The following is a 72089-nucleotide window of genomic DNA, read 5'->3' on the forward strand; positions in this document are numbered from 1 at the left end:
TCCCAGCCGGGGAGCCGTCCCACCGGGATTTTGGTGGGGCACGGGAGCGGGGAGCTGCTCCACGCCCCTGAACTAACCCCGGGAGGGGGCCCAGCCATTTCACGCGGGTGGCGTGGCGACGCAGCTGGTGGGAGAAGGCCCCGGGAGACAGTGATGTGTCTTGGAGCGGGGAGAGTGGCGTCCCAGCCGGGACGTGCGGTCGCGGTGCAGGCACGAGGAGCTGCTCCACTCGCCTGAGCTGACCCCAGGGGGGGCCCAGCCGTTTCTTGGGGGCGGCGCGGCAACGCGGCAGGCAGGACGGGGAGTCCCCTGGAGGCAGCGACTGATTTTGGAGTCGGGAGTGCACCATCCCAGGCTGGCAGCAGAGGATCTGACTGTGACTCCAGTGGTCCAGACACCCCGGGGGCAATCTCCACACATCCAGCACACATAGGTGACGTGCCTCACGGAAATCTCAGATATAATAGTCATTCCAAGCAAGACAAGCAACTCTGGCTATATTCTGAGGTGCTACTCTCCTATCTTTCTGATCCATCCCCCACCCTCCCCAGGCAGCTTCATTAACATCTGAATAGCCTGAGCCAGAGGGAGAACTCTGATAGGGATCTGACTGCATTTTTTTTCAGCGGATTTCCTGGAAAAACTAGTTTACCAGTGATGGCTCGGAGACAGCAGTCCATATCAAACCACATAAAGAAGCAGACCATGACAGCTTCTCCAACCCCCCAAACAAAAGAATCAAAATCTTTCCCAAATGAAGATACAATCCTGGAATTATCAGATACAGAATATAACAAACTAATTTACAGAATCCTTCAAGACATCACAAACAAAATAAGGCAAACTGCAGAAAAAGCCAAGGAACACACCGATAAAACTGTTGAAGAGCTCCAAAAGATTATTCAAGAACATAGTGGAAAAATTAATAAGTTGCAAGAATCCATAGACAGACAGCATGTAGAAATACAAAAGATTAACAATAAAATTACAGAATTAGACAACGCAATAGGAAGTCAGAGGAGCAGACTCGAGCAATTAGAATGTAGACTGGGACATCTGGAGGACCAGGGAATCAACACCAACATAGCTGAAAAAAAATCAGATAAAAGAATTTAAAAAAATGAAGAAACCCTAAGAATCATGTGGGACTCTATCAAGAAGGATAACTTGCATGTGATTGGAGTTCCAGAACAGGCAGGGGGGACAGAAAACACAGAGAAAATAGTTGAAGAAATCCTGACACAAAACTTCCCTGACATCATGAAAGACGAAAGGATATCTATCTAAGATGCTCATCGAACCCCATTTAAGATTGATCCAAAAAGAAAAAACACCAAGACATATTATCATCAAACTCACCAAAACCAAAGATAAACAGAAAATTTTAAGAGCAGCCAGGGAGAAAAGAAAGGTTTCCTTCAAGGGAGAATCAATAAGAATAAGTTCAGACTACTCAGCAGAAACCATGCAGGCAAGAAGGGAATGGGACGACATATACAGAGCACTGAAGGAGAAAAACTGCCAACCAAGGATCACATATCCAGCAAAACTCTCTCTGAAATATGAAGGAGAAATTAAGATATTTACCGATAAACACAAGTTTAGAGAATTTGCAAAAACTAAACCAAAGCTACAAGAAATACTAAAGGATATTGTTTGGTCAGAAAACCAATAATATCAGATACCAGCACAATACAAGGTCACAAAACAGAATGTCCTGATATCAACTCAAATACGGAAATCACAAAAACAAACAAATTAAGATTAATTAAAGAAAAATAATACACATAACAGGGAATCATGGAAGTCAATAGGTAAAAGATCACAACAATCAAAAAGAGGGACTAAATACAGGAGGCATTGAACTGCCATATGGAGAGTGATACAAGGCGATATAGAACAATACAAGTTAGGTTTTTACTTAGAAAAATAGGGGTAAATAAAAAGGTAACCACAAAAAGGTGTAACAGCTCCATAACTCAAGATAAAAGCCAAGAAAAACGTAACGACTCAACTAACATAAAGTCAAACACTATGAAAATGAGGATCTCACAATTTACTAAGAAAAACGTCTCAGCACAAAAAAGTATGTGGAAAAATGAAATGGCTAACAACACACATGAAAAGGCATCAAAATGACAACACTAAAAACTTATTTATCTATAATTACGCTGAATGTAAATGGACTAAATGCATCAATAAAGAGACAGAGTCACGGACTGGATAAAGAAACACGATCCATCTATATGCTGCCTACAAGAGACACACCGTAGACTTAGAGACACAAACAAACTAAAACTCAAAGGATGGAAAAAAATATATCAAGCGAACAATAAGCAAAAAAGAAGAGGAGTAGCAATATTAATTTCTGACAAACTAGACTTTAGACTTAAATCCGCCACAAAGGATAAAGAAGGACACTATATAATGATAAAAGGAACAATTGATCAGGAAGACATAACCATATTAAATATTTATGCACTCAGTGACAGGGCTGCAAGATACATAAATCAAATTTTAACAGAATTAAAAAGTGAGATAGATACCTCCACAATTATAGTAGGAGACTTCAACACACCACTTTCGGAGAAGGACAGGACATCCAGTAAGAAGCTCAACAGAGACACGGAAGACCTAATTACAACAATCAACCAACTTGACCTCATTGACTTATACAGAACTCTCCACCCAACTGCTGCAAAGTATACTTTTTTTTCTAGTGCACATGGAACATTCTCTAGAATAGACCACATATTAGGGCATAAAACAAACCTTTGCAGAGTCCAAAACATCGAAATATTACAAAGCATCTTCTCAGACCACAGGCAATAAAACTAGAAATCAAAAACAGAAAAACTAGGGAAAAGAAATCAAATACTTGGAAAATGAACAATACCCTCCTGAAAAAAGACTGGGTTATAGAAGACACCAAAGAGGAAATAAGGAAATTCATAGAATGCAACGAGAATGAAAATACTTCCTATCAAAACCTCTGGGACACAGCAAAAGCAGTGCTCAGAGGCCAATTTATATCGATAAATGCACACATACAAAAAGAAGAAAGAGCCAAAATCAGAGAACTGTCCCGACAACTTGAACAAATAGAAAGTGAGCAACAAAAGAACCCATCAGGCACCAGAAGAAAACAAATAATAAAAATTAATAAAAATTAGAGCTGAACTAAATGAATTAGAGAACAGAAAAACAATTGAAAGAATTAACAAAACCAAAAGCTGGTTCTTTGAAAAAATTAACAAAATTGATAAACCATTGGCTAGACTGACTAAAGAAATACAGGAAAGGAAACAAATAACCCGAATAAGAAACGAGAAGGACCACATCACAACAGAACCAAATGAAATTAAAAGAATCATTTCAGATTACTATAAAAATTGTACTCTAACAAATTTGAAAATCTAGAAGAAATGGATGAATTCTTGGAAAAACACTACCTACCTAAACTAACACATTCAGAAGTAGAACAACTAAATAGACCCATAACAAAAAAAGAGATTGAAACAGTAATCAAAAAACTTCCAACAAAAAAAAGCCCTGGCCCAGACAGCTTCACTGCAGAGTTCTACCAAACTTTCAGAGAAGAGTTAACACCACTACTACTGAAGGTATTTCAAAGCATAGAAAAGGACGGAATACTACCCAACTCCTTCTATGAAGCCACCATCTCCCTGATACCAAAACCAGGAAAAGACATTACAAAAAAAGAAAATTATAGACCTTTATCCCTCATGAACATAGATGCAAAAATCCTCAACAAAATTCTAGCCAATAGAATCCAACAACACATCAAAAAAATAATTCACCATGATCAAGTGGGATTTATACCAGGTATGCAAAAAAAAAATTTTTTTTATTATGCAAGGCTGGTTTAATATCAGAAAAACCATTAATGTAATCCATCACATAAATAAAACAAAAGATAAAAACCACATAATCTTATCCATTGATGCAGAAAAGGCATTTGACAAAGTCCAACACCCATTTATGATAAAAACTCTTACCAAAATAGGAATTGAAGGAAAATTCCTCAACATAATAAAGGGCATCTATGCAAAGCCAACAGCCAATATCACTCTAAATGGAGAGAACCTGAAAGCATTTCCCTTGAGAACGGGAACCAGACAAGAATGCCCTTTATCACCGCTCTTATTCAACATCGTACTTGAAGTCTTAGCCAGGGCAATTAGGGTAGACAAAGAAATAAAGGGTATCTGGATTGGCAAGGAGGAAGTAAAGTTATCACTATTTGCAGATGACATGATCTTATACACAGAAAACCCCAAGGAATCCTCCAGAAAACTACTGAAACTAATAGAAGAGTTTGGCAGAGTCTCAGGTTATAAGATAAACATACAAAAATCACTTGGATTCCTTTACATCAACAAAAAGAACACCGAAGAGGAAATCACCAAATCAATACCATTCACAGTAGCCCCCAAGAAGATAAAATACTTAGGAATAAATCTTACCAAGGATGTAAAAGACCTATACAAAGAAAACTACAAAGCTCTACTACAAGAAATTCAAAAGGACATACTTAAGTGGAAAAACTTACCTTGCTCCTGGATAGGAAGACTTAACATAGTAAAAATGTCTATTCTACCAAAAGCCATCTATACATATAACACACTTCCGATCCAAATTCCAAAGTCATATTTTAAGGGGATAGAGAAACAAATCACCAATTTCATATGGAAGGGAAAGAAACCCCGGATAAGCAAAGCATTACTGAAAAAGAAGAAGAAAGTGGGAGGCCTCACCCTACCTGATTTCAGAACCTATTATACAGCCTCAGTAGTCAAAACAGCCTGGTACTGGTACAACAACAGGCACATAGACCAATGGAACAGAATTGAGAACCCAGATATAAATCCATCCACGTATGAGCAGCTGATATTTGACAAAGGACCAGTGTCAGTTAATTGGGGAAAAGATAGTCTTTTTAACAAATGGTGCTGGCATAACTGGATATCCATTTGCAAAAGAATGAAACAGGACCCATACCTCACACCATGCACAAAAACTAACTCCAAGTGGATCAAAGAACTAAACATAAAGACTAAAACGATAAAGATCATGGAAGAAAAAATAGGTACAACCCTAGGAGCCCTAATACAAGGCATAAACAGAATACAAAACATTACCAAAAATGATGAAGAGAAACCCGATAACTGGGAGCTCCTAAAAATCAAACACCTATGCTCATCTAAAGACTTCACCAAAAGAGTAAAAAGACCACCTACAGACTGGGAAAGAATTTTCAGCTATGACATCTCAGACCAGCGCCTGATCTCTAAAATCTACATGATTCTGTCAAAACTCAACCACAAAAAGACAAACAACCCAATCAAGAAGTGGGCAAAGGATATGAACACACATTTCACTAAAGAAGATATTCAGGCAGCCAACAGATACATGAGAAAATGCTCTCGATCATTAGCCATTAGAGAAATGCAAATTAAAACTACGATGAGATTCCATCTCACACCAACGAGGCTGGCATTAATCCAAAAAACACAAAATAATAAATGTTGGAGAGGCTGCGGAGAGATTGGAACTCTCATACACTGCTGGTGGGAATGTAAAATGGTACAACCACTTTGGAAATCTATCTGGCATTATCTTAAACAGTTAGAAATAGAACTACCGTACAACCCAGAAATCCCACTCCTCGGAATATACCCTAGAGATACAAGAGCCTTCACACAAACAGATATATGCACACCCATGTTTATTGCAGCTCTGTTTACAATAGCAAAAAGCTGGAAGCAAACAAGGTGTCCATCAACGGATGAATGGGTAAATAAAATGTGGTATATTCACACAATGGAATACTATTCATCGATAAAGAACAGTGACGAATCTGTGAAACATTTCATAACATGGAGGAACCTGGAAGGCATTATGCTGAGCGAAATCAGTCAGAGGCAAAAGGACAAATATTGTATAAGACCACAGTTATAAAAAAAAAAAAATTATTTTATTATTATTATTTTTTAATAAGATCTTGAGAAATAGTAAAAACTGAGAAGAACACATTTGTGGTTACGAAGCGGGGAGGGAGGGAGGGAGGGAGAGGGTTTTTTATTGATTAATCAGTAGATAAGAACTGCTTTGGGTGAAGGGAAAGACAACACTCAATACATGGAAGGTCAGCTCAATTGGACTGGACCAAAAGCAAAGAAGTTTCCGGGATAAAATGAATGCTTTAAAGGTCAGCGGAGCAAGGGCGGGGATCTGGGGAACATGGTTTGAGGGGACTTCTAAGTCAATTGGCAAAATAATTCTATTATGAAAACATTCTGCATCCCACTTTGAAATGTGGCGTCTGGGGTCTTAAATGCTAACAAGCGGCCATCTAAGATGCATCAATTGGTCTCAACCCACCTGGATCAAAGGAGAATGAAGAACACCAAGGTCACACGACAACTAGGAGCCCAAGAGACAGAAAGGGCCACATGAACCAGAGACCTACATCATCCTGAGACCAGCAGAACTAGTTGGTGCCTGGCCACAATCGATGACTGCCCTGACAGGGAGCACAACAGAGAACTCCTGAGGGAACAGGAGATCAGTGGGATGCAGACCCCAAATTCTCATAAAAAGACCATACTTAATGGTCTGACTGAGACTGGAGGAATCCCTGCGGCCATGCTCCCCAGACCTTCTGTCGGCACAGGACAGGAACCATCCCCGAAGACAACTCATCAGACATGAAAGGGACGGGTCAGCGGGTGGGAGAGAGATGCTGATGAAGCGTGAGCTAATTATATCAGGTGGACATTTGAGAGTGTTTTGTCAGCTCTTGTCTGGAGGGGGGATGGGAGGATAGAGAGAGTTGGAAGCTGGCAAAATTGTCACGAAAGGAGAGACTGAAAGGGCTGACTCAATAGGGGAAGAGCAGGTGGGAGTACGGAGTAAGATGTATGTAAACTTATATGTGACAGACTGGATTGGTAAACGTTCACTTGAAGCTTAATAAAAGTTAATAATAATAAAAAAAAAAGAGCCCTCAAGTACTTGGGGGAAGCTAGAAAGTACCTCAGGATGCTGGGAGTACTAGTGTGTCATCTTTTATGTTCTCTGAGTTTTTGCATGATTTGCCTCTTTTCTTTTATCTTACTTTTTTACTCTATACTGTCCTTATGTTCTCTGTTTTCTCAAAATATCTGTGTGTATGTGCCTTTGGTTTTCAAGGCAGAGGATCTCCTTCTATGCATTCTACAAGCTTTCCCTTCCTCCCTCCAACTTGTCAGGTTACCTAGTCAGAATTCCAGAGAGGGAATTTGAATAAGTTTGCTTTTATAATTGAGTAGAGTAGGCTAAATTGAAGTCATTGGTCATTTTATGGAGTATCTGCCCTAGGTCAGCATCTGTCCCTGGTACAAACCACTGTGATGAGAAGGGAGGAGGAAAAGGGTAGGGGAACCCAAAATGTGACAAACCAGAATGTTTGTTTAACAATGATTCTTAACAGCCAAACATTCTAAAAATATTTCATTAGTTAATCAAAAAAATTCCCCACACATCTGCCAGTTTGTGGTAATGTGGTAGCTTTCTTGTTGCTGTGAGTCTGGAAGCTATGCCACAGGTATTCAAATACCATCAGGGTCACCCTTGGTGGACAGGTTTCAGCTAAGGTTCTCGACTAAGGCAAACTTAAAAGTTCCTGGCAGCCTACTTCTGAAAAAAAGAATAGCCAATGAAACCTTACGAATAGCAGCAGAACATTGTCTGATATTGTGCCAGAAAATTAGCTCTCAGGCTTGAATCCACTCAAAATATGGCTGGGGAAGAGCTGCTACCTTAAAGGAGAGTACACCTTAATAATCTGGAGGGACTCAAACTTCCAGGACCTTCATTTGCTGATGTGGCACAACTCACAATGAGAAGAAACAGCTGCAATCATCCGTTAATAATAGGAACACGAAATGTATGAAGTATGAACCTAGGAAAATTAGAAATCATCAAAAATGAAATGGAGCACATAAACATTGATCATAGTCATTAGTGAGCTGAAATGGACTGATATTGGCCATTTTGACACAGACAATCATATGGTCTACTATGCCAGAACTACAAATTGAAGAGGAATGGCGTTGCATTCATCATCAAAAAGAACACTTCAAGATACATCCTGAAGTACGATGTTGTCAGTAATAGAATAATATCCGTATACCCACAAGGGAGACCAGTTAATATAACTATTATTCAAATTTATGCACCTACCAATAATGTCTAAAATGAAGAAACTGAAGATTTTTACCAAGATCTGGAGTCTGAAATTGATCAAACATGCAATAAGGATGCATTGATAATTACTGGCAATTATAATGGGAAAGCTGGAAACAAAGGAGAAGGATCGGTAGTTGGAAAAAATGGCCTTGGTGACAGAAATGATGCCAGAGATCATATGATAGAATTTTGCAAGACCAATGACTTCTTCACTGCAAATGCATTTTTTTCACCAACATAAGGAGCAACTATACACGTGGACCTTGCAGTAATCAAATTGACTACATCTGTGGAAACAGACAATGGAAAAGCTCAATATCACCAGTCAGAACAACGCCAAGGGTTGGCTTTGGAACAGACCGTCAAGTGCTCATAGTATAAGTTTAAGCTGAAGCTGAAGAAATTTAGAACAATTTCAAAAGAACCAATGTAAGACCTTGAGTACATTCCACTCGAATTTAGAGACTATCTCTAGAATAGATCTGAGGCATTGAACACTAATGACCAAAGACCAGATGAGTCGTAGCATGATATAAGAAAATCATACGTGAAGAAATCAAGAGTTCCTTAAAAAGACAGGAAAAAAAGAAAAGACCAAAATGGATGTCAGAAGAGACTCTGAAACTTGCTTTTGAATGTGGTTAAAGAGAACAGAGGAAATGATGAAGTAAAACAGTTGAAAAGAAGATTTCAAAGGAGAGAAGTAGAAGACAAAGTAAAATATTATGAAGACATGTGCAAAGACCTGGAGTTAGAAAACCAAAAGGGAAGAACATGCTCTGCATTTCTCAAGCTGAAAGATCTGAAGAAAAAATTCAATTCTTGAGTTGCAATATTGAAGGATTCTATGGGCAAAACACAGGAATCATCAAGATGAGATGGAAGAATACACAGAGTCCCTGTACTGAAAAGAGTTGGTCGACTTTCAAACATTTCATGAGGTAGCATATGATCAAGAACCAATAGTACTGAAGGAAAAAGTTAAAGCTACACTGAAAACATTGTGGAAAAACAAAGCTCGAGGAATGAAGGAGTACCAATTGAGATGCTCAACAAATGGATGCAGCACTGGAAGTGCCCACTCATCTATGCCAAGAAAATTGGCAGAGAGCTACTTGGTAAAGAGACTGAAAGAAATCCATATTTATGCCTATTCCAAAGAAAGGTGATGTAAATGATTGCAGAAATTATGGAACAATATAATTAATATTAGCAAAACCCATTGCTGTCAAGCTAAATCTGACACATAGGGACCCAATAGGACAAATGAGAACTGCCCCATGGGGTTTCCAAGGAGTGGCTGAAGGATTCAAGCTGCTGACCTTTCAGTTAGCAGCCTTAGCTCTTAACCACTGAGTCTCTCACACGCCAGTTAAATTTTGCTGAGGATCATTCACAAGCAGTTGCAGCAGTACACGGACGTGGAACTGCCAGAAATTCAAGCCAAATTCAAAGAGGACATGGAACGAGTAATACCATTGCTTACGTGAAATGGATCCTGGGTAAAAGCAGAGAATACCGGAAAGAGGTTTACCTGTGTTTTATGCAAAAATAACTATGCAAAGACATTCGATTCTGTGGATCATAGCCAATTATGGATAATATTACAAAGAACGGGAATTCCAGGACACTTAATTGTGCTCATGGTGAAATTGTACACAGAGCAAGAGGCAGTTATTGGAACAGAAAAAGAATACTGCATGGTTTGAAGTCAGGAGAAATGTACGGTGAGGACTGTATCCTTTAACCATCCTTATTCAATCTGAATGCTGAGCAAACTGAGCAAATTATCCTAGAAACTGGGTTATGTGAAGAAGAACAGGGCATCGGGTATAGAGAAAGACTCATTAACAACCTGCACACTAATTATGCAGGTGATACAACCGTGCTTGCTGAAAGTGAAGAGGAGTTGAAGCAATTATTAAAAAAAAAAAAAAAAAAGATGAAGATCAAAGTCTATAGCCTTCAGTATGAATTACACATTGACATCAAGAAAAAGAAAATCCTCACAACTGGACCAATAAGCAATATAACGATAAATGGAGAAAAGATTGAAGTTGCCAAGGATTTTGTTTTACTTGCATACACAAAGAGCACCCATGAAAGCAGCAGTCAAGAAATCAAAAGACAGATTGCATTGTGCAAATCTACTGCAAAAAAAACACTTTAAAGAGTTAAAAAGCAAAGCTGTCACTTTAAAGACTAGGGTATGCCTGATTAAACCATATTGTTTTCAGTCACCTCTAATGCAGGAGAAAGCTGGGCGATGAAAAAGGAAGACCGATGAAGACTTGATGCCTTTCAACTGTGGAGTTGGTCAAAATATTAAATATGCCATGGATGGCCAGAAGAATGAAAAAATCGTCTTGGAAGCAGCACAACCAGAATGCTCCTTTGAAAGGAAGGATGAAGAGACTTCATCTCACGTACTTTGGATACGTTAACAGGAGGGACCAGTCCCTGGAGAAGGACATCATGTTTGGTACAGTAGAGGGTCAGAGAAAAAGAGGATGCCCCTCAACAAGATGATTGACACCATGGTACAACAATGGGCTCAAACATAACAAGATTGTGAGGGTGGTGCAGGAGCGGGCAGTGTTTTGTTCTGCTGTACATGGGATCTCTATGAGTCTGATCTGACTTGAAGGCACCTAACAACAAATAACAACAGCAATCAAAACATTTAAATAGTCATGTCATGTTTGCTAAGCTCAATGTGTTCCCACTGAGTTTGAATAGTCTTTTTCCAAAATCTTAACAATTTTCCCTATTGAGTTGATACCTCTCAGAATAGGGATTTTTAGATCCAGATTAAAAAAAAAATTACATTAACCCTCAGGATTGAGAAAAATAATTTCAAATTTTCCTTCCACCTTAAATATGTATATTTTTCCTAAAATAGGTGTTATTGTACTGTGACATATATCATTCAATTTGTTGTAGTGAGCTGCCATCCTTAGTCCTTAAAGTGACAGCTTTGCTTTTTAACTCTTTAAAGTGTTTTTTTTTTTTTTTTTGCAGTAGATTTGCACAATGCAATCTGTCTTTTGATTTCTTGACTGCTGCTTTCACGGGTGTTCTTTGTGTATGCAAGTAAAACAAAATCCTTGACAACTTCAATCTTTTCTCCATTTATCATTATATTGCTTATTGGTCCAGTTGTGAGGATTTTCTTTTTCTTGATGTCAATGTGTAATTCATACTGAAGGCTATAGACTTTGATTTTCATCAGTTTTTTTTTTTTTTTAATAATTGCTTCAACTCCTCTTCACTTTCAGCAAGCACGGTTGTATCACCTGCATAATTAGTGTGCAGGTCGTTAATGAGTCTTTCTGTATACCCGAAGCCCTGTTCAATTCTGACTCATAGCGGTCCTTTGTGACTGAGTAGAACTGCTCTATTGGGTTTCTTAGGCTGAAATCTTTATGGGAGCAGGCCTTAAGGTCTTTTCTCTGCAGAGCCATCGGGTGGGTTTGAACCATGAACCGCTAGGTTAGCAGCCGAGGACTTAACCAATGCGCCTACAGGGCTCCTTAAAATTGGGTTACTAATCTTTATGTTTTTGATTTGCAGGAGTTATAAATATTTAATCCTATTCTACCACTTTTTAAAATTCTTTGTTCATAGTGAGTTTTGTTATATGGCAGTTTAATGTATTATTTGTATATAATGTATATAATTGTGTATAATGTATTTTTCTTTATGAATTTGCCACCCTAAAATATAGTTATTCTTCCAATATTATTTTCTAGTTTGGTCTGACACATTTGTATCTTCCAACTGTCTGGAATGTACAGTTTTTTGAATAATGAGGTAGTTTTTTTTTTTTTTCAAATTGAGATTCAAATTCCTAACATCAGTTAGTGAAAGGTCCATTATTTCACATTAATATGAAATGTCAACTTAAACATAGAAAACTTTTCCTATATTTATACTTGTGTTTACTGACAGTCTGATTCTACACCAGCTGCCTGGTGTGCCTGGTGATACCCCCACTCCTGCTGCCCCGGATCTAAAATGTTTAAGCAAAAAACCTCTATTGTGAAGCATGAACTATCAAGCAATTGTGCTCCCCTTGTAGTTTGGAAATATAAACTCAGGGACTTTGAGTGCTGTAAGAGGTGCTTTTCAGCTTTTCAGAAATTGGAACAAAAAAATAGAAATGGAGATATTTGAGATGCCGTATTCCAAAACCACTGCCACTGAGTCCATTCCAACTCATAGTGACCTTATAGGATAGAGGAGAACTGGCCCATAGGGTATCCAAGGCTGTAAGTCTTTATGGAAGCAGACTGCCTCATCTTTCCCCCATGGAGTGGTTGGTGGGTTTGAAACACCAAACTTTTGGTTAGCAGAGGAGTCCTTTAACCATGTACCACCAAGGCATCTAGATATCTCATTACAAATTATCAAAGAATATTCATTTATGTTTATTACAATATGTCAAGTACTAAACATCATTTAGGTGTTAGAGGTAAAAGTAGATTATTTAGAAGGTAGTAAGTGTTTACAGGGTTGCTATGTTCAGAACTGACACCACAGCAATGGGATAAATAAGTGTTTCTTGCTCCCTTTTTCAAGGTGGAATATCTGGAAATGAGTGTTCAGTAATTTTGGGGATATATATTTTTTGGTCCCCTGGTGGTGTAAACGGTTTGCATTCAACTAAAGATTCAAGATTCCAACCCACTCACCACCATCACAGAAGAAAATCCTAGTAATCTGTTTCTGTAAAAAATTACATCCAAAAAAGCCCTATGGAGCAGCCCTGCTCTGTAACACATGTGGTCTCCATGAGTAGAATCGACTTGTCAGCAATGATTTTGTTTGTTTCTTTACATTTATGTAAGTATGCATCACTAATATGTAATACATAAATACATGTAGAAATAAGACATTATTTATGTGGACAGGATTAGTGTGTGACTTCATAACATTAAAATCAATAAGAAAGACAAATATATCCCAAATGCAGCCTGAAAAAATGGCCATGCAAAACATGGGTTCCGAGGTGTATTGAATGTGAAAAAAAATTCAGTAAATAATACATTGTCATCATATATCCCTAATTTTTACTTATCAAATAAATCAAATCAATAAGAGCAGAAACATGTCAAAGTTAACAAGGAGTTGCATTTTAAGAGTTTTAGGAAATTATCCTCCGTAAAGCTAATTTGAGATTTAAAATGACCCTATGAAGAGGTTTTTTTTAATGAAGAGGTCACTAAAAACTGAGGGACAAAGAGGTGAAGCGACTAACAAACAACAGCTAGAATGTCCCTGATGAGGAATATTTATTTTTGCTCAAAATATCCCATAACATCACATAGTAAGAACCACTGGCTCTCGCATAGTACCACAAATTAATTTGCTTAAAATATTTCACACTGTTGCATAGCACCATACATTAATTCCTGTATTTTTTGGTTTTTGTCAGATAAACAATTTCATACTTGTACCTTCTCCTCATTCATGAAATCATTCTGCTGAATAATAATGTGACTGAATTCATTCTGCTTGGGTTGACACAAGATCCTGTTAAAAGGAAAGTAGTGTTTGTCCTTTTCTTGCTTTTCTACTTAGGGACATTGTTGGGTAACTCACTGATAATTGTTACCATCGAGACCAGCCGGGCACTTGAGAGTCCAATGTACTTCTTCCTTTTCTACTTATCTTTATCTGACACCTGCTTCTCTACTTCCATAGCCCCTAGAATGATTGTGGATGCCCTTCTGAAGAATAGCACTATCTCTTTCAGGGAGTGCATTATCCAAGTCTTTTCATTTCATTTCTTTGGCTGCCTGGCAATCTTGATCCTTATGCTGATGGCCATTGACCGCAATGTGGCCATCTGTAAGCCCCTGCACTACATGAGCATCATGAACCAGCGGGTCTGCAGTGTGTTGGTAGCTATAGCCTGGGTAGGGGCTTGTGTGCATTCTTCAGTTCAGATTTTTCTGACGTTGAGTTTGCCTTTCTGTGGTCCCAATGTGATTGATCACTATTTATGTGACTTGCAGCCCTTGTTGAAACTTGCCTGTACAGACACCTATATGACCAACCTGCTACTGGTGTCTAATAGTGGGGCCATTTGTATAGTGAGTTTTGTATTGCTGATGTTCTCCTATGTCATCATTTTGTATTCTCTGAGAAACCACAGTGCTGAAGGAAGGAAAAAGGCTCTTTCCACCTGCATCTCCCATATCATTGTAGTCATTTTGTTCTTCGTTCCTTGTATATTTATATATACACGCCCCGCAACCACCTTCCCCATGGATAAAATGATAACTGTGTTTTATACAATTGGAACACCTTTGCTTAACCCTCTGATTTATACACTGAGAAATGCTGAGGTGAAAAATGCCATGAGGAAATGGTGGAGCAAGAAACTGATTTCAGAAGACCAAAGATTAATGGAAATTTCAAATCCTTCTTCATAGTTTGCATTGACCTACCATAATGCAACAAAGCATATTATCTTCTTATTGCGGATTTCATAGAATCCTATTTTGTGGGAAAAGTGCTACTTCCTTCAGGAAAATGGGTAGTATAAACACACACAGTGGTTAGTGTTGAGTCAATTTTAAGTAGAGGAAGAGACAAAAGCAGGTACAAACAGGTATGTCAGACCAACTGCTTTTTATTTTTTACTGTTGTCTCTCTAACTCTCTTGGACAACTAGAACCACTTGCAGTTTTGATCTGGTGTTTTTCTGTCCTTCTTCATGTTGATTTCTGGTGTCACTCCACCATTAATTTAAAGGTTTACATTCAAATACACTCAATAGCACTACAGAAGAAAGGCCTGGTAATCACTTTCATAAAGAGTACAGCCAAAAAACCCTACGGAAAAATTCTCCTTAGTAACACATGACATTGACATGAGTGGTATCAACTTCATGATTATGGATTTTTTTGTTGTTGTTGTTGGTTTGTTGTTTTTATTATGATTTCAGTTAGCCGTTTATATGCTTAAATTCCTATCCTGGTAAATTTTCTCTTTTCAAAAATGAAAGTGATAATCCGGAGGAGGAATTTGAGGCTTTGAAACGGAAATATCTTCTGTCACAGATAAAAATTTAGTGAATTTTCAGTACAACCCAGAGAATAGTAGAAAGGACTGAAACGTGAATATGAAATGTATGTTTCTACAGTGAGGTTGGATACCAACTTTTGTCACTATCCACCTGACCCACAGTCTCTAATTACATAATCATTAAGAATCTAATTTCAAATTAATTTATTATTTTTATTTTTATCCATACAGAAATTCTTATTTAAGAATACTTTATTTTTGTAGTAAATTGTATTAAAGTTATTAAATTTGTATCAATTTTATGTACCAAGAGCTTTGACATTTCTTTAGCTTGAGAAAAAGGGTATCTATTTTTCTGTGTAGATACGGAACTATGGATTCTATGATGAATTATGGTGACATATCTTTTTTCATATGCATCACTTTTTTTATTTTTAGTTTCTGTGAATTTCAAGGCAAAATCCATCCCAAGTAGTTTACCACTGACTACAGAAGCTACAGTTTGATTCTACTATTGTAAGATTTGCATAGTAGTAGTTTCCAGTTGCCTCAGTTTTTGCTGATATCTTCTTGTATTTCAAGATAAGGAAAAGATAAAAAGAGAGTATGCATTTAATCCAATGTAAGGGTCTCCTCAGAAACACTCCATCCATTATGTCTCCTGGAAATGCAGAAATTTTGCTGTAGCTAAGAGTTAGAATTTTATAATAAAGAAGGCAGAACTGCAAAGAAGACCGAAGGTGTAGCCTCAGCAGACTTCCTTTGTTGGAACCAGAGTCCTGATAGGGAAGGAATAGGACTCTGGGGGCTAAAATTTTGTGGAGAAAAGTGACAACCACAAATCCAAAAGTTTTTCTGCATCTCCTTGGTAGGCTTTCGCATGTGAAAAAATAGTCTTCCCTTGCCTTGATCCCATGCAATTACCTCATCTGAAGTAGTTGTCATACAGTGATATTTTTTCTCCCCCAGAGCTCCCTCCTATATCGCATTACTTCCACACATTAACCAGGGGTAGGTCTCAGGAAAGCCAAAGCAGTGAAGTACAATTCTTACGCTTTCAGAAATGATTTACATGGGGAATTGCAGTACCCAGCTAATTTACATGGTGACAAATGAAGATTACTATGGGAGAAGATCTTGAAGGTGTTAGCATAGGGGACAGAGTGTAAGTCTGGAAATTGAAAAATTTTTGACATAAGGATTTGGTGTTCTGGCAAGGACATATGGAGCTGACTCTATATGTTTTAAGGTCTTGTGTTAGTTTTCTACTTCTGTTGTAACACATTGCCACAAGTGTAGTGGCTTATAACAACACCAATTTATTGTCTTAAGTCCTCTAGGTTGGAATTCTGACATAGGTATCACTGGGCTAAAATCAAGGTGTCAGTATGGTTGTGTTTCTTTTGGAGGCTCTAGGATTTTCCAGTTTCTAGAAGCCACCAACATTCCTTGGCTCATGACCACTTTCCTAAATCTTCAAAGTCAGCAACATTGCATATATTTGATGATTGTTGCATTATCACAACCCCATGTTTCTCTTCTGCCTCTCTCTTCCCCTTTAAATGATACTTGTGATTTCATTCATTTTACCTGGATAATACATGATAATACCCCTATTGAAAGTTAGATGATTAGCAACCTTAATTTTGTCTGTAACCTTAATTATAAATACTTAATGGAAATTATTTCTTCAGATATGGACTGTAATGATAAATACTTCAGATATAGGTTGTGCCTTCTGCCTTCACAGTGCCTCCAACTGTGAATGAGGCTTATAGACTAAGTCATCCATTGACATGGTATTCCATAAACATTGCCTGGGATATAACAACCATTAGTGAACAACAGAAGTGTGAGATTGTTCTTGTGATCTCAGTCTTTATAGATATTTTCATGTATTCCATCACCCATAAGCAGCCAACCTGACAGAAGACAGTAGAGATAGATAGATAACTACTGTTGAATCAACTCAGTTCATAGAGACATTATACACAACAGAACAAAATATTGACTAGTCCTGCAACATCCTCAAAATTGCAGGTATGTTCAAGTCAATTTTTGTGATGATTGTGCCAATTCATCTCATTAAGGGTCTTCTTCATCCTTGCTATCCATCTAATTCACCAAGTATGATGTTCTCTTCCAGTGACTGAACCCTCCTAATGACATGTTCAAAACATGTGAGTCAGACAATACTCTGTTGTAATCTATAAGGTGTTCATTGGCCAATTTTCAGGAATAGATCACCTTTCTTCCCAGTCTTAGTCTATGAGCTCTGCTGACACCTGTCCATCATGGGTAGAAGGAATGTCTCCTGGCTGTGTAGAATACAGACAGTCTCAGGATTACAAACGAGTTCCATTCCTATATCTGTTTTTAGGTCAAATTTGTAAAGAAGTTGGAACAGTTAGGTACAGTTTGTATCTAACATCGGTTACTCAAAAGTTTGTCTTAGTATACAGTGTATAGTGTACTTTTCTAAGCATAAAAAAAAGAAACTCTTCCAGATACCCTAAAACATTTTTAACAGAATCATACATTAATAATAAGAATGTTTTGATATTCATTACACAATAGTGCCCACATGTTATTCTGAGCCATTTTACGTACCTCAAATTTTTAATATAATTAGCATTACGCGGGTTCATTCATAACTACTGGCTATATGTAAGTCCAGTGCCCATAACTCTGGGACCACCTGTATAGCCTAGAAAATAAAATAACCCTCCAGTAATCCAGTGTAAGTTTCACCTCTACATTCTGTGAAACATGATGCTTCAAGCATGTAACATCTCAGGAGCTTTCCAGGTGAACTAGCTTTTTTTTTGCTATCGTTCCTCAAATGCTTGTAGCTTCCTCTGTTCTGCTAAGTCAGTTACCTACCATTATGCTTTGGAAAATGCGTGACACTCTTTCAGCAACTAGTATGTCCTGTTTTGTTTAGTTTTTTTTTTTTTTTTGTCATTTCCTTCTTCACTTTCATTTCAGTGAGAGTTTAGATGAGAGAGGAAATAAATTTTTATGGATAGCTTTCATGTTTCACAGAAAAGCTGTTCTTTTTTTAAAATATGAACTTATGGTTTCCTTTTGTATAATAAAAAAACAATGGCATAAAAAGATGAAAACACAGTATATAATTTCACCATCTGGATGACTCTGTTGACATGAAAATATGAAGTAATGCATGCATAATTTTTGAAAATCCAAACACTTCAAAAATGTACAAAATGCAAAAAAATCTAATTATCTCTTTCTCATCCTTTTGTAAAAAGGTAATCACTATGAATTGCTTATTTCTTCCATTAAGAAAGAATCATATGCTTATAGTCATAGGTGGAGTTCCTGGGTGGTGCAAAGAGTTAAATGTCTGGCTATTACCAAAAGATCACAGGTTCGAATGCATCCAGAGGAGCCTTGGAGGAAAAGCCTGGCAATCCATTTCCAAAAGATCACAATCATTGAAACCCTATATAGAAGAATTCTACTGTGGAACACAGGGGGTCATCATGAATTAGAACTGATTCAAGGGCAAAATTTATTTTATAATCATTAGTAGATAAGAATCGAGCTAGAAAATTTCTGATATAACCGTGGGGGAATATTAGGAAGTGTGTGGCTGCATATACAAGGATTAAGTAAAAGTCTGCATAATGAACCATGGGGTCCTTTCCTCTACCTCCTCCCAAAATTCCAGCCTCCAGGCACACACGACATCACTAATCCACCTCTAGCATGTGCATATCCCAGATAGCAGATGGGAAGGTGTTGGGTGCCAGGCGAGGTTTCTTTTTTTTTTTTTTTTTCAGGAGAAAATATTTGACCTATATTGCACTACCTGATTATCTGAAAGTTATCTCCCAAAATATACAAATCCTGCCCACAGATTTAGTGATTCCAAAGAGCTTTTTCATTTCTTCACTTTTAAATACAATTTGAGACTTTCTGTTTCTAGGTAGGATGGCAGGATTAGTGAACTGGAAGAAAGGTCAACAGAAATATGTCTTTGAATTTCAATTGATATATTGGGGGTAGTGACTCTTCTGTTTTTCTTAGCAATCAAGGCTAAACTTAAAACTCCAGGCTTTCTATTCCTATTGTTAGTAGACATTTAGCCCTGGTGGTGCAGTGGTTAAGTGCTCAGCTCCTAACTGAAAATTCATTGGTTGAAATCTACCAAGCTGTGGCAGTCTGCTTTCATAAAGATCAAAGCCTTTGAAACCCTGTAGAGCAGTTTTACTCTGTCTTATAGGGTTGCTGTCAATAGAAATCAACTCAACAGCAATGGATTAGTTTTTCTTTTTATGTTTTTTTTTTTTTTGGTTAGGTTCTCACCCTAGCTTTCTAAGCAAACTAATGTTATACTTAGGCCTAGCAATTATTGTATCCCCCACTTGTCTGTCAATTTATCATATGTGGGGCTTGCATGTTGCTGTGAGGCTGAAAGCTTTGCAGCCATTATTCAATAACATGCAAGCTTAGCCATCACAGTCACCATATTGGAAAGGTTTCAGCTGAGCTTCCAGGCTGAGACAAACTAGGAAGAAGTTCCTGGTGATCTACTTTTGAAAAAAATCAGCCAGTGAAAACTTGATGAAATGCGGTGAAACACTGTCTGATATAGTTCTTGAAGTTGAGTTTGTTTGCCTATTTTATTGACTATGCAAAGGCATTAAGCTGAGTGGATCAGAACAAATTATGGATAACATTGTAAAGAATAGGAATTCAGGAACACTTAACAGTGCTCACATGCTTACCTGCACAAAGAACAAGAAGCAGTTGTTCGAACAGAACAAGGGGACACTGAATGTTTTAATGTCAATAAAGTTGTGCATCAAGTTGTATCATTTGACCATACTTTTATTCAATCTGTATGTTGAGCAAATAATCAGAGAAGGGGGAATACATGAAGAAGAAAGGGGCATCTGATAACAACCTATATTATGCAGATGACACAACCTTGCTTGCTGAAAGTGAAGAGGACTTCAAGCACTTACTAATGAAGATCGAGGACTATAGACTTCAGCATGGATTATACCTCAACATAAATAAAACAAAAATCCTCACAACTGGACCAATGATCAACACCACGATAAATGGAGAAAACACTGATGTTTTCAAGGATTTCATTACTTGGATCCACAATCAACACCCATAGAAGCAGCAGTCAAGAAATCAAAAGATGTATGGTGGTGGGCAAGTCTGCTGCAAAAGACCTCTTTAAAGCGTTAAAAAGCAAAGATGTCACTTCAAGGGCCAAGATGTGCCTGGCCCAATCCATGGTGTTTTCAATCATCTCATATGCATGTGAAAGTTGGACAATGAATAAGGAAGGGTGAAGAATAATTGATGCTTTTGAATTATGGTGTTGGTGAAAAATATTGAATATACCATGCACTTCCAAAAGAAGACAATTGAGTCTTCTGAGAAGTACAGCTAGAATGCCCCTTAGAGGCAAGGATGGTGAGACTTCATCTCACTTACTTTGGACACCATGCTTGGTAAAGTGGAGTGTCAATGAAAGAGAGGAAGACCATCAACGAGATCGATTGACACAATGGCTGCAACAACGGGGTCAAGCATAACATCAATTGTGATGATGGTGCAGGGCCAGGCAGTGTTTACTTCTGTTGTACATAGGGTCACTATGAGTCCAAACTGACTTAAGGGCAACTAACAACAACAAGAATAACTTATTATATAGTTTTGCACTCATTTTCTACTAAAAGTTCATCTCCTATGTGCTCTTCATCATGAAAGAATGATGGGAGCAATTAGCTGTTTCACTTCTTGCATGTCATAATAAAATTACAATTGGTATTTTGGAGATCATTTTTACTCTCTGCTATGTTCTTTGGAAACCCTGGTGGCGTAGTGGTTAAGTGCTACAGCTGCTAACCAAAGGGTCGGCAGTTTGAATCTGTCAGGTGCTCCTTGGAAACTCTATGGGGCAGTTCTACTCTGTCCTATAGGGTCGCTTTGAGCCGGAATCGAATCAACGGCCCTAGGTTTGGTTTGGGTTTTGGGTACTATGTTCTCTGTTTTCTCAAAATGTCTGCTTGCATGTACCTTTGGTTTTCAAGACAAAGGATCTACTTTCATGTATTCTACAAATTTTTATCTCTTCCATCCAACCTGTCAGGTTACCTAGTCAGAATTTCAAAGAGGAAATTTGAATAAGCTTGCTCTTATAATTGAGTAGAGTAGACTAAATTTAGGTGATTGGCCATTTTATGGAGTGTCTGCCCTAGGTTAGAATCCAACTCTGGTACAAACCACTGTGATGAGAAGGGAGGAGGAAAAGGGTAATAGAATCCAAAATGTGACAAACCAGAATATTTGTTTAGCATTGACTCTTAACAGCTAAACATTCTAAAAATATTTCATTAGTTAATCAAAAAAAATTCCCCACATGTCTGTCAGTTTGTGGTAATGTGGTTGCTTTCGTGTTGCTGTGAGGTTGGAAGCTATGCCACAAGTGTTCAAATACCAGTAGAGTCACCCAAGGTGGACAGGTTTCAGCTGAGTTTCCAGACTAAGGCAGGCTTAGAAGGACCTGGAAATCTACTTCTGATATACACTTTCCTAATAACCACTCTTTTGTGGCGTAGTGGTTAAGTGCTCCAGCTGCTAACCAAAGGGTTGGCAGTTCGAATGCACCAGGCGCTCCTTGGAAACTCTATGGGGCAGTTCTACTCCATCCTGTAGGGTCACTATGAGTTGGAATCGACTCGAGGACACTGGGGGTGGGTTCAATAACCACCTTTCCCACCCACCTTTGGCCTCCTCTGCTCCCCACCAGCCACAGTGTCTTGGTAGGGAGGAAACTACTTCAGTCTGGAGCCTTGGATTCAGCCCGCCCACACTGGCCAGCTCCCTGATTGCCAGGTGTCTGTTGATGATGTTGCTTTTTGCCATTTATTTTGGTTTCTTCTGTGCCTTCCACCACCACACCCACCTTTCTCTTGAACACCTGGCTCCACGTGCCAGCTTTGCTTCTTGAAAGGCTGTGAAGTACAGCCCGAACGGGAACCAGTCCCCCAGCCCACGACACCACACTGGTGGGATTCCTGGGCCTTTTTTTTCTTTGTTTTGTTTTTCTTTTCATGGCGTGGGAGCCCTTTCTAGCCGTGCTGCACTGTATGGCTTAGGAGCCACTTCCCCAGTCTGTGCAGCCCCTGGGAGCATTTCCTTTTTCTCTCTTTTTTCCTTTCTGCCTGTCTTCATTTCTCAGTTCTGGTCTTTCTATACATACCTTCTTTTCCTGTCTCCCAAATAACTAGCACTGTGTGACATCTATCTATACTCCCTCCTAGCCAGGCTATACTGTGCAGCCTAGGAGCCACTTCTTCAGTCTTTTCAGCTGCACTAGTGGGACACCTGGGGGCTTTTCTTTATTTTTTCCATGGTTTTTTGTTACTTATTTTTTTCTATTTCCCTTTTTCTTTTCTTTCCTTTTTGTTTTTCTCCACTTTTCAGTTTCTCACCTCTCCACTCTAACAGCAAGCTTCCTCACGACATTTTGTTTGTTTCTTTCTTTCTTTTTGGCTCTTGTTTCTCTCTCCTCTCTCCTCTTTCCCATACCCATATTAACTCACATCAAAAACTCCCCCTTCCTTTCTTCCTACCTACACCATGTGCTGAAAATCGCACTCCTACCAGCACAGGCATGGGCTACTGGAACCTATCCAGCACTGATTCCTGTCCTGCATTGTGGCCCTAGTACACGCGACAAACAACCCATCCCAGTACCTACGCTTCAGCTGGATCTTCTCTGCTGTACCATAGCTGAGCAGTTGGCCCTGGCTATTGGAAAATGGGATGAAAACTATCATGACCACAGACAAGGAAACAACAAAGAAGCACAGCTCACCTCAGACACAACCTAATAAAACAAAAAAAAGTAGGATGAAACAAGCAGATCTACAATCGCTAAATGAAGAAAATAACTACTGAATGTCCTGAAGACAGCAGACATCAAAACATAAAAAAAAAAAAGAATAGAATGGTACCAGTAGGCATCAAAAATAAAACACAGGATGACTTTCCAGTAGAAGAAAAGGCACTAGAAGTACCTGACAGGGAATTCAAATCTCTAATATTCAGAGCTATCCAAGAGTTGAACAAGAAGCAGACAAAAAAGAAGAAAAAATAGACAATTTTTTGGAAAAGGCAGGCAAATTCATGGAAAATACAGACAAAAATTTAAAGAATTCAGGAAAATTATATAGGAACCAAATGCCAAAATAAATTCATAACTAGAAATCATACAAAACCGACAATTAGAAATCCAAAGGATAAACAGCAAAATTTCTGAAATAGTGTCACAGAAGGGCTAGGAGTAGATTTTAAATGACGAAAAGTGGAATCAGTGAAATTGAAGAAATCCTGAGAATTATGTGAGGTGTAATCAAAAGCAAAACTTTGGGAGGGATCAGAGTTCCAGAACAGGAGGAGAAAATGGAAAACACCGAAAGGATCAATGAAGAATTGCTGACAGAAAACCTCCTTAATATCAGGAAAGATGAAAAGCTGACCATTCAAGAAGCTCAACGAACCCCACACAGGATAGATCTTAAAAGAAAATCACCAGAGCAAATCATAATCATTCTCATTAAAACCCAAAACAAAGAAAATAACCTGAGAGCAGCTCGAGAAAAATAAAAAGTCACATACAGAGGAGAAACAATAAGACCAAGCTCTGATTATTCGGCAGAGACCATGCAGACAAGAGGGCAATGGGAAGACATATATAAAGCCTTGAAAGAAAAAAAAAATGCCAACCAAGAATAATATATCCCACAAAACTCTCACTCATATACGATGGTGAAATGGGGACATTTCTGGATAACAGAAATTAAGGGAATACGTAAAAACCAAACAAAAGAATTACTGAAGGGAATCCTTCAGTCTGAGAACAAACAACATCAGACTACAGCCTGTATCTAGGATGCAAGATTGTACCAGCCAGATAACAACCTTGGAAATGAACTTTCAAGGACTACCCCAAACCAAAAGAATTGCAAAAGGGAACCAGAGAGGTTAATCTGTAAATGACAACAACGTCAGAACAATAAAACAGGGAATAAACGGTATAGGTATAGAACTGTCTAATGGAGAGGAAGGTAAGGCGATACCAAGTAACATTAAACTGGTTCAAACTTAGGAAGATAAGGGTCAATACAAGGTAACCACAAAGAAAGTTAACAAATATACTCATCAAAATAAAGAAGAAAACATAAAATCTCGATAAAAAAAAAGCTACAAAAAGCAATCCACAAACAAAAGGAAATCAGCACAGAAGAGTAACAGGAACAAAGAAAACGTGAGCAACACAAAAAAAGCATTACAAAATGACAGCAATAAACCTACACCTATGAACAATTACACTGAATATAAATGGCCTAAATGCACACATAAAGAGACAGAGGGTGACAGAATGGATTAAAAAACAGGATCTATCAATATGGGTCTACAAGAGACACCTTAGAAACAAAGATGTAAATTTATTAAAAATCAAAGGACGGAAAAATATATATCAAAAAAATAACTACCAAAAGGCAGCAGGAGTTGCAATACTAATTTCAGATAAAATAGGCTTAAAAACAAAATTCACCATAAAAGAGAAAGAAGGGCACTATATGAGTAAAGGAATGATCCATCATGAAGACTTAACCATGATAAATGTCTGTGCACCCAATGACAAGGCTCCAAAATACAACAAACTCTAACAGCACTGAAAAGGGAAATTGACAGTTCCACAATAAAAGTAGGAGATTTCATCACACCACTCTCAGTAAAGGACAGAACATCTAGAAAGAAACTCAGTAAAGATACAGAAGAGCTAAAGGCTACAATCAGCCAACATAACCTCATAGACATATATAGAACAATCTACCCAACAGCTGCAAATACACATTCTTTTCCAACGCACATGGAACATTCTCCAGATTAGTTATACCACATCTTAGGCCACAGAGCAACCCTCAACAAAATCCAAAATATTGAAATAATGCAAATTATCTTCTCTGACCACAGCACCATTAAAGTAGAAATTAGCAACAGGAAAAGCAAGGAAAAAAAAAAATTCAGTTACATAGAAACTGAATAACACCCAGCTTAAAAACCACTCGGTAATTGATGAAATAAGAGATGGAATCAAAAAAATTCCTGGAGTCAAACTACGATGAAAACACATCGTGCCAAAACCTTTGGGAAAGAGCAAAGGGAGTCCAGAAAGGTCAGTTTATAGCAATAGATGCACACATCAAAAAAGAAGACAGGGATGAAAACAAAGCATTATCTATACAGCTTGAAAAAAATAGAAGGAGAACATCAAAAGAAGCCCACAGCCACCAGAAGAAAGGAAATAACAAAGATCAGAGTGGAAATAAATAGAGAATAGGAAAACAATAGAAAGAATCAACAAAACCAAAAGTTGGTTCTTTGAAAGGATCAATAAAATTGACAAACCACTGGCCAACTGACAAAAGAAAAACAGAAGAGGATGCAAATAACCCAAATAATAAATGAAATGGGGCGGGGTGGAGGGAGGTATTACAACTCACCCAACTGACATACAAAGGATCGTAACAGAGTATTATGAAAACCTGTACTCCAAAATTTTTGAAACCAAGAGGAAATGGGTGAATTTCAAGAAACACACTACCTACCCAAACTAACACAAAGTGATGTTGAAAATCTGAACAGACCCATAACAAGAGAAGAAATTGAAAAGATAATAACCCCCCCTCCCACCGCCACCACCCAAAAAAAAAGCTGTGGCCCAGATGGCTTCACTGGAGAATTCTACCAAATATTCAAAGAAGCACTTATACCAGTACTGCTCAAACTATTTCAGAATATAGAAAAGGAAGCAATACTTCTGAATTAATTCTATGAAACCAGCATAACCCTAACACCAAAGCCAGGCAAAGATGCCACAAAAAAAGAAGAATTACAGACCAATATGTCTCATGAATGCAGTTGCAAAAGTTCTCAATAAAACTCTAAGCAATAGAACTCAGCTTATAATCAAAAAAATAAGACACCACAACCAAGTAAGGTTCATACCAGGTGCAAGTATGGTTCAACATTAGAAATTCAACCAACACTATCCACCGTAAAAATAAAAGGAAAGAAAAGACTCATGTGATCATCTCAATCCATGCAGAAAAGGCATTCGACAAAATCCAACACCAATTCCTGATAAACGCTCTCAGTAAAATGGGTATAGAAGGGAAATTTCTCAACATAATAAAGGGCATCTATGCAAAACCAGTGGCCAGCATCATTCTTAACGGAGAGAGGGTGAAAACATTCCCCCTGAGAACAGGAACAAGACAAGGATGCTCTTTATCACCACTTCTATTGAACATTATGCTGGATGTCCTAGCTAGAGTAATAAGGCAAGAAAATGAAATAAAGGACATCCAAATTGGTAATGAAGAAGTTAAACTGTCCCTATTTGTGGGTGATATGATACTATACATAGAAACTCAAAAGAGTCCACAACTACTGGAACTAATAGAAAGATTCAGTAGAGGAGCAGGATGCAAGAAAAACATACAAAATCAGCTGGATTCCTATACACCAATAGAGAATGATGAAAAGGAAATAAGGAACTTCATACCATGTATAGTAGCCCCTAAGAAAACAAAATACTTAAGAATAAATCTAACCAGGAATGTAAAAGACCTATACAAAGAAAACTACCAAACACTACTGCAAGAAACCAAAAGAGATCTGCATAAATGGAAAAGCACACCATGCTCATGGACAGGCAGACATAACATTGTGAAAATGACAATTCTACCCAAAGTGATTTACAAATACAATGCAATCCCGATCCAAATACTGAGAACATTCTTTAAAAGAGATGGAAAAATTTATCATTAACTTTATATAGAAAGGGAAGTAGCCCTGGATAATTAAAGCACTATTGAAGAATAAAGTAAGAGGACTCATACTACATGACCTCAGAACCTACTATACAGCTATGGTATTCAAAACAGCATGGTACTGGGACGACGACAGATGCATTGACCAATGGAACAGAGTTGAGAACCCAGATGTAAACCTATTCTCCTATGGTCACCTGATCTTCAACAAGGGCTCAAAATCCATCAAATGGGGAAAAGACATCCTTTTTAACAAATGATGCTGGCAAAACTGGATGTCCATCTGCAGAAAAATGAAACAGGGCCCATATCTCACACCATATACAAAAACTAATTCAAAATGGATCAAAAACCCAAATATAATGCCAAAAACTATGAAGTTCATAGAAGAAAAAATAGGTTCTGTGCTAGAGGCCCTAATACACAACATTAACAGGATGTTAACCAATAACACATGAACTCCAGATGATAAGCTAAATAACTGCATCACTCATGCTCATCCAAAGACTTATCAAAAGGGTAAAAAGAGAACCTACAGACTGGGAAAAAAAAATTTGGCTATTACAAATGGGACAAAGGTCTAATCTCTAAAATCTACAAGAAAATCCAACACCTCTACAACAAAAAGACAATAATCCAATTAAAAAATGGGCAAAGGAAATGAACAGACATTTCACCAAAGAAGACATTCAAGCAGCCAACAGACGCAAGAGAAGATGCTAGCAATCACTAGCCATTAGAGAAAAACAAATCACACCCTCAATGAGACAGCATCTTACCCTGGCCTCACATGAATCAAAGAAACAGGAAATAATAAATGTTGGAGAGGTTGCAGGGAGATTGGAACTCTTATGCATTGCTGGTGGGAATGCAAAATGATACAACGGTTTTGGAAAACAATATGGCACTTCCTTAGAAAGTTAGAAATAGAAATACCATACGATCCAGAAATATATCTTAGAGAGATAAGAGTCATTACACGAATAGACATATGGGCACGCATGTTCATTGCAGCATTGTTCACAACAGCAAAAAGATGGAAACATCCTAGACGCCCACCAATAGATGAATGGATAAACAAACTGTGGTACATATACACAACAGAGTATTACACAACGATATAGAGCAACAATGAATCTGTCAAATATAACACAGATGAATCTGGAGGTCATTATGCTGAGTGAAATAAGTCAATCACAAAAGACAAATATTTTATGAGACTACTTCTGTAAAAACTCATGAAAAGGTTTACACACAAAATAAACAATTTTTGATGATTACAAGGGAGGGGAGGGGTGGGGATGGAAAAATAGCTAATACACAGTAGGTAAGTGGTAACTTTGGCGAAGGGTTAGACAGTACACAATACTGGGAAAGCCAGCACAACTTGTACAAGGCAAGGTCATAGAAGGTTCGTAGACACATCCAAATTCCCTGAGGGACTGAATTGCTGGACTGGGGGCTGTGGGGACCATGGTCTCAGGGAACATCTAGCTCAGTTGACGTAATATGGTTTATAAAGAAAATGTTCTACATTCTACTTTGGTAAGTAGTGTCCAGGGTTTTAAAAGCCTATGAGCGGTCATCTAGGATACTCCACTGGTCTCCCCCTTTCAGGAGCAAGGAAGAATGAAGACAACTAAAGACACAAAGGAAAGATTAGTCCAAAGGACTAATGGGGCCACATCTAGCACAGCCTCCACCAGACTGAGTCCAGTACAACTAGATGTTGCCTGGCTACCACTACTGAATTCTCTGACAGGGATCACAACAGAGGGTTCTGGACAGAGCTAGAGAAAAATGTAGAACAAAATTCTAACTCAAAATGAAAGACCAGTCTTGCTGGCCTGATAAAGACTGGAGAATCCCTGAGTGTTTGGCCCCCAGACACACTTTCAGCTCAGTAATGAAGTCACCCCTGTGTTTCACCCTTCAGGCAGAGATTGGACACACCCATAAAACAAAACAAGACTAAAGGGGTAGGCCAGCCCTGGGGCAAGGACTGGAAGGCAGGAGGGGATAAGGAAGCTGGTAATAGGGAGCCCAAGTTTGGGAAGGGAGACTGATGACATGTCGTAGGGTTGTTAACCAATGTCATAAAACAGTATGTGTCCTGTTTAATGAGAAACTAGTTTGTTCTGTAAACTTTCACCTAAATTACAACAAAAAAATTTAAAAAAGAACATTTCAAGATACATCCTGAAGTACAACCGTGTTGCTGACAGGATAATATCCATATGCCCACAAGGAAGACCAATTAATATGATTATCCAAATTTACACACCTACCAGTAATGCCAAAAACGAAGAAATTGAAGATTTTTACCCAGTTCTGCAGCCTGAAATTGATCAAACATGCAATCAAGATGTATTGATAATTACCGGCAATTAGAACGGGAAAGTTTGAAACAAAGGGGAAGAATTGTTTTTGTTGTTGTTAGGTGCCATCGAGTCAGTTTTGGCTCATAGCAACCCCATGCACAACGGAACGAAACAATGCCTGGTCCTGAGCCATCCTCACAATCCTTGTTATGCTTGAGTTCATTGCCGCAGCCACTGTGTCAGTCCACCTCGTTGAGGGTCTTCCTCTTTTCCGCTCACCCTGTACTCTGCCAAGCATGATGTCCTTCCCCAGGGACTGATCCCTCCTGACAACATGTCCAAAGTATGTAAGACTCAGTCTCGCCATCCCTGCTTCCAAGGAGCATTCTGTTTGTACTTCTTCTAAGACAGATTTGTTTGTTCTCTTGGCAGTCCATGGTACTTCTCAGAATCAGAATCTTCTAGATTCTGATTTAAAAAAAAAAATTATCTTAGCCCTTGAGTATGAGAAAAATATTTTGAAATTTTCCTTCCACTTTGAATTTATATATTTTCCCTAAAATGGATGTTACTGTACTGTGACAAATATCATTCTATTTATTGTTGTGAACTGCTGTTCAGTAAAGCTCCACACAGATTGAATCATTGTGACCCAGAGGGTTCCGTTGTCTGATTTTCAGAAGGAGATCACGAGGCCTTTCTTCCTAGTCCATATTATCTGAATGATTCCCTGAAATCTGGGCAGTATCATAGCAATGCACAAGCCTCCACTGAGAAATGGGTAGTGGCTGTCCATGAGGTGCTTTGGCCAAAAATCAAACCAGTATCTCCTACATGGAAGATAGGAATCCTGCTACTCAATCACAAATATCTACCCTCGCACCCACCAGGATATCTATTTAAAAAAGGAAAATAGCGAGTGTGTTTAAGTTTGACTTTATCTGCATTAAAAGAGAAGTATAAATGCAATACAAATAAATCGTCTGCTTTGGTAGTTTAAGCATTAGGGTTTATTCCCTGCATAGAATGAAATAAGGCTATTTTTTTTTTTTTTAATTTTTTGGTCATTGGTCTTAGAACCTAAATATTTAACACTCTATATTCGATGCCATTTAAAAGCATTTTAAAAAGCACACTTAAAAGCCAAGCCAATAAACAACTTAGATAACAACAACAGTTTATTTTTCCTAGTCTCGTCTAAAACCTCCCATAGGGAATACCAGTGGGATTGCACTCAGCTTCCTCAGGTGCCTTTAAATGCTCCTCCTAACGCTTTCAGCGCAGTTTCTCCAGGAGCCCCCAGACCCCACGCACACAGAGAACTGGTGCTCGCTGCTCAGTGCTGTACTGAAGCAAAGAAAAAAAAAAAAAAAGGCAAAGAAAGCAAGCGCAAAAGTCTCAGCTGCGCCTGACATTTCCCTGAACTTTTGTAACATAGGTCTGATTCTCAATATGACTAAACATATAGCATTTTGACATACTCATTTTAAATATAATTTCACATCTAGATATCAAGCATGAAGATTTTTCAGTTATTTTTTAAAAGGGATTTTTTTTTTTTTTTTCTGTATGCTGTCGTGAGTTCAGAAACTCAAGAATATCCCTTCAGATATTGATTGGAATTGACAGACACCATAAATGTGAGTTTCTTCCCTTTTTTTCCCATCCATTCTCTTTCCTTTTCTTCTCTTCTCCTTTCCTTTCTTTTTTTGGATAGCTAAATCCATTTAAAGCTGTCTGTTTCAATATCCATAGAATCTACTCTTAAAATGATATTTTTCCATGAATACTCAGAAAATATACCCGGTTGTTAAGCATATTTATAATCTTTAGATTCTTCTAATTTTGGCCACAATTTGGAATGTTTATTAGTTTACAAGTCAAAGTAAAGAGACTTGTTCTAATGGAAAGCTGACCAAGGGAATGCTCTCTTGAAATCCTGGCTCCTAACTTGGGGCTGTTTGATGCGGGGACAAGAGGCTAAGGGAAATTGTGGAAGGCTTTTTACTCCACTTCGGATAGAATGGCAACGCTAAAAAGCTATGTTCATTTGGAAACATTGTCAAATGATTGAATGTTATAAGCAATAAGTAGAATAAAAAATAGTAAGGAAATGATGAAAATGTTAATTGATAATTTTGGTTAATAATTGACTTAGTAAAGCTCTTGATTAATAAAGATTAATTCTTAGTGGCTGGAAGATTTCTTAAAGACTACACTTCCTTGTTTACTGATGAGGAACTAGATACCCATACAGTGATCATGATAGTACCTACCTACCTACCTATGTGGAAACCCTGGTGGCGTAGTGGTTAAGTGTTACAGCTGCTAACCAAAAGTTCGGCAGTTTGAATTCGGCAGTTTGAATCCGCCAGGCGCTCCTTGGAAACTCTATGGGGGCAGTCCATTATATCACATTAATAAGAAACGTCAACTAAAACATAGAAAATTTTTCCAATATTTATACTTGTGTTTGTTGACCATCTGATTCTATACCCGGTGCCTGGTGTGTCTGGTGACACCCCCACTCCTACTGCCCCCGATCTAAAATGTTTAAGCAAAAAACCTCTATTGTGAAGCATGAACTATCAAGCAATCATCTTCCCTTTGTAATTTCAAAATGTAACCTCAGGGACTTTGAGTGCTCTAAGAGGTGCTTTTCAGCTTTTCAGAAATTGGAAGTAAAAAAAAAAATAGAAATAGAGATATTTGAGATACCTTATTCCAAACTCACTGCCATTGAGTCAATTCCAACTCATAGTAACTTTATAAGACAGAGGAGAACTGGCCCATAGGGTATCCAAGGCTGTGAATCTTTATGGAAGCTGACTACCACATCTTTCCCCCATGGAGTGGCTAGTGGATTTGAAACACCAATCTTTTGGGTATCAGAGGAGTGCTTTAACCATGTACCATCGGGGCAACTAGATATCTTATTGCAAATTATCAAAGAACATTCTTTTATATTTTTTAAAATATATCAAGTACTGAATATCATTAAGGTGTTTGAGGTAAAAGCAGATTATTTAAAAGGCGGTGTTTATAGGGTTGCTATGTCCGGAACTGGCTCCACAGGATGGGGTAAATAAGTGTTTCTTGCTCCCTTTTTCAAGCTGCAATATCTGGAAATGAGTGTTCAGTAATTACTGGGTTATATATATATATATATATATATATATATATATATATATATATATATATATATATATATATATATATATATTTATATTTGTTGGTCCATGGGTGGTGTAAATGGTTTGTACTCAACTAGTAAACTGAAGATTTAGGATTCAAACCTACTCACCACCATCAAGGAAGAAAGCCCTGGTGATGTTTCCATAAAAATTATCTCCAAAAAAAAAAAAACCCCATGGGGCAGTTCTGCTCTGTAACACATGTGGTCTCCATGAGTAGAATCTACCTTGTGGCAATGTTTTTGTTTGTTTGGTTATTATATATCTATAAGTAAAATACATTTATATATGTGTGTATCACAAATATGTAATACATAAATATATGAAGAAATAAGACATGATATGGACAGGAACAGTGTGTGACTTTATATTTATAACATTAAATTCAAAAAAGACAAATATATCCTAAACGCTGCCTGATAAACCAGCACTTCAAAGGATGGGTCCCAAGGTCTACCGAATGTGAAAACTATTAAGTAAATAGTATATTGGAATCATATCTGCTGATTTTTTATTTATCAAATAAATCAAATTAATAAGAGCAGAAATATGTCAAATTAACAAGAAGTTGCAGTTTAAGGGTGATTTAGGAAGTATCCTTCCTAACTTATTTGACATTTAAAATGACCCTATGAAGTGGTCATTAAAAATTGAGGGACAAAGAGTTGAAGTGACTCATTAAGACAACAGCTAGAATGTCCCTGATGAGGAAATTTTTTTTTTTTTACTTAAAATATCCCATAACATCACATAGCACCACAAATTAATTTGCATAAGACATTTCACACTGTTGCACAGCACCATACATTAATTCCTGTATTTTTTAATTTTTTTCAGATGAACCATTTCACACTTGTGCCTTCTCCTCATTCATGAAATCATGCTGCTGAATAATAATGTGACTGAGTTCATTCTGCTTGGGTTGACGCAAGATCCTGTTAAAAAGAAAACAGTGTTTGTCATTTTCTTGCTTTCCTACTTAGGGACATTGTTGGGTAACTCATTGATTATCATCACCATAAAGACCAGTCGGGCACTTGGGAGTCCAATGTACTTTTTCCTCTTCTACTTATCGTTATCTGATACCTGCTTCTGTACTGCCATAGCCCCTAGAATGGTTGTGGATATCCTTCAGAAGACCATCACTATCTCTTTTAGTGAGTGCATTATCCAGATCTTTTCATTTCATTTCTTTGGCTGCCTGGAGGTCTTGATCCTAATCCTGATGGCCATTGACCACTATGTGGCCATCTGTAAACCCCTGCACTACATGAGCATCATGAACCGGCGGGTCTGCAGTGTGTTGGTAGCTCTAGCCTGGGTAGCGTCCTGTGTGCATTCTTCAGTTCAGATTTTTCTGACCTTGCGTTTACCTTTCTGTGGTCCCAATGTGACTGATCACTATTTATGTGACTTGCACCCCTTGTTGCAACTTTCCTGTACAGACACCTATGTGACCAACCTGCTGCTGGTGTCCAATAGTGGGGCCCTTTGCATAATGAGTTTTGTCATGCTGATATTCTCCTATGTTATCATCTTGCATTCTCTGAGAAACCACAGGGCTGAAGGGAGGAAAAAAGCCCTTTCCACCTGCATCTCCCATATCATTGTAGTCATCTTGTTCTTTGTTCCTTGTATGTTTATATACACACGCCCTGCAACCACCTTCCCCATGGATAAAATGATAACTGTGTTTTATACAATTGGAACACCTTTACTTAACCCTCTGATTTATACACTGAGAAATGCTGAGGTGAAAAATGCCATGAGGAAGCTATGGAAGAAAAACTGATCTCAGAAGACCAAAGATAAATGGAAATTTCAAATCCTTCTTCATAGTTTGCATTGACCAAGCATAATTCGAGAAAGCATATAATGGTCTTACTGTGAATTTCATAGAAACTTAACTTGGGGAATAAGTGCTACCTTCTTCAGGAAACTGGGTAAAATGAACACATACGCTGGTTAGTGCTGAGTCAGTTAGTGTTGAGACAAAAGCAGGTACAAACAGATATGCCAGGCCAATTTAGGTTTTTCACTACTGTCTCTCTACCTCTCTTGGATAACTAGAACCACCTGTGGTTTTGATCTGGTATTTTTTCTATCCTCCTTCATGTTGATTTCTGGTGTTGCTCCCCTATTACCCTAAGATTTACATTCAAATCTACTCAGTAGCACTACAGAAGAAAGGCCTAGCGAATCACTTCCATAAAGATTACAGCCAAAAAACCCTGTGGAAAAATTCTCCTTAGTAACACGTGAGGTTGCCATGAGTGGGTATCAACTTGAAGACAATAGATTTTTTGTTAGTTTGTTTTATTAGGATTACAGTTAGTCCTCTATATGCTTAAATTCCTATCCTGGTAGAATTTCTCTTCTCAAAACTGAATGTTTTAGTCCAGTGGAGGAATTTTGGGCTTTGAAACAAATTTGTTGTGTTACAGATAGAAAATTTTAGTGAGTTTTCAATACAATCCAGATAAGAGAATAACTTGAATAGAGAGTATTGAAACATGTATATGAAATGTATGTTTCTGCAGAGGGAATGTATGCCACTTTGTCACTATCCATCTGACATCACAGTCTCTAGTTACATAATCATTAAGAATCTAATTTCTTATTTATATTTTTATCCACACAGAAATTTTTATTTGAGAATTCTATATTGATTTTTTGTAGTAAATTGTAATAAACTTATTAAATTTTTGTTGGTTTTATGTACGAAGAGCTTTGACATTTCTTTAGCTTGAGAAAATACGTATCTATTTTTCTGTGTAGATATGGAACGGTGGATTCTACAATGAACTTTAGTGCCATATGTACATCACTTTTTTAAATTTTTAGTTTCTGTGAATTTCAAAGTAAAATCTATCCCAGGTAGTTTACCACTGATTACAGAAGCTACAGTTTGATTCTGCTATTAATAGTTTTGCATAGTAGTAGTTTCGAGTTGGTTGACTTTTAGCTGATGTCTTCTCATATTTCAAGGCAAGGAAAAGATAAAAAGGGAATGTGCATTTAATCCAATGTAGGTGTCTCCTCAGAAACACTCCATCTATTATGTCTCCTGGACATGCTTTTTATGTAGAACCCCTGCTACCACTGCTACCAAGTCTCTTGCAGGCAAAACATGTGCTCTAGATCAGAGTCAGAATTTTATAATAAACATGGCAGAAGTGCAAAGAATACTGAAGATGCAGCTGCAAGAATTTCCTTTGTTGGATACAGTGTCCTGAAAGAGAAGGAAAAGGACACTGAGAGCTAAAATTTTGTAGAGTAAAGTAATAACCATGAACCCAAAAATTATTCTGTATCTTCTTGGTTGGCTACCCTATGCGAGAGAATAGTCTTCCCTTCCCGTGATCCCATGCAATTACCTCATCTGAAGCAGTTGTCATACAATGGTATTTTTTCTCCCCCAGAGCTTCCTCCTAGATCTCATTACTTCCACACAGTAACTAGGGGCAAGTCTTAGGAAAGCCAAAGCAGTAAAGTAAAATCCTTGCTCTTTTAGAAATGATATGCATGGGAGAATTGCAGTAACTAGGTAACACACATGGTGAGAAATGAGGAGACTGTTTACTGTGGGAGTTTATCTTGGCGGTGTTAGCACATGATGACAGAGTATAAGCATGAAAATTGAAAAAATTTTGACATAAGGGCATTCACCAATAATTTGAGATTTGGTGTTCTGCCCAGGACATCTGTAGCTGACTCTTTAAATATATGTTTTAAGGTCTTGTACTAGTTAGCTACCTCTGCTGTAACATATTGCCACAAACGTAGTGGCTTATAACAATGCAAATTTATTGTCTTAAGTCCTCTAGGTTGGAAGTCTGACATAGGTCTACTGAGCTAAAATCAAGGTGTCATATGGTTGTGTTTCTTTTGGAGGCTCTAGGCTTTTCCAGATTTTAGAGGTCACCCACATTCTAAGGCTCATGACCCCCTTTCTAAATCTTCAAAGTTAGCCACACTGCATATATTTGACAATTCTCCCATTACTACATCCCCCTTTCTCTTCTGCCTCTCTCTTCCACCTTTAAGGATAGTTGTGATTGCATTCATTTTACCTGGTTAATGCAGGATAGTATCCCTATTGAAAGTTTACTGATTACAACCTTACTTTTGTCTGTAACCTTAATCATACATACTTAATGGAAATTATTTCTTCAGATATAGATTGTGCCTTCTGTGTCTACAGTGCCTCCAAATGTGTTTGAGGCTTATAGACTAAGTCATCCATTGACATGGTATCCCATAAACATTGCTTAGGACATAACACTTATTTGTGAACAACAGATGTGTGAGATTGTTCTTGTGATCTCAGTCTTTGTAGATATTTCCATGCATCCCATCACCCATGAGCAGCCAACCTGAAAGAAGATGGTAGAGATAGATAAATAACTACCGCTGTATTCACTCCACTCATGGAGACCTTATATACAACAGATCAAAATATTGCCTAGTCCTGCATCATCCTCACAATTGCAAGCATGTTCGAGTCCATTGTTGTGATTATTGTGTCAATCCATCTCACCAAGTGTCTTCCTCATCCTTGCTGGCCCTCTGCTTCACCAAACATGATTTTCTCCACCTTTATCGAACCCTCCTGATGACATGTCTAAAGCATGTGAGTCAGAAAATACTCTGTTGTAATCCATAAGGAGTTCCTTGGTTGATTTTCAGAAGTAGGTCACCTTTCTTCTTAGTCTTAGACTACAAGCTCTGCTGAAGCCTATCTGTCATGGGTAGAAGGGATGTCTCCTGGCTGTATGGAATACAGGCAGTCCCAGGATTGCAAACGAGTTCCATTCCTAAATCTGTCTTTAGGTCAAATTTGTAAATAAGTCAGAACAGTTAGGTACATTTCGTATCTGACATCAGTTATTCAAATGTTTGTCTTCTTATACAGCATACAGTATACTTTTCTAAGGATAAAAATAATAAAAGAAACTCTTCCAGATACCCTAAAACATCTTTAACAGAGTTATACATTAATAATAAGAAAGTTTTGATATGCATTGCACAGTAGTGCCCACATGTTACTGTGAACCACTTTATGTACCTCAAATTTTAAATATAAAGGCTTTACGGAGGTTGGTTCATAACTACTGGCTGTGTGTAAACCCAATGTTCATAACTCTGGGACTGCCTATACAATCTGGAAAATAAAATAATCCTCCAGGAATCCAGTGTAAGTTTCACCCGTGCATTCCGTGAAACGTGTTGCTTCAAGTTTGTTACATCTCGGGAACTTTCTAGGTGAACTAACTTGGTTTTTTCACTATCCTTCCTCAGATAGTTGTAACATGCTCCATTCTGTTAAGTGAGTTACCTACCGTTATGCTTTGAAGCATGTGACACTTTTTCAGCAACCGGTATTTCCTGTTTTGTTTATTTATTTATTTATTTATTTTTGTCTTGGTGGGCTAATACATAATTTCCTTTTTCACTTATATTTCACTGAGAATTTAGAAGAGAGAGGGAATAAATTTTTATGGATAGCTTCCCATGTTTAACAGAAAATGCTGTTCATTTTTAAAACTGTGAACTTATGGTTTACTTTTCTATGATAAATGATACAAAGGCATAAAAAGACAAAAACCCAACATGTAATGTCTCCATCTAGAAGACTCTGTTAACTTGAAAATATGAAGTAATGCATGCATAAGTTTTGAAAATCCAGACCTTTCAAAAATGTACAAATTGAAGAATATCTAATTATCTCTTTGTCATCCTTTTGTAAAAACATAATCATTATGAATTGTTTCTTATTTCCTTCATTAAGAGATAGTTATATGCTTATAGCCAAGGTGGAGTCCCTGGGTGGTGCAAACAGTTAAGTGTTTGGCTATTACCAAAAAGATCAGAGGTTTGAATGCATCCACAGGAGCCTTGGAAGAAAAGCCTGGCAACCTATTTCTAAAAGATAACAGCCATTGAAACCCTATGGAAAACAATTCTACTCGGGAACACATGGGGTCACCATGAATCGGAACTGAATCAATAGAAACTTTTTTTTAAAATAATCAATAGTAGATCGGAATTGAGCTAGAAAATTTCTGGTATAACTGTGGGGGAAAATTAGGAAGTGTGCAGCTTCGTATACAAGGGTAAATTGAAAGTCTACAGAATGAACTGTGGGATCCTTTCCTCTCTCTGCTCCCAGAACTCCAGCTGCAGGCACACACTACCTCACTAATCCATCTCTACCATGTGCATATCTCAGATAGTGGGGGGGGAGGGTGAAGGGGAAGTTTTTTTTTTTTTTCCTCAGGAGAAAATATCTGTCCTATATCATATTGCCTGATTATCTGCAAGTTATTTCCCAAAATATACAAATCTTGCCCACATTTATAGATTCCAAAGAGCTTTTTATTTCTTCATTTTTAAATACAACCTGAGACTTTCTGTTTCTAGATAGGATGGCAGGATTAGTGAACTGGAAGAGAGGTCAGTAGAAATTTGTCCTTGAATTTAAATAGATATATTCGGCTAGTGACTCTTCCACTTAACAATCAAGGCTAAACTTAAAAATCCCGGCTTTCTATTCCTACTGTTACTGGATATGCAGTCCTGGTGGTCCAGTGTTTAAATGCTCAGGTCCTCACTAAAAGGCCTTCAGTTCAAATCCACTGGCCACATCACAGGAGAAAGATGTGGCAGTCTGCTTTCATAAATATCAAAGCCTTGGAAACCCTGTAGAACAGTTCTACTCTGTCCTATAGGGTTGCTATGAATAGAAATCGACTGAACAGCAATGGATTTTTTTGGTTCGGTTCCCAAATGTCACCTCACCTTTCATTTCAAGCTAATTAATGTTGTATTTAGGCTTACCACTTATTGTATCCCTTGCGTTTTGTCAATTTTTCATACGTGAGGGCTTGCGTGTTGCTTTCAGGCTAAAAGCTATGCAACCATTATTCAGAAACACACAACCTTAACCGTGACAGTCACCCACGGTGAAAAGGTTACAGTTGACTTTCCAGGCTAAGACAAACTAGGAAGAAGGAACTGGAGGTCTACTTCTGAAACAAATGAGCTAGTGAAAACCTTATGAATAGTAGTGAAGAATTGTCTGATATAATGCTAGAAGAAGAGCTGTATTTGCCTGTGTTTTATTGACTATGCAAAGGCATTCAAATGTGTTTATCATAACAAATTATGGATAACATTGACAAGAATGTAAATTCCAGAATACTTAACTGTGCTTTTGTGCTTATCTGTATAAAAATCAAGAAGCAGTTGCTCGAAGGAACAAGGGGTTACTGCATGTTTTAATGTCAAGAAATGTGTGCATCAGTTTGTATCATTTGACCATACTTATTCAATCTGTATGTTGAGGAAATAATCCAAAAAGTTGGACTACATGAAGAAGAAAGGGGCATCAGGTAACAACCTGCGTCATGCAGATGACACAACCTTACTTGCTGAAAGTGAAGAGGACTTGAAGTACTTACTAATAAAGATCGAGGACTACAGACTTCATTATGGATTATACTTCATCATAAAACAAAACAAAACAAAAAAACGGAAATCTTCACAACTGGACCAATAAGTAACATCATTGTAAACAGAGAAAATATAGAAGTTGGCAAGGATTTTATTACTTGGATTCACAATCAACATCCAGAGAAATAGGAGTCAGGAAATCAAAAGATGTATGGCATTGTGCAAATCTGCTACAAAAGACTTTTTTTAAGTGTTAAAAAGCAAATAAGTCACTTGAAGGGCTAAGGTGTGCCTGACCCAAGCCACGGTGTTTTCATTCACCTCATATGCATGCGAAAGTTGGACAGTGAATAAGAATGTTTGAAGAAAAACTGATGCCTTTGGATTATGGTGTTGGCGAAGAATATTGAATATACCATGCACTGCCAAAAGAACAGACAATTGTCTCTTGTAAGAAGTACAGCCAGAATGCTATACAAGCAAGGATGACGAGACTTCACCTCATATACTTTGGACCTGTTAACAAGAAGGACCAGTCCCTGGAAAAGGACATCATGCTTGGTAAAGTAGAAGGTCAACAAAAGAGAGGAGGACACTCCACAAGATGGACTGACAGAATGGTTGCAACAATGGGCTCAAGCATAGCATCAGTTGTGATTACAGCTCGGGACCAGTGTTTCGTTCTGTTGTATATAGGGTCACTCTGAGTCCAAACAGACTCAACGGTACCTAAGAACAACAATAACTTATTATATAGTTCTCTACTCATTTTCTAGTAAATGTTCATCTCCTATGTGCTCTTAATCAGGAAAGAATAGTGGGAGCAATTAGTTGTTTTACTTCTTGCATGTCATAATAAAATTACAATTGGTATTTTGGAGATAATGAATCAGGTAGTAGGTTTTGGTCAGACCTATTTAGTGATTTTGTAAAATCATGTTAATCATAAGACCCCTCAAGGACTTCAGGGAAACCAGAAAATCTCTCAGGATGTTGGTAGTACTAGTGTGTTATCTCTTGTGTTCTGTGTGTTTTTCAATGATTTGCCTTTTTCTCTTACCTTACTTTTTACTCTCTATTATCTTTATGGTCTCTCTTTTCTCAAATGTCTGCTTGCACGTGCCTTTAGTTTTCAAGACAAAGGATGTCCTTCCATGTATTCACAAGTTTTCCCTCATTCCTCCAACCTGTCAGGTTACCTAGTCAAAATTCCAGAGAGGAAATTTGAATAAGCTTGCTTGTATAATTGATTAAAACCAAAAAATGAAACCTGTTGCTGTCGAGTTGATTCTAACTCATAGTGACCCTATAGGTCAGAGTGGAACTGCCTCATAGGGTTTCCAAGGAGCACTTGTGGATTTGAACTGCCGATGTTTTGGTTAGTAGCCATAACACTTAACCACTGTGCCTCGAGGGTTTCCTATATTGAGTAGAATAGACTAAATTTAGGTAACTGGCCATTTTCAGAAGTGTCTGCCCTGGTTCAGCATCTGTCCTTGGTACAAACCACTGTGATTAGAAGGGAGGAGGAAAAGGGAAAAGAACCCAAAATGCGACAAACCACTATGTTTGTTTAGCATTAACCCTTAACAGCCAAACATTCTGAAAATATTTCATCAGTTAAAAAAAAAAAAAAAAAATTCCCCATGTGTCTGTCAGTTTGTGGTAATGTATTGGCTTTCGTGTTGCTGTGAGACTGGAAGCTATGCCACAGGTACTCAAAGACCAGTAGAGTCACCCTTAGTGGACAGGTTTCAGCTGAACTTCCAGGCTAAGGCAGTTTTAGAAGGACCTGGGAGTTAAATTCTGAAGAAAAAAAAAAAAAAAGTCAGTGGAAACCTTATAAATAGCAGCAAAACATTGTCTGATATAGTGCCAAAAAATGAGCCCTCAGGCTTGAAGCCATTCAAAATATGACTGGGCAAGAGCTGCTACCTCAAGGTAGAGTAAACTTTAATGACATGGTTGGACTCAAGCTTTCAGAACCTTCATTTGCTGATGTGGCACAACTCACAATGAGCAGAAACAGCTGCAATTACCCATTAGTGATAGGATGTGGAATGTACAAAGTATGAATCTAGGAAAATTAGAAATCGTCAAAAATGAAATGGGATGCATAATAACTGATCCTAGCCATTAGTTAGCTGAAATGGACTGGCATAGGATATTTTGATGCAGATAACCCCATGGTCTACTATGCCAGAATGACAGATTGAAGAGGAATGGCATTGGATTCATTATCAAAAAGAACATTTTGGAGTTTCGGCCAATGCGGAGCCATAGACAGAAGCACCACACTGTCCCTCCACAGCAAAGACCCAAAAAACTAAGTAAAACAGAGCCAAACATCATTCCTGGAACCTGAAGTGTCAAATGAAGATATAAAGAACTCAGCCAAACACCAAATGGTATAAGAAACTGACAGAGAACAGAGAGCGAGGAGAGGAATGTGCAGAGGTCTCCTATCAACTAATACAGCACAGTTTCACCATCTTGTACTCCTGTCAGAGCTTGGCAGACAGGAACATGGAAAAGCAGCTTTGTGGAGCTACCAGAAGGAGACAGAGCACTCAGCAATCAACGATATATCCTTTCACAACCCCGAAACTTTCCTCACTGATCTACCTTTGTGTTTCCTTGCTGGCTTCAGTGGCTTGGCTGGCTGGGAAGTGCAAAGTCTATACCACTTGGATTCACCCCATCCACATCGGAGGTCGGCAGACAAGGAATATGGGAGAGCAGCTTCACAAAAGTTCCCAGCAGGAGACAGAGCACCTGATAACCAGTGACATATGCTTTCCTAACCACCACCTTTCTCCCCAAACCCCACCTTCGGCCTCCTCTACTTCCTACTGGCCACAGATTCTTGGTAGGGATGCAACTGCTTCAGTCCTGGGCCACTTGGGTTCATTCTGCCCACACTTGTCTGCTCCCTGAGTGCCAACCATCTGTTGTAAGTGTTGCTTTTTTTCATTTCTTTTCATTTTTTCTATGTCTCCCACCATCTCCCCGTCCTTTCTCTCAAACACCTGGCACTATGTGCCAGCTTTGCTTCTTCTTGAAAAGCTGTGAAGTGCTGCTCGACTGGTGAAGTACTCTCCCTGTTTGCAACACACCACTCTGGTGGGATCGCTGGGGCTTTTATTTTATTTGGCTTTGCTTTGTTCTGTTTTGTTTGTTTGTTATCTTTTTCTTTTCACAGCTTGGGAGGCCTTCTAGCCGTGCTGCGCTGTACAGCTTAGGATCCACTTCCCCAATCTGTGCAGCCCCTGAGGGCATTTCTTTTTCCTTTTTTTTTTTTCTCTCCTTTTTCCTTTCTGTCTGTCTTCATTTCTTAGTTCTTGTCTCTCTATAGTTAGATTCTTTTCCTGTCTTCTGAATACTTGAGACTGTGTGATGCCTATACCACCTATAACCAGGCTATACTGCACAGCCTGGGGGCCACTTCATCAGTCTTTGCAGCTGAACTGGTGGGACCCCTGGGTGCTTTTCTTTTCCAAATTTTTATATAGTTATTTCTTTTCCTTTTCAAATTTTCCTTTTTTTAAAATCCGTTTCTCTGTTTCTCATCTCTCCACTCCAACAGCAAGCTCCCTTAGCACTTTTTTGTTCATTTGTTTCTTTTTGACTCATGTTCCTCTCTGCTCTCTTTCTTCTTTCTCATACCCATATTAGCTTCTTACATCACAACCTCCACACTCCTTCCTTCTTACCTGCACTGTGTGCTGAAAATCACACCCCCGACCAGCATAGGCACAGCCTACCAGAACCTGCCCAGCACTGATTCTTGGCCCGATATGTTGGCCTTAGTACATGCCATAAGCAACCCATCCCAGTCACTCCCCTTCAGCTGAACATGCTGTGCTGCACCATAGCAAAAGGACTGGCCCTGCCTGCTGAATGAGAAGGTGAAAATTATCATGACAACAGATGAACAAACAACAAAGAATGCACAGCCCACCTGCTCAGACATAACCAAATAAAACAAAAAAGCAGAATGAAACAAACAGATCTACAATCAATAAGAGAAGAAAATAGCTATTGAATGTCCCGAAGAAAGCAGACAATATCAAAACACATATTGAAAAAAAAAAAAGGACAGGGTGATATGAGCAGGCATCCTAAATAAAACATAAGATGACTTTCCAGTAGAAGGAAAGGCACTAGAACTACCTGGCAGGGAAATCGAATATCTAATATTCAGAGCTATCTGAGAATTAAGGCAAAAAAACAGACAAAAATGAGGAAAAAAATAGACAAATTCATGGAAAAGGCAGACAAATTCATGGAAAATACAAAGAATGGATGAATTCCAGAAAATAATACAGGAACAAAATGCAAAAATAAATTCACAACTAGAAATCATACAAAAACAACTATTAGAAACCCAAAAGATAAACAACAAAATTTCAGAAGTGGGCAGAGTCGTAGAAGGGCTGAGGAGCAGGTTTGGAATGATAGAAGACAGGTTCTGTGAAACTGATGACAAACACTTGGATACAATTCTGATGAAAAATTAGAAAAAAGAACAAAGAAAAATGAAGACACCCTGAGAAATATCTGAGGTATGCTCAAAAGCAAAAATTTGATTGCTCAGAGTTCCAAAACAGGGGGAGAAAATGGAAAACACAGAGAGGATCACTGAAGCATTGCTGACAGAAAGCTTCCCCAACATCATGAAAGATGAAACAATGGCCATTCAAGAAGCTCAATGAACCCCATAAGGATAGGCCCCAAAAGAAAATCACCAAGGCAAATCATAATCACACATGATAAAAAGAAAAAGAAAAAATCCTGAGAGAAGCTCCAAAAAAAAAAAAAAAAGTTGCATACAGAAAAGACACAATAAGACTAAGCTCTGATTGATTATTCAGCAGAAAACATGCAGAAAAGAAGGCAATGGAATGGAATGACATATATAAAACCTTGCAAGAAAAAAAAAAATGTCAACCAAAAATATCCTGCAAAACTCCCATTCAAATTGACAGTGAAATGAGGACATTTCTAGATAAACAGAAATTAAGGGAATATGTAAAAAACAAACAAAATTTACAAGAATTATTAAAGGGAACCCTTCGGTCTGACAACAAACAACATCAGACCACAGCTTGAATCTAGGATGCAAGATTGTACGAGCCAGATACCAACCTAGGAAACGCAATCTCAAGAACAATCCAAAACCAAAAGAAATGCAACAGGGAACCACAGAGGTTAATCTGTAAATGACAACACCATCAGGATAATAAAAGAGGGAATAAGCAGTGTAGTTATAGAACTTTCCAATGGAAAGGAAGGCAAGGCAATACCAGGTAATAATAGACTGGTTCAAACCTAGGAAGATACAGGTCAATTTCAAGGTAACCAGAAAGAAAGTTAAAGAATGTACTCATCAAAATAAAGAAGAAAAACATAAAGTCTCAATAAAAACAAACTCTACAAAAACAAAAGAAATGGAAAACAAATCCACAAACAAAAAGAACTCAGCACAGGAAAGTAAAAGGAAAAAAGAATATGTCAGCACCACAAAAAAAAGCACTACAAAAAGACAGCAATAAACTTACACTTATCAATAATTACGCTGCATGTAAATGGCCTAATTGCACGTATAAAGAGACAGAGAGTGACAGAATGGATTAAAAAACAGGATTCATCAATATGTTGTCTACAAGAGACATACCTTAGAAACAAAGAGGTAAATTTATTAAAAATCAAAGAATGGAAAATATATATATATTAAGCAAATAACTACCAAAAAAGAGCAGGAGTGGCAATACTGATCTCAGATAAAATAGACTTTAGGACAAAAATCCATCATAAAAGTAAAAGAAGGGCACTATATAATGATTAAAGGGATCACCCGTCATGAAGACTTAACCATAATAAACATCTGCGCACCCAATGACAGGGCTCCAAATTTCATAGAATAAACTCTAACAGCACTGAAAAGAGAAAGTGACAGTTCTGCAATAATAGTAGGAGATTTCAAAACACTCATCTAGGTAAAGGACAGAACATCTAGAAAGAAACTCAACAAAGATACAGAAGTTCTAAAGGCCACAGTCAGCCAACTTGAGCTCATAGACACATATAGAACACGCCATCCAACAGCTGCAAAGTACACATTCTTTTCTACAGTACGTGGAATGTTCTACAGAACAGACCACATCTTCAGTCACAGAGTAACCCTCAACAAAACATAAAAAGAGGAAATAATACAAAATATCTATGACCACAACACCACCAAAGTAGAAATTAACAATAGAAAGAGCAAGGAAAAAAAAATAATTACATGGAAACTAAATAACACCCTTCCTAAAAATCCTTGGGTAATAGATGATATCAGAGATGGAATAAAAAAATTTCTAGAATCAAATGAGAAGGAGCACACATCATACCAAAACCTTTTAGACACAAAGTCCTCGGAAGTCAGTTTATAGCAAGAGACACAAAAATAAAAAAAAGGGACAAAACCAAAACATTAGCTACATAACTTGAACAAATAGAAAGAGAACCTTACAAGAAGCCCAAAGCCACCAGAAGAAAGTAATAAAGATCAGAATGAAAACAAATGAAATAGACAATAAAAAAAAGAATCAACAAAATCAAAAGTTGTTTCTTTGGAAGGATCAATAAAATTGACAAACCACTGGCTAAACTGACAAAAGGAAAACAGGTGAGGATGCAAATAACCCAAATGAGAAATGGAATGGGGGACATTACGACAGACCCAACTGAAATAAAAAGGATCGTAACAGAGTATTATGAAAAACCATACTCCAAAATATTTGATACCTAGAGGAAATGGAAGAATTTCTAGAAACACACTATCTCCCAAACTAACAGAAAATGATGTTGAAAATCTGGAAAAACCCCAACAGAAGAGATTAAAAAGGTAATAAAAAACTCCCAACAAAAAAGCCCCGGCCCAGATGACTTCACTTGAGATTTCTACCAGTCTTTCAGACAACAGATTATACCACTACTACTCAAAGTATTTCAGAACATAGAAAAGGGAGCGATATGTCTGCATTCATTCTATTAAGCCAGCATAACACTGACACTAAAAGCAAGCAAAGACACCACAAAAAAAGGCAATTAAAGACCAATGTGTTTCATGAATGTAGATGCAAAAGTTCTCAATCAGCATAATTGAACACATAAATAAAAGGAAAGAAAAAAAAAAACATGATTATCTCAATCAATGCAGAAAAGGCATTCAACAAAGTACAAAACCCATTCCTGATAAAAACACTCAATAAATAGGTATAGAAGGGAAACTTCTCAACATCATAAAGGTCTTCTATGAAAAACCTATGGCCAACATCATTCTTAATGGAGAGAGGATCAAAACATTGCCCTTGAGAACAGGAACAAGAAAAAGATGCTCTTTATCATCACTCCTATTTAACATTGTGCTGGAAGACCTAGCTAAAGCAATAAGGCAAGAAACAGAAATAGAGATCATCCAAATTGGTAATGAAGAAGTTAAACTGTCCCTATTTGCAGATGATATGATGCTATACATAGAAAACCCAAAAGACTGCATGAGACATCTACTGGAACTAATAGAAAGATTAAGCAGAGGAGCAGGATACAAGATAAACATACAAAAATCAGTTGGATACCTATACACCAATAAAAAGAACAATGAAAAAGAAATAAGGAAAACAATATCACGTATGACAGTGCCTAAAAAAATAAAATACTTTGGAATAAATCTAATGAGGGATGTAAAAGACCTACAGAAAGGAAATACAAAACACTGCTGCAAGAAACAATAGAGATCTACATAAATGGAAAAGCGTACCGTGCTCATGGATAGGTAGACTCAACACTGTGAAAATGACAATTCTACCCAAAGTGATTTACAAGTACAATGCAGTCCCAATCCAAATACCAAAAACATTCTTTAAAGAGATGGAAAAAAAGTTATCATTAACTTTATATAGAAAGAGAAGAATCCCTGGTTAAGTAAAGCACTACAGAAAAAGAAGAATAAAGTAGTAGGACTCATACTACCTGACCTGAGAACCTACTATACAGCTATGGTAGTCAAAACAGTGACAGATGCATTGACGAATGGAACAGAATTGAGAACCCAGATATAAATCCATTCACCTATGGTCACCTGATTTTTGACAAGGGCCCAAAGACCATCAAATGGGGAGAAAAAAAAAAGTCTTTTTAATAAATGGTGTTGGCAAAACAGGATGTCCATCTGCAAAAAAAGGAAACAGGAACGATACCTCACACCGTATACAAAAACTAATTCAAAATGGATCAAAGACCTAAATATAAAGCCAGAAACTATGAAGTTTATAGAAGAAAAAATAGGATCACTGTTAAAGGCCCAAATACATGGCATTAACAGGATAAAAACCACGACAAACAACATGCAAACTCCAGATGATAAGCTAGCTAACTAAAAAAAAAAAAGGATCTTCTAAACACTTAACACTTATGCTCATCCAAAGACTTCACCAAAAGAGTAAAAAGAGAACCTACAGGTTGGGAAAAAAATTTTGGCTCTTATGAATCAGACAAAGGTCTAATCTCTAAAACCCACAAGAAAATCCAACACCTGTACAACAAAAAGACAAATAGTCCAATTAAAAAATAGGCAAAGGAACTGAACAAGCACTTCACCAAAGAAGCCATTCAAGCAGCCAACAAACACACAAGGTAATGCTCAAGACCACTAGCCATTAGAGAAATGCCAACCAAACTAACAACGAGAAACCATTTCTTCCCAGCATTTCTTGCATTAATCAAAAAAACAGGAAATAACAAATGTTGGAGAGGCTGCTGGGAGATCAGAAATCTTATACACTGCTGGTGGGAATGCGAAATGATACAACCATTTTGGAAAATGATATGGCACTTCCTTAGAAAGCTGGAAACAGAAATACCATATGATCCAGGAACCTCACTTGTAGGAACATATCATAGAGAAATAACAGTTGACAAACGAATAGATATATGCACACCCATGTTCACTGCAGAATTGTTCACTATAGTAAAAAGATGGAAATGACATAGATGTCTATCCACATATGGATGGATAAACAACTGTGGTACATACACACGGTGGAGTAGTACATGATAAAGAAAACCAAAGAATCTGTGAAGCATCTCATAACATGGATGAATCTGGAGGGCATTATGCTGAGTGAAATAAATCAATCACAAAAGGACAAATATTGTATGAGAACATTACTGTGAAAACTTTTACAGACAAAAAGAAATAATCTTTGATGTTTGTGAGGGAGGGGTGGGGTGGGGATTGAAAAACACTAAATACACAATACAGAAATAGAAACTTTGGCCAGGGGTAAGTCAGTATACAATACTGGCGAAGCCAGAAGAACTTGTGCAAGAAAAGGTCATGGAAGCTCCACAGACACACCCAAACTCCCTAAGGGACCAAATTACTGGGCTGAGGGCTGTGGGGACTATGGTCTTGGGGAACATCTAGTTCAATTGACATGATATAATTTATAAAGAAAATGTTCTACATTCTACTTTGGTGAGTAGTGCCTGGGGTCTTGAAAGCCTGTGAGCCAGTGGTCTCACCTCTTCTAGAGCAAGGAAGAATGAAAGAAAACTAAAGACACAAGGGAAAGATTGGCCCAAAGGACCAATGAACCACATCTATGACAGTCTCCACCAGACTGAGTCCAGTACAACTAGATGGTGCCTGTCTACCAGCTCTGACTGTTCTGACAGGGGTTATGATAGAGGGTCCAAGACAGAGCTGGAGATAAATGTAGAACAAAATTCTAGCTAAATAGAAAGACCAGACTTGCTGGCCTGACAGAGACTGGAGAATCCCTGAGAGTATGGCCCCTGGACACCCTTTCAGCTCAGTAATGAAGCCACTCCTGAGGTTTTCCCTTCAGCCAAAGATCGGGCAGGCCCATAAAACAAAACAAGACCAAAGGGACACACCAGCCCTGGGGCAAGGACTAAAAGGCTGAAGGGGACAGGAAAGCTGGTAAAAGGGAACTCATGTTTGGAAACGGAGAGTGTTAACATGTAGTAGGGTTGTTAATCAATGTCATGAAACAGTATGTGTATTAACAGTTTAATAAGAAACTAGTTCTGTAAACCTTCACCTAAATTACAACAAAAAAAGTAAAAAAAAAAAAAAAAGGTAAAAAAAGAACATTTCAAGACACATCCTGAAGTACACCCGTGTCAGTCATAGGATAATATCCATATCCCCACAAGGAAGATTAGTTAATATGTTTTTTCTTCAAATTTATGCAACAACCACTAATGTCTAAAATGAAGAAATTAGATATTTTTATCAAATTCTGCAATCTGAAGTTGATGAAACATGCAATCAAGATGTACTTATAATTATTGATGATTAAAACAAAAAAGTTGGAAATAAAGAAGTATTGGTTTGTAGTTGGGAAATACGGCCTTGGTGGTAGAAACAATGCTGGGATCGCATGATAGAATTTTGCAAGACCAATACCTTCTTCATTGCGAAAACACTTTTTCACTAAGATAAAAAGCAACTATACATATGGACCTTGCCAGATGGAATACACAGGAATAAAGTCGAATACATCTGCGGAAAGAGATAATGGAAAAGCACAATATCATCAGTCACAACGAGGCCAGGGGATGGCTTTGGAACAGACCATAACGTGCTCATATGCAAGTTCAAGTTGAAGCTGAAGGAATTTAGAACTATTCCATGAGAGCCAAAGTATGACCTTGAGTATATTCCAACTGAATTTAGCAATCATCTCTGGAATAGAATTGAGATATTGAACACTAATGACCAAAGGCCAAACGAGTTGTGGAATGACATCAAGGATATCATACATGAAGAAATCAAGAGGTCATTAAAAGACAGGAAATTAAGAAAAGACCAAAATGGATGTCTGAAGAGGTTCTGAAAACTGCTCCTGAATGTAGAGAAGTCAAAGTAAAAGACTTGAAAAGAAGATTTCAAAGGGGAACAGGAGAGAAAGTGAAGTATTATAATGATGTGTGTAAAGACCTGGAGATAGAAAATCAAAAGGGAGAACACATTTGGTATTTCTCAAGCTGAAGGAACTGAAGAAAAAATTCAGTTCTCGAATTGCAGTATTAATGGATTCTAAGGGCAAAATACTGAACATCACAGGAAGCATCAAATGGAGATGGAAGAATACTTATAATCACTGTACCAAAAAAGAGTTGGTCGACTTTGAAACATTTCATGAGGTAGCATATGATCAAGAACCAATTGTACTGAAGGAAGAAATTTAAGCTACATTGAAAACACTGGAGAAAAAGAAGGCTCCAGGAATGAAGGAGTACCAATTGATATGCTCAACAAATGGATATGGCACTGGAAGTGCTCACACATCTATGCCAAGAAATTTGGAAGCCAGCTGCCTGGCAAACAGACTGGAAGAAATCCACACTTATCCCTATTCCAAAGAAAGGTGATTCAACGAAATGTGGAAATGATGGATCAATATCATTAATATTACCAAAACCCATTGCTGTCTAGCCAAATTCGACACATAGGGACCCTATAGGACAGAGTAGAGCTGCCCCATGGAGCTTCCAAGGAGTGGCTGGTGGATTCAAACTGCTGACCTTTTGGTTAGCAGCCTTAGCTCTTAACCATTGAGCCACTCCCACACAAGTTAAATGTTGCTGAAGATCATTCAAAAGCGATTGCCAGAATATATGCACAGGGAATTGCCCAAAATTCAAGCCAGATTCAGAAGAGGATGTGAACAAAGACTATCATTGCTTATGTCAAATGGATCCTGGGTAAAAACAGAGAATACCGAAAAGAGGCTTACCTGTGTTTTATTGACTATGCAAAGGCATTCAGCTATGTGGATCATAGCCATTTATGGGTAACATTACAAAGAATGGAATTTCCAGAACAATTAAGCTTGCAGGGAATCTGTACATAGAGCAAGAGGCAGTTGGAACAGAAAAAGGGAAACCCTGGTGGTGTAGTGGTTAAGTAGTATGGCTGCTAACCAAGAGGTCGGCAGTTTGAATCCACCAGGCACTCCTTGGAAATTTTATGGGGCAGTTCTACTGTCTTACAGGGTGGCTATGAGTCAGAATTGACTTGACGGCAGTGGGTTTTTTTAGTTTGTTTGTTTGCTTTTTGTGCAGGGTTTGAAGGCAGGAAACTTGTGTGGTCAGGATTGTATCCTTTGACCATACTTATCCAATCTGAATGCTGAGCAGATTATCCTAGAAGCTGGGCTATACAAAGAAGAACAGAACATCAAGACTAGAGGAAGTTTCATTAGCAATCTGCACATTATGCAGATGATACAACCTTGCCTGCTGAAAGAGAAGAGGACTTGAACCACTTACTGATGAAGATCAAAGACTACAGCCTTCAGTATGGATTATGCATCAACATCAAGAAAAGAAAAATGCTCACAACTGGACCAGTAAACAATATCATAAAAAGCAGAGAAATTGTTGAAGTTGTCAAGGATTTTGTTTTACTTGCATACACAAAGAAGACACAAGGAAGCAGCAGACAAGAAATCAAAAGACACATTGCATTGAGGAAATCTGCTGCAAAAAACCTCCTTAAAGAGTTAAAAAGCAAAGACGTCACTTTAAGGACTAAGGTGTGCCTGATCCAAGCCATATTGTTTTCAATCACCTCTAATGCTTGTGAAAGCTGGACAATGAACAAGGAAGACTGAAGAAGATTTGATTCCTTTCAATTGTGGCATTGGCAAAAATATTAAATATGCCATGGACTGCCAGAAGAATGAAAAAACCTGTCTTGGAAACAGCACGACCACAATGCTCCTTAGAAAGGAAGGATGATGAGACTACATCTCATGCAATTTGGATATGTTATCAGGAGGGACAAGTTTCTGGAGAAAAACATCCCCTTAGGTACAGCAGGTATTAGAGCAAAAGAGGAAGACTCTCAATGAGTTGGATTGACAGTGGCTACAATAACGGGCTCAAACATAACAAGACTGTGAGGATGGCACAGGAGCGGGCAGTGTTTTCTTCTGCTGTACATAGAATCTCTGTGAGTCAGATCTGACTTGAAGGTGCCTAACAACAAAATAACAACAAAAATCAAAAAATTTACCTAGTCATGTCATGTTTGCTAACATCCATTTGTTCCCATTGAGTTTTCAATATTCTTTTCCCAAAATCTCAACAATTTTCTTCTGTTCAGTTGATACCTCTCAGAATTGGAATATTCCATATTAAAAAAAACTTAGCGTTTGGGTTTGAGAAAAATATTTCAAAATTTTCCTTCCACATTAAATTTATATGTTTTCCCTAAAATGGATGCTATTACACTGTGACATATATCATTCAATTTGTTGTTGCGAGCTGCCATCCAGGAAACCCATACGCATGATGGGTGGGATGCTGTCTGACCCTGCACCATCCCCGTGAGGGCTTACAGACTGAATCGTTGTGATCCACTGGGCTCCATTGGCTGATATTCAGAAGTCGATCACTAGAACTTTCTTCCTAGTCCGTATTAATCTGAATGATTCCCTGAAATCTGTTCAGTATCATAGCAATATACAAGCCTCCATTGAAAAATAAGTGGTGGCTCTCCATGAGGTGCATTGGCCAGAAATCAAACCAGTATCTCCCACATGGTAGGTGAGAATTCTGCTGCTCAGGCACAAAGGTCTACCCTTACACCAAACAGTATGTCTATAACAATAATTAAAAAAAAAAAAAGGAAAAGAAGTGTATTTAAGTTTGACCTTATTTGCATTAAAACAGCAGAATAAATGCAATACAAATAAATTATTGGCCTTGGTAATTTAAGCTGAGAAAGACTCTTCGTAAATTTAATAAATGCATTAGGGTTTATTCCCTGCACTGAATGAAATAAGGCTTTTTTTTTTTTAATTTTTTTGGTCATTTGTCTTAAAATCTATTGTAATTACTTGACATTATATACTTGATACAATTTAAAAGAATTTTAAAAAGTACATTTAAAGCTAAGAGAATAAAGAAATTAAATAACAGCAATAACAACAACAAACAACGTTTATTTTTCCTAGTCTTGTCCAAGACCTACCATAGGGAATACAGGTAGGATTGCACTCAGCTTCCTCAAGTTCCTTTAAATGCTGCTCCTAATGCTTTCAGCGCAGCTCCTCCAGGAGTCCCCAGACCCCATGCACTTAGAGAGCTGGCTGTAGCTGCTCACTGCTGTTTTGGAGCAAAGAAAGTGAGATCAAAAGGCTCAGCTGCTTCTCATAGTTCCCTGCAGTTTTGTAGCATAGTTCTTATGCTCATTATGACTAAACATAAAGTTACTTTTTTGACATACTAATTGTAAATATAATTTCACATCCAGACACCAAGCTTGAAGATTTTTTCACTTTTTTTTAAAGAGCTGTATTTATTATTTTGATAGAAAATTGGTGTTTTTCCTGTATGCTGTCATGAGTTCAGAAACTCAAGAACATTCCTCCAGATATTGATTGGAACTGAGAGATAACATATATGTGAGCTCCTTCCCTTTCTTTTGCTTCCATTCCCTTTCCTTTTCTTCTCTCCTCCTTTCCATTTTTTTTTTTTGCATACCTGAATCTATTTAAAGCTGTCTCTTTGAATATCCATAGAATCTACTCTTAAAATAATATTTTACTATGAATATTCGGAACATATACCTGGTTGTTAAGTATATTTTACAATCTTTAGATTCTTCTAATTCTTCTCACAGTTTGGAATGTTTATTAGTTTAGAAGTCAAAGTAAACCAACCTATTCTAATGGAAAATTGACCATGGGAATTCTATCTTGAAATCCTGGCTCCTGAGTTGGGGCTAATTGGTGCTGGTACAAGAGGCTAAGAGAAACTGTGGAACGCTTTTTACTCTACTGCAGATATAATAGCAATGCTAAAAAGCTCTGTATATTTGAAAACACTATCAAATGATTCAATATTTAATGTAATAAGCATAAAAATCGTAAGGGAATTATGAAAGTATTAATTGATAATTTTGATTAATTAATAATTGATGTAGTATAGCCCTTGATTAATAAAAATTACTTCTTAGCAGCTGGAAGATTTCATGAAGACCGTACTTCCGCTTTTACGGATGAGAAAATAGATGCCCATAAAGTGATCATAATAATATCTAACTATCTACCTACCGGAAACCCTGGTGGCGTAGTGGTTAAGTGCTATGGCTGCTAACCAAAGGGCCGGCAGTTCAAATCTGCCAGGAGCTCCCTGCAAACTCTATGGAGCAGTTCTACTCTGTCCTATAGGGTCGCTATGAGTCGGAATCAACTCAACGGCAATGGGTTACCTGCCTACCTATGTGGTTGTTCTGGTTGCTGTTAGGTGCTGTGAAGCCTGTTTCTACTCATAACCACCCTGTGTATAACAGAACGAAATACCAGTTTCTTTATGTCAAATATCTCCCTGTAGAGGAATAGGGGACAGAAATGCGCCTGACTTGTTATATTTACATTTTATATGAACCTGAAATTCAAATAGGGAAAGTTCATGGAATGTAATGGGTAGAGAATAGCATCTGTATATACATTTACTAAAGAGAGGAGGCAATATAATAACTAAGAAAGAACACGTTACGTAAAAGTTCACTGAATTCTGAGGCGGGGCCAAGATGGCGGACTAGGTGGACCCTACCGCGGATCCCTCTTGCAACAAAGACTCGGAAAAACAAGGGAATCGATCACATACATAACAATCTGCGAACTCTGAACAACAAGCACAGACTTAGAGACGGAAAACGAACAAATATGGGCAGACAGCGACCGTTTTCAGAACCAGGAGCCAGCGTACCAGGCAGGTGACCTTCGGAGCCTGATCTGGGGCAGAGCCCAGGGGGGCAGACGGCACAGAAAGGGGGCCCACCCCTTCCCCCCCAACCCATCCCGGGAGGAAGTCTAGTTGGTTGGCGCGGGTGGCGTAGAGGCGCAGCCGGAGGGAGAAGCACCCGGGAGGCAGTGACTGATCTGGGAGAGGGGAGAACAGCGTCCCAGCTGGGGTGCCGTCCCGCCGCGAGTTAGGCGAGAGGCGGACGGGGCGCGAGCGGGGGGGGTCAGCTATATTTCCCTAAAGTGACCCCAGGGCGGGGCCCACACGTTCGTGCGGGAGGACGCACACCCAGTCCACGCGTGTGGCACGGCACACCAGAGGGAGAAATCCCCGGAGGTGACTGGTCTCGAGGTGGGGAAGGCAGCATCCCAGATGGGGAGCCATTCCGCTGGGATCTGGGCACGCGCGCGGGCGGGGCGTGAGTGTGGGGTCTATTTTTATTACCCTGAATTGACCCAGGCGGCAGTCCCACCTGGTTGTGTGAGTGACGCCCACCCAGTTCACGCGAGAGGTGTGGCGCACCGGAAGGAGAAGTCCCTGGGAGGAAGTGATTGCTCCCGGAGCGGGGAAAGCAGCGTCCCAGACGGGGTGCCCTCCTGCTGGGATTTGGGCCCCCGCGCGGGCAGGGCGTGAGCGCAGGGTCCATTTTTATCCCTCGGAATTGACCCAGGGGGTGGTCCCATGTGGCCGTGCGGGTAACGCCCACCCGGTTCGCGCGAGAGGTGTGGCTCACCGGAAGGAGAAGTCCCCGGGAGGAAGTGACTGGTTCCGGAACGGGGAAAGCAGCGTCCCAACCCAGAAGCCATCCCACTGGGATTTGGGAGTGCTCACGGGCGGGGCGTGACCGCGGGGGCCCAATTATAATCGCCTGAATAGACCCTGGGGGCGGGCCCACCCATTCGTGTGGGAAACGCCCACCCAGTGCGCACGAGCGGTGCCGCGCACTGGAGGGAGAAGTCCCCGGGAGGAAGTGACTGATCTCCGAGCAAGGAAAGCAGCATCCTAGCCGGGGACGCGTCCAGCCCGGATTTTGGCGAACGGGGGCGGAGCGTGAACGCGGTGTTCAGCTCTATATTCTGTGGTGCTACACTCCTAGCTCTCTGATCCCTCCCCCACCCTCCCCAGGCGACCCCATTAACATCCGAATACCCGGAGCCAGAGGGAGAATTCAGATAGGGATCTGACTGCATTTTCTTTAGCCGACTACCTGGAAAATCTAGTTTCCCAGTGATGGCTCGGAGACAGCAGTCCATATCAAACCACATAAAGAAACAGACCATGACAGCTTCTCCAACCCCCCAAACAAAAGAATCAAAATCTTTCCCAAATGAAGATACAATCCTGGAATTATCAGATACAGAATATAAAAAACTAATTTACAGAATGCTTAAAGATATCACAAATGAAATTAGGATAAATGCAGAAAAAGCCAAGGAACACACTGATAAAACTGTTGAAGAACTCAAAAAGATTATTCAAGAACATAGTGGAAAAATTAACAAGTTGCAAGAATCCATAGAGAGACAGCATGTAGAAATCCAAAAGATTAACAATAAAATTACAGAATTTGACAACGCAATAGAAAGTCAGAGGAGCAGACTCGAGCAATTAGAATGTAGACTGGGACTTCTGGAGGACCAGGGAAACAACACCAACATAGCTGGAAAAAAATCAGATAAAAGAATTTAAAAAAAATGAAGAAACCCTAAGAATCATGTGGGACTCTATCAAGAAGGATAACTTGCGAGTGATTGGAGTCCCAGAACAAGGAGGGGAGACAGAAAACACAGAGAAAATAGTTGAAGAAATCCTGACACAAAACTTCCCTGACATCATGAAAGACGAAAGGATATCTATCCAAGATGCTCATCGAACCCCATTTAAGATTGATCCAAAAAGAAAAACACCAAGACATATTATCATCAAACTTGCCAAAACCAAAGACAAACAGAAAATTTTAAGAGCAGCCAGGGAGAAAAGAAAGGTTTCCTTCAAGGGAGAATCAATAAGAATAAGTTCAGACTACTCAGCAGAAACCATGCAGGCAAGAAGGGAATGGGACGACATATACAGAGCACTGAACGAGAAAAACTGCCAACCAAGGATCATATATCCAGCAAAACTCTCTCTGAAATATGAAGGAGAAATTAAGATATTTACAGATAAACACAAGTTTAGAGAATTTGCAACAACTAAACCAAGACTCCAAGAAATGCTAAAGGAGATTGTTTGGTCGGATGGCCAATAATATAAGGTACCACCACAGTACAAGGTCACAAAACAGAACATCCTGATATCAACGCAACTCAAATAGGGAAAGCACAAAAACAAATTAAGACTAATTCTAAAAAATAAATAAATAAACAAAATAATACACACGACAGGAAATCATGGAAATCAATAGATAAACGATCACAATAATCAAAAAGAGGGAGTAAACATAGGAGGCATTGAACTGCCAGATGGAGAGTGATACAAGGCGATATAGAAAAATATAAGTTAGGTTTTTACTTAGAAAAATAGGGGTAAATAATAAGGTAACCACAAAAAGGAATATCAATTCCATAACTCAGGAAAGAAGCCAAGAAAAACGTAACAACTCAATAAACACAAAGTTAAACATTATGAAAATGAGGATCTCACAAGCTACTAAGAAAAACGTCTCAGCACAAAAAAGCATGTGGAAAAATGAAATGGCCAACAACACACATGAAAAGGCATCAAAATGGCAGCACTAAAAACTTACTTATCTATAATTACGCTGAATGTAAATGGACTAAATGCACCAATAAAGAGACAGAGAGTCACGGACTGGATAAAAAAACACGATCCATCTATATGCTGCCTACAAGAGACACACCTTAGACTCAGAGACACAAACAAACTAAAACTCAAAGGATGGAAAAAAATATATCAAGCAAACAATAAGCAAAAAAGAAGAGGAGTAGCAATATTAATTTCTGACAAAATAGACTTTAGACTTAAATCCGCCACAAAGGATAAAGAAGGACACTATATAATGATAAAAGGGACAATTGATCAGGAAGACATAACCATATTAAATATTTACGCACCTAATGACAGGGCTGCAAGATACATAAATCAAATTTTAAGAGAATTGAAAAGCGAGAGAGATACCTCCACAATTATAGTAGGAGACTTCAACACACCACTTTCGGAGAAGGACAGGACATCCAGTAAGAAGCTCAATAGAGACACGGAAGACCTACTTACAACAATCAACCAACTTGACCTCATTGACTTATACAGAACTCTCCACCCAACTGCTGCAAAGTATACTTTTTTTTCTAGTGCACATGGAACATTCTCGAGAATACACCACATATTAGGTCATAAAAGAAATCTTTCCAGAATCCAAAACATCGAAATATTACAAAGCATCTTCTCAGACCACAAGGCAATGAAGCTAGAAATCAATAACAGAAAAACTAGGGAAAAGAAATCAAATACTTGGAAACTGAACAATACCCTCCTGAAAAAAGACTGGGTTATAGAAGACATCAAGGAGGGAATAAGGAAATTCTTAGAAAGCAACGAGAATGAAAATACTTCCTATCAAAACCTCTGGGACACAGCAAAAGCAGTGCTCAGAGGCCAATTTATATCGATAAATGCACACATACAAAAAGAAGAAAGAGCCAAAATCAGAGAACTGTCCCGACAACTTGAACAAATAGAAAGTGAGCAACAAAAGAACCTATCAGGCACCAGAAGAAAACAAATAATAAAAATTAGAGCTGAACTAAATGAATTAGAGAACAGAAAAACAATTGACAGAATTAACAAAGCCAAAAGCTGGTTCTTTGAAAAAATTAACAACATTGATAAACCATTGGCTAAACTGACTAAGAAATACAGGAAAGGAAACAAATAACCCGAATAAGAAACGAGAAGGACCACATCACAACAGAACCAAATGAAATCAAAAGAATCATGTCAGATTACTACATAAAATTGTACTCTAACAAATTTGAAAACCTAGAAGAAATGGATAAATTCTTGGAACAATACTACCTACCTAAACTAACACATTCAGAAGTAGAACAACTAAATAGACCCATAACAAAAAAAGAGATTGAAACGGTAATCAAAAAACTTCCAATGAAAGAAAAGTCCTGGCCCAGATGGCTTCACTGCAGAGTTCTACCAAACCTTCAGAGAAGACTTAACACCATTACTATTGAAGGTATTTCAAAGTATAGAAAAAGACGGAATACTACCCAACTCATTCTATGAAGCTACCATCTCCCTGATACCAAAACCAGGTAAAGACATTACAAAAAAAGAAAATTTTAGATCTGTATCCCTCATGAACATAGATGCAAAAATCCTCAACAAAATTCTAGCCAATAGAATCCAACAACACATCAAAAAAATAATTCACCCTGATCAAGTGGGATTTCTACCAGGTATGCAAGGCTGGTTTAATATCAGAAAAACCATTAATGTAATCCATCACATAAATAAAACAAAAGATAAAAACCACATGATCTTATCAATAGATGCAGAAAAGTCATTTGACAAAGTTCATCACCCACTTATGATAAAAACTCTCACCAAAATAGGAATTGAAGGAAAATTCCTCAACATAATAAAGGGCATCTATGCAAAGCCAACGGCCAATATCACTCTAAATGGAGAGAACCTGAAAGAATTTCCCTTGAGAACGGGAACCAAACAAGGATGCCCTTTATCACCGCTCTTATTCAACATCGTACTTGAAGTCCTAGCCAGGGCAATTAGGGTAGACAAAGAAATAAAGGGTATCCAGATTGGTAAGGAGGAAGTAAAGCTATCACTATTTGCAGATGACATGATCGTATACATGGAAAATCCTAAGGAATCCTCCAGAAAACTACTGAAACTAATAGAAGAGTTTGGAAGAGTCTCAGGATATAAAATAAACATACAAAAATCACTTGGATTCCTCTACATCAACAAAAAGAACACCGAAGAGGAAATCACCAAATCAATAGCATTCACAGTAGCCCTCAAGAAGATAAAATACTTAGGAATAAATCTTACCAAGGATGTAAAAGACCTATACAAAGAAAACTATAAAACTCTGCTACAAGAAATTCAAAAGGACATACTTAAGTGGAAAAACATACCCTGCTCATGGATAGGAAGACTTAACATAGTAAAAATGTCTATTCTACCAAAAGCCATTTATACATATAACGCACTTCCAATCCAAATACCAATGTCATGCTTTAAGGGGATAGAGAAACAAATCACTAATTTCATATGGAAAGGAAAGAACTCCCGGATAAGAAAACATTACTGAAAAAGAAGAATTAAGTGGGAGGCCTCACCCTACCTGATTTCAGAACCTATTACATAGCTACAGTAGTCAAAACAGCCTGGTACTGGTACAACAACAGGCACATAGACCAATGGAACAGAATTGAGAACCCAGATATAAATCCATCCACGTATGAGCAGCTGATATTTGACAAAGGACCAGTGTCAGTCAATTGGGGAAATAATAGTCTTTTTAACAAATGGTGCTGGCATACCTGGATATCCATTTGCAAAAGAATGAAACAGGACCCATACCTCACACCATGCACAAAAACTAACTCCAAGTGGATCAAAGACCTAAACATAAAGACTAAAACGATAAAAATCATGGAAGAAAAAATAGGATATACCCTAGGAGCCCTAACACAAGGCATAAACAGAATACAAAACATTACCAAAAATGATGAAGAGAACCAGATAACTGGGAGCTCCTAAAAATCAAACACCTATGCTCATCTAAAGAATTCACCAAAAGAGTCAAAAGACCACCTACAGACTGGGAAAGAATTTTCAGCTATGACATCTCAGACCAGCGCCTGATCTCTAAAATCTACATGATTCTGTCAAAACTCAACCACAAAAAGACAAACAACCCAATCAAGAAGTGGGCAAAGGGTATGAACACACATTTCACTAAGGAAGATATTCAGGCAGCCAACAGATACATGAGAAAATGCTCTCGATCATTAGCCATTAGAGAAATGCAAATTAAAACTATGATGAGATTCCATCTCGCACCAACTAGACTGGCATTAATTCAAAAAACACAAAATAATAAATGTTGGAGAGGCTGCGGAGAGATTGGAACTCTCATACACTGCTGGTGGGATTGTAAAATGGTACAACCACTTCGGAAATCCATCTGGCGTTATCTTAAACAGTTAGAAATAGAACTACCATACAACCCAGAAATCCCACTCCTCGGAATATACCCTAAAGATACACGAGCCTTCGCACAAACAGATATATGCACACCCATGTTTATTGCAGCTCTGTTTACAATAGCAAAAAGCTGGAAGCAACCAAGATGTCCATCAACGGACGAATGGGTAAATAAATTGTGGTATATTCACACAATGGAATACTACGCATCGATAAAGAACAGTGACGAATCTCTGAAACATTTCATAACATGGAGGAATCTGGAAGGCATTATGCTGAGCGAAATGAGTCAGTTGCAAAAGGACAAATATTGTATAAGACCACTATTATAAGATCTTGAGAAATAGAAAAAACAGAGAAGAACACAGATTTATGTGGTTACAAAGCGGGGAGGGAGGGAGAGGGCTTTTTATTGATCAATCTGTAGATAAGAACTGCTTTGGGTGAAGGGAAAGAGAACACTCAATACAAGGAAGGTCAGCCTAATTGGACTGGATTAAAAGTAAAGAGGTTTCCTGGATAAAATGAAAGCTTCAAAGGTCAGCGAAGTAGGGGCTGGGGACTGGGGAACTTGGTTTGAGGGGACTTCTAAGTCAATGGGCAAAACAATTCTATTATGAAAACACTCTGCATCCCACTTTGAATTGTGGCGCCTGGGGTCCTAAATGCCAACAAGCGGCCATCTAAAATACATTAATTGGTCTCAACCCACCTGGAGCAAAGGCAAAGGAAGAACACCAAGGTCACACGACAACTAAGAACCCAAGAGACAGAAAGGGCCACATGAACCAGAGACCTACATTATCCTGAGACCAGAAGAACTAGTTGGTGCCCGGCCACAATCGATGTCTGTCCTGTCAGGGAGCACAACAGACAACTCCTGAGGGAGCAGGAGACCAATGGGATACAGACCCCAAATTCTCATTAAAAGGCCACACCTAATGGTATGATTGCGACTAGAGGAATCCCAGAGACAATGCTCCCCAGAACTTCTGATGGCACAGGACAGGAACCATCCCCGAAGACAAATCATCAGGCATGAAAAGGACTGGTCAGTGGGGGGGAGAGAGATGCTGATGAAGAGTGAGCTAAATAAATCAGGTGGACACGGGAGAATGTGTTGGCAACTCTTGACTGGAGGGGGGGATGGGAAGATAGAGAGAGAGGGAACATGGCAAAATTAGCACGAAACGAGAGACTGTAAGGGCTGACTCAATAGGGGGAGAGCAAGTGGGAGAAGGGAGTAAGATGTATGTAAACCTACATGTGACAGACTGATTGGAATGGTAAATGTTCACTTGAAGCTTAATGAAAATTAAAAAAAAAAAAAAAAGTTCACTGAATTCTACTACTGGATTGTGGCTTCTGTTTTATTTTGTGTAATTTCATTCCCCATATAATGCATCACCCTTAAACCATATTAAATTTAATGAACATTTAATTAACTTTAATTACACAATATTGTAATATAATCTCCTAATAGAGGAATCACAATATTTATACCACTAAAATTCCCTTTGGCCATTTCTCCCTTTCTTCCCCAGAGGTAAAGATTTTTTTCCATATCTTTTTCAATGCATTTATAATACCAGGTACACATAGAAACTATATAGCATTCTCTATAGTTTTTTTTTTTTCAACATGCAAGTTATCATACTGTGGAAATTTTTCTGCAGTTTATTAGTTTTTAAAGTCATCAATATATCTCAGTGATTTATCCATGTTAGAAGCTCATATAGCTCCAATATTTAAACTTCTCCCTAATTTTCAATAATAAGGACATATGTCACATTATCTATACACTCTTACTGTTAGGTTTTTCGATCATTTCCTGTTTTCCCAATTTTTAGCAAGGTTGCAATGTATATCCTTTTGAATGCTTTCTGGGGGTATTTTACTAGATCTCATGCTGATTTCCTAAACCAAAATTTGATATGGTCTGCTTTTTACAAAACTTACAAGTATTTCATTGCTGTTTGATTGGTATTTCCCTGATTTTAATGAGGTTGAGTATCTTCATATGTGTTCATTGGTCAGTTAGAACGTTCTTGTGTATATTGCTTATTCAAATATTTTGCTTGTTTGTAAAATTGTGTGGTGGTTGTTGTAGTTGTAAGCTGTCGATTCAATTTTGACTCATTGTGACCCTTTGTGACTGACTAGAACTGCTCTATTGGGTTTCTTAGGCTGAAATCTTTCTGGGAGGTCTTTTCTCTGCAGAGCTGTTGGTGGGTTTGAACCACTCACTAACCATTGGGTTAGCAGCCTAGGACTTAACCAGTGCGCCTACAGGGCTCCTTAAAATTGGGTTACAAATCTTTATTATATTGACTTGTAGGAGTTATAAATATTTAATCCCATTCCACCACTTTGAAAAACTCTTTGTTCATATTGAGTTTTGTTATACAGAAGTTTTAATGCATTATAATTTTTCTTTATGAATTTGCTACCCTAAAATATATTCTTTCGATATTATATTCTAGTTTGGTTTGATACATTTTATCTTTCAATCGTCTGGAATATATAGTTTTTTGAATAATGAGATAGTTTTTTTTTTTTTAGATGGTGATTGACATTCTTAACATCAGTTACTGAAAAATGCATTATTTCACATTAATATGAATATCAACTTAAACATAGAATAAATGTTCATGTATCTTTGACTGTGTTTATAGACTGTCTGATCATATACTAACTGCCTGGTGACAACCCCTACTCCTACTGCCCAGATCTAAAATGTTTAATCAAAAAACCTAAATTGTGAAGCATGAACTATTATACAATCATCTTCTCTCTTTTAAACTGGAAATGTAACCTCAGGGACTTTGAGTGCTCTAAGAGGTACTTTTCAGATTTTCAGAAATGAGAAGAAAAAAATAGAAATGAAGATACTTGAGATACCTTATTCCAAACTCACTGCTCTCGAGTCAATTCCAACTCATAGTGACACTGTAGCACAGAGTAGAACTGTCCCATAGGGCATCCAAGGCTCTAAGCCTTATGGAAACAGACTGCCACATCTTTCGCCCATGGAGTGGTTGGTGGGTTTGAACCACCAATCTTTTGGTTAGGTGTTGTTGTAAGGTGTGATCGAGTCAGTTCCAACTCATAGCAACCCTGTGTGCCACAGAAGAAAACACTGCCTGGTCCTGTGCCATCTTTACAAATTGTTTTTATGCTTGAGCCCACTGTTGTAGCCACTGTGTCAATCCATCTCATTGAGGGTCTTCCTCTTTTCTGCTGACCCTGTACTTTACCAAACATGATATTCTTCTGCAGTGACTGATCCCTCCTGGCAATGTGCTCAAATTATATAAGATGGAGTCTCACCATCCTTGCTTCTAAGGAACATTCTGGTTTTTAGCAGAGGTGTCCTTTAACCACGTACCACCAGGGCACCTAAACCCAAAAAAACCCAGTGCTGTCGAGTCGATTCTGACTCATAGTGACCCTATAGGGTAGAGTAGAACTGCCCCTGGACATTATAAATTTTCAAAGAATTTTCATTTATGCTTATTACAACATGTCAAGTGCTAAATATCATTAAGGTGTTTGAAGTAAAAGCAGATTATTTAGAACTTGGTGTTTATAGGGCTATGTTCAGAAGTGACTCCACAGCAATGGGGTAAATAAATGTTTCTTGCCCCCTTCTTCAAGTTGGAATATATCTAAATGAATGTTCAGTAAATGACTAGGTCATATATTTATTGGTCCCGGAGTAGTGAAAATGGTTTGCACTCAACTAGTAACCGAAAGATTCACAGTTCAAACCCACTCACCAACAAGATGGAAGAAAATCCAGGTGATCCGTTTCTGTAAAAATTACATTAAAAAAAAAAAAAAAACAATAGAGTAGTTCCACTCTGTAAGACATGTGGTCTCCATGAGTAGAATTGACTTGGTGGCAACGTTTTTTTCTTCCTTTATTATATATTTATAAGTAATATACATTTATATAAGTATGCATCACTAATATGTAATACATAAATATATGTAGAAATAAGATTCTATTTATGTGGACGTGAATAGTGTGTGACTTCATATTTTTTATATTTATAACATTAAATTCAAAAAGGAAGACACATATATTCTAAATCCTGCCTGATAAACCAACCATGAAAAACATGGGCCACAAGATCTATTGAATGTGAAATATACTAAGTAAATAATACATTGAAATCATATATCCTGATTTTTTAGTTATCAAATAAATCAAATTAATAAGAGCAGAAACAAATTAAAGTTAACAAAGAGCTGCATTTTAAGAGTGATTTAGGAAAGTATCCTTCATAAGCTTATTTGAGATTTAAAATCACCTTATGAAGAGGTCATTAAAAATTGAGGAACAAAGAGGTGACGAGACTGATTAAGAAAAAACAGCTAGGTTGTCCCTGACGTGGAATATTTATTTTTGCTCAAAATATCCCATAGCATTGCATAGCACCAGAAACTAATTTGCATTAAATATTTCACACTCTTGCACAGCACCATACATTAATTCCTGTATTTTTTATTTTTTTCAGATAAACCATTTCACACGTGTACCTTCTTCTCATTCATGAAATGTTGCTGAATAATAATGTGACTGAGTTCATTCTGCTTGGGCTGACACAAGATCCTGTTAAAAAGAAAATAGTGTTTGTCCTTTTCTTGCTTTTCTACTTAGGGACATTGTTGGGTAACTCACTGATTATTGTTACCATCAAGACCAGTCGGGCACTTGGGAGTCCAATGTACCTTTTCCTCTTCTACTTATCCTTATCTGATACCTGCTTCTGTACTGCCATAGCCCCTAGAGTGATTGTGGATGCCCTTCAGAAGAATAACACTATCTCTTTCAGTGAATGCATTATCCAAATCTTTTCATTTCATTTCTTTGGCTGCTTGGAGATCTTGATCCTTATCCTCATGGCCGTTAACCGCTATGTGGCCGTCTGTAAACCCCTGCACTACATGAGCATCATGAACCGGCGGGTCTGCAGTGTGTTGGTAGCTCTAGCCTGGGTAGGGGCCTGTGTGCATTCTTCAGTTCAGATTTTCCTGACTTTGAGCTTACCTTTCTGTGGTCCCAATGTGATTGATCACTATTTATGTGACTTGCAGCCCTTGTTGAAACTTGCCTGTACAGACATCTATGTGACCAATCTGCTGCTGGTGTCCAATAGTGGGGCCATTTGTATAGTGAGTTTTGTAATGCTGATGTTCTCCTATGTCATCATTTTGTATTCTCTGAGAAACCACAGTGCTGAAGGAAGGAAAAAGGCTCTTTCCACCTGCATCTCTCATATCATCGTAGTCATCTTGTTCCTTGTTCCCGGTATATTTATATACACACGCCCCGTAACCACCTTCTCCGTGGATAAAATGATAACTGTGTTTTATACAATTGGAACAGCCTTGCTTAACCCTCTGATTTATACGCTGAGAAATGCTGAGGTGAAAAATGCCATGAGGAAGCTATGGAGCAAGAAACTGATCTCAGAAGACCAAAGTTAAATGGAAATTTCAAATCCTTCTTCTTAGTTTGCATTGACTTAGCATAATTCAACAAAGCATATTATTTTTTTATTGTGGGTTTCATAGAAACTTATCTTGGAGAATAAGTGTTACTTTCTTCAGGATACACATACACTGGCTACTGTTGAGTCAATTTCAAGTAAAGGAAGAGACAAAAGCAGGTACAATTAAGTATGTAAGGCTATTGTTTTAGATTTTTTACTACTGCCTCTACCTCTCTCTGGTAACTAGAACCACTTGTGGTTTTCATCTGATGTTTTTCTGTCTTTCTTCATGTTCATTTCTGGTGTCACTCCACTATTAATCTAAACGTTTACAGTTTGAATCCACCCGGGAGCACTACAGATGAAACGCCTGGTGATTCACCTCGATAAAGATTACAGCCAAAAAGCCCTATGGAAAAATTCTCCTCAGTAACACATGAGGTTGCCATGAATGGGTTTCAATTTGATGACAATAGATTTTTTGTTTGTTTGTTATTTTTATTATGATTACATTTAGCCCTTTATATGCTTAAATTCTTATCCTGTTAGATCTTCTCTTTTCAAAACTGTGTGTGACAATCCAGAGGAGGAATTTTGGGCTTTGAAACAGAAGTATATTATGTTACAGGTAGAAAATTTTAGTGAATTTTCAATAAAGTCCTGAGAAGAGAATAACATGAGTAGAGGGATAGAAACGTATATAGGAAACCTATGTTTCTGCAGTGGGGTTGGGTAGTAACTCTTGTCACTATCCATATGACACCATAGTCTCTAGTTACATAATCATTAAGAATCTAATTTCAATTTAATTCCTTATTTGTATTTTTATCTGTACAGAAATTTTTGTTTATATGAGAATTCTATACTGACTTTTTGTAGTAAAGCGTATTAAACTTATTAAATTTGTATCAATTTTATGTACCGAGAGCTTTAACATTTCTTTAGCTTGGGAAAATTGGTATCTATATTTGTAGATAAGGAACTACGGGTTCTACAATGAACTATAGTGTCATATATACATCACTTTCTTTTTTATTTTTAACATCTGTGAATTTCAAGTTAAAACCCACCCCAAGTAATTTGCTACTGATTACAGAAGATACAGTTTGATTCTGCTATTGAAAGATTAGCACAGTAGTAATTTCTAGTTGACTGAGTTTTGGCTGAGGTCTTCTTTTATTTCAAGGTAAGGAAAAGATAAAAAAGGAAGTGTGAATTTTATGTAATGTAGGTGTCTCCTCAGAAACACTCCATCTATTATGTCTCCTTGACATGATCTAATATAGAGCCCCTCCTGCCACTGTCACCAAGTCTCCTGCAGGCAGAAATTGGGCTCTAGATCAGAGTCATAATTTTATAATAATCATGGCAGAACTGCAAAGAAGACTGAAGGTGCAGCCTCAACAGACTTCTTTTGTTGAAACCAGTGCCCTGATAAAGAATAGGATTCTGAGAGCTAAAATTCTGTGGGTGAAAGTGACAACCACGAACCTAAAAATTATTCTGGATCTCCTTGTTTGGCTTCCCTGTGTGAGGGAATATTCTTCCCTTGCCTTGATCCCATGCAATTACCTCATCTGAAGTAGTTGTCATACAATGATATTTTTTCTCCCCCAGAGCTTCCACAGAGATCTCATTGCTTCCACACATTAGCCATGGGCAGCTCTCAGGAAAGCCAAAGCATTAAAGTACAATCTTTGCTCTTTTAGAAATGATATACTTGGGGGCATTGCGGTACCTAGCTAAAATACATGGTGAGAAATGAGAAGACACTTTACTATGAAAGTTGATCTTGAAAGCATTAGTATAGATGGACAGATTATATGTTTAGAAATTGAAAAATTTTTGACATGAGGGCATTCACAAATAATTTGAGATTTGGTGTTCTGTCAAAGGCATCTTGAGCTGGTTCTTAAAATATATGTCTTAAGGTCTTGTATTGGTTAGCTACCTCTGCTGTACCATCTTGCCACAAATGTAATGGCTTATAACAATGAAAATATATTGTCTTAAGTCCTCTATGTCGGAAGTCTGACAAAGGTCTAACTGAGCTAAAATCAAGGTGTCAGTACAGTTGTGTTTCTTTTGGAGGCTTTTCCAGATTCTAGAGGCCAACCATATTCCTATGCTTGTGATTCCCTTCCTAAATTTTCAAAGTCAGTCACATTAAATATATTTGACAATTCTTCCATTACCACATCCGCCTCTTTCTCCTCTGCCTCTCTCTTCCACCTTTAAGGATGCTTGTGATTGCATTTATTTTACCTGGATAATACAGGGTAATCTCCCTATTTAAAGTTAGATGATTAACAACCTTTAATTTTCTGTAACCTTAATTACAAATACTTAATGGAAATTATTATTTTTTCAGCTATAGTTTGAAATCATAAATTCTTCAGGTATAGATTGTGCCTTGTTTCTCCACAGTGTCTCCAACTGTGTTTGAGGCTTATAGACTAAGTCATCCATTGACATGGTATCCCATAAACATTGCCTAGGACCTAACACCTATTGTGAACAACAGACTTGTGAGATTGTTCTCATGATCTCAGACTTTGTAGATATTTTCATGTGTCCTATTTTATCACCCATATGTAGCCATCCTATAGAGATATATAAATAACTACTGTTGAAGATTTGTTGGCAAGAAACTTCCCTGATATCATGAAAGATGAGAAGATATCTATCCAAGATGCTCATCAAACTCTACATAAGGTACGTGTTAAAAGAAAGTCAACAAGACATATTATAATCAAACTTGCCAAAACCAAAGATAAAGAGAGAATTTTAAGAGCAGCTAGGGATAAATGAAAAGTCACCTACAAAGGAGAGCCAATAAGAATTAGCTCACACTACTTGACAGAAGCCATGCAAGCAAGAAGGCAGTGGAATGATTTATATAAAAAATTGAAGGAAAAAAATTGCCAGCCAAGAATCATATATTCAGCAAAACTATCTCTCAAATGTGAAGGTGAAATTAGGACATTTCCAGTTAAACAGAAGTTAGGGAATTTGTAAAAAACCAAACCAAAACTATAAGAAATACTAAAGGGAGTTCTTTGATTAGAAAATCAGTAATATCAGGTATCAACTCAGGACTAGAACACTGGGCAGAGCAACCAGGAGTCAACTGAGACAGGGAAATCAAAAAAATAAATCAAGAAAAAAAATGCTCAGAACAGGGTAACAGTGATGCTACTATATATAAAAGAAGACAACATTAAAACAATAAAGAGGGACTAAGAAATGTAGTCATAGATTATCCATATGGAGAGGAAGAAAAGGTGATACAAAGAAATAAAAGTTAAGTTTAAAAGTAGAGAAATAGGGGTAAATAATAAGGTAACCACAAAGGAGACAAACTATCTTACTCATCAAAATAAAATACAAGGGAAAAATACAAACTCAGCAGAAACAAAATCAACAACAACAAATATGAGGAAAGGACAACATATAAAGAAAATCTACTCAGCACATAAAATCAAGTGGGAAAAAGAAACTGTCAACACGCAAAAAAAGACATCAAAATGATAGCGCTAAATTCATACCTACCCATAATTACCCTGAATGTAAATGGACTAAATGCACCAATAAAGACACAGAGAGTGGCAGAATGGATTAAAAAACAAGATCCGTCTATATGCTGCCTACAAGAGACACACCTTAGACTTAGAGATAGAAACAAACTAAAGCTCACAGGACTGAAAAAATATATATAATGCAAAGAACAATAAAAAAATCAGAAGTGGCAATATTAATTTCTGACAGAATAGACTCGAAAGTTAAATCTGTCATAAAGGATAAGGAAGGACATCTATAATGATTAAAGGGACAATACACCAAGAAGATATAACCGTATTAACTATTTATGCACCCAATGACAGGGCTGCAAGATACATAAAACAAACTCTATCAGCATTGACAAAAGAGATAGACAGCTCCACAATAATACTAGGAGCCTTCAATACAGCATTTTCTGTGAAGGACAGGACATCCAGAAAGAAGCTCAATAAAGACACGGAAGATCTAAATGCCACAATCAACCAACTTGACCTCATAGACATATACAGAACACTCCACCCAACAGCAGCCAAGTATACTTTCTTTTCCAGTGCACATGAAACATTCTCCAGAATAGACCACCTATTAGGTCATAAAGCAAGCCTTAGCAGAATCCAAAACATGGAAATGTTACAAAGCATCTTCTCTGACCATAAGGCCGTAAAAGTGGAAGTCAATAACACAAAAAGCAGGGAAAAGAAATCAAACACTTGGAAACTGAGCAATAATCTACTCAAAAAAGGCTGGATTATAGAAAACATTAAGGATGGAATAAATAAATTCATAGAGTCAAATGAGAATGAAAACACTTCCTATCAGAACGTTTGG

The 72089-nt window shown here is 38.0% G+C and overlaps 3 protein-coding genes across 3 annotated transcripts; all 3 read left to right on the forward strand.

Moving 5' to 3' along the window:
- Positions 1–13712: 13712 nt before the first annotated feature.
- Positions 13713–14693, forward strand: LOC126063693 (olfactory receptor 4C16-like; the record flags this gene model as incomplete). The annotated part of the gene is made up of 1 exon (XM_049862103.1): positions 13713–14693. A coding segment is annotated over one exon (981 nt), but the record flags the coding sequence as incomplete, so codon positions are not given.
- An 18887-nt stretch (positions 14694–33580) lies between these two features.
- On the forward strand, positions 33581–34492 carry LOC126063694 (olfactory receptor 4C16-like). The gene has a single exon (XM_049862105.1). It carries the CDS (start codon positions 33581–33583, stop codon positions 34490–34492), a length of 912 nt encoding a protein of 303 aa, XP_049718062.1.
- A 32270-nt stretch (positions 34493–66762) lies between these two features.
- On the forward strand, positions 66763–67695 carry LOC126063695 (olfactory receptor 4C16-like). Its single transcript, XM_049862106.1, has one exon. The coding sequence runs from the start codon at positions 66763–66765 to the stop codon at positions 67693–67695; it is 933 nt and encodes a 310-aa protein (XP_049718063.1).
- Positions 67696–72089: the final 4394 nt, after the last annotated feature.

The sequence above is a fragment of the Elephas maximus genome, chromosome 20, assembly GCF_024166365.1.
Source record: "Elephas maximus indicus isolate mEleMax1 chromosome 20, mEleMax1 primary haplotype, whole genome shotgun sequence".
NCBI classification, from domain to species: domain Eukaryota; kingdom Metazoa; phylum Chordata; class Mammalia; order Proboscidea; family Elephantidae; genus Elephas; species Elephas maximus.

Coding starts and splice junctions, on each gene's coding strand:
- LOC126063694 (XM_049862105.1), top strand. CDS start 33,581: ATGCTGCTGAATAATAATGTGACTGAGTTCATTCTGCTTGGGTTGACG.
- LOC126063695 (XM_049862106.1), top strand. CDS start 66,763: ATGTTGCTGAATAATAATGTGACTGAGTTCATTCTGCTTGGGCTGACA.